This window comes from Bidens hawaiensis, unplaced genomic scaffold (assembly GCF_021521415.1).
Source record: "Bidens hawaiensis isolate Kalapana, Puna unplaced genomic scaffold, B.hawaiensis_p1.1 tig00028319_1, whole genome shotgun sequence".
NCBI classification, from domain to species: domain Eukaryota; kingdom Viridiplantae; phylum Streptophyta; class Magnoliopsida; order Asterales; family Asteraceae; genus Bidens; species Bidens hawaiensis.
Window position 1 is genome coordinate 211,284 of NW_027494623.1, and position 72,089 is coordinate 283,372.

The following is a 72,089-nucleotide window of genomic DNA, read 5'->3' on the forward strand; positions in this document are numbered from 1 at the left end:
AAGGTATATGATATTGAGTAAGGACGGGAATGACTGTGACATTTGTCAATTTTTATTCGTATTCATATTTGTACTTGTATTTGTTTGTAACATCCTGAAATTTCTAAAAATAATATTAATTATATTAATTAATGTTGGTGGGAAAGGTTTACTCGGGTTAGTGGGAAAATAATAAGATTAAGTAGGAGTTAATACGAGTCGGGCTTGTGTTGGGTTAAGTAATATGGGTAATGGACTTGGGTGAAAATGGAAGGAAGATAGACCATGGGCTCAAGCCCATGACCCATCATATAAATACCTTCATTATGCATAAATCATTCATTTACACATATTCCATACACCACCCAAAACACACACTTAGCTCTCTCTCATCCTACTTTCTCTCTCTAGCCGAAATCACCAAGAAGAATCGATCCCGACCCGAGGTAATGATAGTATGATGTTGTTTGAACTCAAACCCGTTAGATTTAGTCACGAAACGAAGAGTCGACACAGTTAAACCGTTAAAGTCACGAGATCCAGGTGGAATCTGGTATAAACCGAACCTAAGATGCGCTTAAGGATCACCCTAGCTCAGATCTGGATCGAACGGGACGAAAAACGGTGAAAACGGTGTTGAAAACGGCTGAGATATCGTTTTTTTTGGCGATATCCCGGTTTTCTGGAGAAGGCGGCGCCGGAGTTGGGTGTACGAGGTAAGGATGTCAGAGAATGTTCTCTGACATTCTGACCTAACCGTAGCTCGTTAGCGGTGACTTAACGAACTAGAAGGCAATTTGTTAATCCATTTCGTTAAGAGGAAGTAACGAACTTGAAGTAGTTCGTTAAGTCAATCGTTAAGGATAAGTAACGAAGAAGCTCCAATTCCTTAAGTAGTTTGTTAAGGAAGAACTAACGAATGAACCCCAGTTCGTTAAGGGTTCAGTTCGTTAAAGGACCAGTTCGTTATAAAGGTCCAATTCATTATGAAAGGTGACGAACTAGTATAACGAATCAGCTAAGGAAGGATAACGAATAAGATCATGTGCTAGTTAACGAATTAGACTGTGATCGGATAACGAATTAGGCTTAGTTCATTATAGAAAATGTGATGGTGAATAAAATAATAATTTAAAATCTTAACAGAAAATGTGTTAAGACAGTTATGGAAATTGTGTCGACCCCAGCCAGGGGCTCTGCCCCTTGGACCCTGCTAGGGGCTGCCTCCCCTTGATCCCGCTGCCAGGGGCGCTTGCCCCCGGACCCCTGTTCGTTGAGGGTTATGATTAAACTGGAAATACGATGAGTAGTGATAGTTAATTGATACATGTAATCGTTATACAGTTAGCCGTGCACAGCTCGAGAAAGGAATAGCCATAATCAGTGAACGTAACTGAGTTCAGGTGAGTTTCTAGCCTCACTTCCTTGTTATGTTTTCGGGGATGTGTGCATACTCGATGTGAAGTGTGAATACACTTACCTTAAGTGTTAAGTGTATACTATAATGTTTGATGTGATATATTTATATATGTTAAGAATGAATGTCTGTTGGTGTGTGAACGATCTTCGGATATTGCACGTGTAGACAGGGAAGGTAATGTTAGTCGGTGTGCGAACGATCTTCGGATATTGCACGCACCGTCATTCGGGAATGATCCCTAAGTGGTTATTAGTGTGACTTGGTTATTATGTAAATGATGTAATGATATAAAGTGTGTTGTAGACAAGTAGAGGTAGGGCGTGATAGAAGTAGCAAGGGTCTAGTAAGGGTGTTAGTGGCATGACGATAGTACGTGGTAGGGTAAGCCTATGCGTGACTTCGTTATTAAAGTGGCATAACGAGATTCGTTATTAAAGTGGTAAAGTGGCATAACGTTATTCGTTATTAAAGTGGCTAAGCTGTAGGGGTAAATAAGAGGTAAAGTGGTAAGGTGAGCAGGTTAGATAGTGGGACTATGTGTCTTCGGGTACATATATAATGCATGTAGTGGTTGTATGGTAAGTTGCTTGATTAACTAGAACTCATTCAGCGTAGCTGACTTTCAGTATGCACGCAGGTGAGCAGATTAAAGAACTAGCATGAAGATGGCACATGACATGGAGGTGAACGGCTGGCATCTAATGATAAAGGAAATAATGTTTTTAACACAATGTTTTATGTTATGATTTAAAGACAAGTATGTAATGATTTGTAAAGAATGATCGAAGTTTTATATTCCGCGAAAGTTTTAATTAACTCTGATTTGTAAGAACTGCGTTTATGAGTAAATCTGACATTAAAGTAGGGGCTACCGGGTTCGGGGCCATACATTGTTAAACCGACACGTTGTGTCGTTTCGATGTATTCATATTTTTCGTTTATCATTTAATATTAACCGTACCTTCTGGGTGGCGAAACAATAATTCTAACTGGCGGGCAAGTAACACCGGTTATCAGCAACGCTAGAATCTGTTTCAAGAACCCACTCCCGAACCTGCTCCTATACCAAATAGTATTTCCAAGATCGAGTAAATCTGACATTAAATCTGTCAGATTTGTAAGAATTGCGTTTATGAGTAAATCTGACATTAAAGTAGGGCTACCGGGTTTGGGGCCATACATTGTTAAACCGACCCGTTGTGTCATTTCGATGTATTCATATTTTTCGTTTATCATTTAATATTAATCGTACATTCTGGGTGGCGAAACAATAATTCTAACTGGCGGGCAGGTAACACCAGTTATCAGCAACGCTAGAATCTGTTCCAAGAACCCACTCCCGAACCTGCTCCTATACCAAATAGTATTTCCAAGATCGAGGAGATGTTGGCTAATCAATCTCAATTGTTAAATCAGCTCTTACAAAATAATGCCAACACCAAATGCACTCTTATGCAGCATGAGACGTTCATGAAGGGACAATAGGTCGCATTTCAGAATCTCGAGGCCAAGTTTGGTGAGTTGTCCGCAAAGATTGATCAACGACCCTCGAGGAGTCTTCCAAGTAACACCGTCCCTAATTCCGGTCCCACCTATTCTAAACCATTTCAAAATGCTCAGGCTAAGGCAGTGACCACCCGAAGTGGGAGAGGTGTCGTTAGAGATACACCAAGTGAGGAGGAAGTTGATGAGGAATTGGAGTTAGAAACACCGCCTGGCAAGGTGAACTAGAGGCGTGGCCCAGCAAGTACCTCACGGTCAGGCGGTGCGTCAGTTGAGAAGGAGAAGCAGGTTGAGCAGGAGCCGATGCACATCTATAAGCCAAAACCATCATATCCCGGTCGTACTCTAGGTTTCTCGACATGCTTAAGAAGCTCCATGTGAATATTCCGTTTATTGAAGCTCTTGAAAACATGCCAAAACACGCCAAGTTTCTTAAAGATTTGCTCACTAATAAAAAGAAACTTGAGGAGCTTTCGACTGTTACTCTTAGTGAGGAGTGTTCTGCCGCCGTACAGAACAAGCTTCATAGGAAGATGACAGATCCGGGCAGCTTTACTATTCCTTGATTGATTGGTAATCTTCATGTTAGCAATGCTTTGGCCGACCTCAGTGCAAGCATTAACCTCATGCCCTATTATGTGTTTGCCAAACTTAACGTGGGAGAGCTGCTTCCCACCCGAATGAGTATCCAGCTGGCAGACCGATCTGTGAAGTTCCCAAGGGGCATTGTGGAGAACATGTTGGTGCAGGTGGAAAATTCATCTTTCCGGTCGACTTTGTCATTCTCGATATGGATGAGGACTCGAACGTTCCGCTCATCCTCGGCCGTCCTTTCTTAGCCACCGCACGCGCTCTCATCGATGTTTTCCGATGGAAAATTGACTCTTCGAGTTCATGATGACGCAGTCACATTTGACGTGCAGAAATCCATGAGGCGTACTCAGAAGCATGTTGACACTCTCTACTTCATCGACACTTTCATGATGCATTTAGGCGACTATCTTACGAAGGTCTGCCAGAGAGACACGTCCGACACCCAGATCATCGATGTGGAAAATCAGTCAGTCGAGATGACAGAATCTGATTATGAGTTGCAAGAGAAGGAGGAGCAGTAGTTACCTAAGACAGGAGGACACGAGCCGATCATGAGTTCCCAAATCTTTTCAAATGTCCTTGCGGTTGAAGAGCGAGAGTTTCTGATCGAAAAACCATCTGTTGAGAACCCCCCATCTTTAGAGCTAAAAGATTTACCATCTCACCTCGAGTATGCGTTTTTAGGGGAGGGATCCCAACTTCCCGTCATCATCTCTTCGAGTTTGGAGACGGATGAGAAGGAGAAGTTGATGGCTGTTCTGAAATTTCATAATCATGCCATCGCATGGAAGCTTATGGATATCCAAGGTATAAACCCGTCATTTTATAAAATTTTTTATGGAGGACGAGTTTAAACATGTGGTGCAGCCGCAGCGGAGGCTTAACCCGAACATGCATGAGGTTGTCAAGAAGGAGGTTATTAAGTTGCTCGATGCTGGTTTGATTTTTCCGATCTCTGACTCCGCGTGGGTTAGCCCAATCCAGGTGGTCCCTAAAAAGGGCGGTATGACAGTTATCACGAATGAAAAGAATGAGCTCATACCGGCACGGACTGTAACAGTGTAACATCCGGTCCCTCGCACCACAAATATTGTCCGCTATGCCCACGAAGAGCTCACGGATTTGTTTTTGGTTGCCCAAAACGCGTTGTTGATTGAAGAGGCAGGACATTTACTTATGAACCAAGGATCTCTCTTGTCCACGACCGATGTGGGATAGCCTAAGAGTGGGACGATGTTGTGTTTGCCAAGGGTGTTACAAACAGCCCCCCTTTGGACTCATCGTCCTCGATGAGGCATGTCCAATCATCCCGAACGGCACAAGAGTGGCTCTGATACCACCTGTAACATCCGGCCCCTCGCACCACCAATATTGTCCGCTCTGCCCACGAAGAGCTCATGGATTTGTTTTTGGTTGCCCAAAACGCATTGGTGATTGAAGAGGCAGGACATTTACTTATGAACCAAGGATCTCTCTTGTCCACGGCCAATGTGGGATAGCCTAAGAGTGGGATGATGTTGTGTTTGCCAAAGGTGTTACAAACAGGGTGGTGAGTTTGCATCGACTACCATAGACTCAACGAGGCCACACGAAAGGAACACTTCCCGCTTCCATTCATCGATCAGATGCTTGAGCATTTGTCAGGACAGCAGTTCTACTGTTTCCTTGACGGTTTTTCCGGTTATTTCCAGATCCCCATCTCCCCGGGTGATCAGGAGAAGACCACATTTACATGTCCCTTTGGCACATTCACGTACCGGCACATGCCATTCGGATTATGTAAAGCTCCAGCCACATTTCAGCGGTGCATGGTGGCCATTTTTCATGAGTTAATCGAGGATTCCATGGAAGTCTTTATGGTTGATTTTTCTGTCATTGGGAATTCCTTCGATGACTGTTTGCATAACTTAGATCGAGTGCTCTCTAGATGTGAAGAGACGAACCTTATGCTTAATTAGGAGAAATGTCACTTTATGGTTCGTGAGGGTATTGTTTTAGGTTATACGATTTCTAGTGCGGGGATTGAGGTAGATAGAGCTAAGGTAGACAGCATATCCAAACTTCCACCGCCCACTTCCGTGATGTCTATTCGTAGTTTCTTAGGTCATGCGGGATTCTACCGTCGATTTATAAAAGATTTTTCGAAAGTCTCCCGTCCGATGACCCAGCTTCTAGAGAAAGATAGGTCGTTCGATTTTAGTGAGAAGTGTTTGAGGGCCTTTGAGTTGATTAAGGAGAGGTTAGTGAGTGCTCCTATTCTTGTTGTTCCCGATTGAACTCTTCCATTTGAGATCATGTGTGATGCGAACGATTTTGCTATTGGAGCCATGTTAGGGCAGCGTCGAGAGAAACATTTCCATCCCATATATTACGCTAGCAAGACCCTTAACGATGCTCAGGAGAATTACACCACGACTGAGAAGGAACTTCTTGCGGTTGTTTTTGCGTGCGATAAATTCCGTTCATATCTCATGCTTTCTAGGACTATCATTTTCTCTGATCATGCGGCTCTACGGTACATGTTCGCTAAGAAAGATGCAAAACTGACTCCTTCATTGGATCCTTTTGCTTCAGGAGTTCGATATAGAAATTAAAGATAAAAGAGGAGCCGAAAATGTTGCCACCGACCATTTGTCATGGCTAGAAAATTCCGAATTGGGCAGGACCCGGGAACAGGGGATTGGTGATGATTTCCCAGGTGAGACTTTATTGTATGTAAAGGCGAGTGATGAGGGGTTTCCGTGGTTTGACATATTATTAAAAGAAGAAGTTATTTGCAGATATCAAGTTCTACATTTGGGAGGATCCATACCTATTCCGTATTGGTTTGGATCAGGTGATTCGCCGATGTGTTTTTGGTGATGAAGCTCGTATTTTTCTTCGACATTGTCATGAGGGCCAGACCGGTGTCCATTTTGGGGCGACTTATACCGCCAAACGCGTGTTTGATGCGGGATTCTATTGGCCGACTATTTTTCATGATGTGCATGAGTTTGTTCGTCCGTGTGACGCGTGTCAGAGAGCTGGTAAGATCTCATCCCGAAATGAGATGCCCCAAAACCCCATCCAGGTGGTTGAGATCTCAGATATATGGGGCATTGATTATATGGGTCTGTTTCCTATGTCCAAAGGGAATAGATACATACTCGTTACTGTTGACTACGTGTCCAAATGGGTGGAGGCTCAAGCCATACCTAGAAATGATGAGCGGGTTGTAGTGGGTTCCTCCGAAAACTCTTTGCTCGATTTGGTACTCGTAAGGCCCTGATCAGTGATCGGGGTACCCACTTTTGTAATGCTCGTATGGATAAGGTTTTTAAACTTTATGGGTTCACCAACGACTTTCTACGGCCTACCATCCTCAGACTAGCGGTCAAGTGGAAAACACCAATCGTGGCATTAAGAGGATGTTAGAGAAAACAGTTGGGAACAATCGCGGAGACTGGGCTGAAAAGCTAGATGATGCACTATGGACCTTTCATACTGCATTCAAAATGCCTATCTGGACCACTCCCTTTCGGCTAGTTTATGGAAAGGTGTGTCATCTCCCCATTGAGTTTGAACATCGTGCATATTCGGCTTTAAGAGTCGTAATTCTTGATTTATTTGCAGCGGGGAAAGAGTCGTTTTCTTCAGATTCATGAGGTTAAGGAGCTACGGAACGAGGCATATGAAAGAAGTTGGGGGTATAAGGAGCGGACAAATGAACGTCTTGATAAACATATTAAGGGGCCCAAAGAGTTTAAGTGTGGGGATAAGGTTCTTCTATATAATTCTCGGTTGAAGTTTTTTACCGGTAAATTGAAATCCCGACGGGCTGGTTCGTTTGTAGTGAATGAGGCATTTCCTTATGGAACGATTGAGATAGAGGCTGACGATGGGCATTGTTGGAAAGTGAATGGGCATAGACTGAAGCATTATGTTGGAGGTTCACTTGGTGATCGCGAGGAGGAGGCGATCTACCTTGATCCGCCTGGAGAGTAGATGAGGAGAGCACACTCAGGACCTTGCTCGAGTTGTATAGTTTGTATAACACTTAGTTGCATTATTTTCTTTTATTTTTATTTTTATTCTGCTTTATTTTGTTTTTCTTTGAGTCTTTTTAGTCCTTAGAGTCTGTTTGATGGAGCCTTTTGTGATTGTTCGAAGCACATACTTGATACTATTATACTGATGATTCAGTTACTTCAATTACACAAGCACACACAAGTCCAAGGCTTCTGCCTAACGTAAAGATTCTTGAGGATTTTCAATAAATAGTTTTCGATTTTCAGTTTTCGATGGTTTATGCGACATTTGACTTCCGACTCTCAATGTTTTACAATATGTTTTAACTGAAAGTCTGTCAAGCCATGGTGATACACGAATACTCAGCTTTCAGTTCGATTTAATTACGCATTTTTATACGAGAATAGTTAAGTTTAAAAATTTTGTGACACGTTTTCTTTATTTATACACTCATTTACGGCTTAAACTTTTGAAAGTTTGCAAAGTAATAACCGAATTTCAAACGATTACTTTGTTATTTTTTAGAATTGAAAATTGAAAACTCAAAAAGTTATGGTGATACATAAATAGTTGAATTTCGATTTTATTAATATATTTTTTTATTCATTTACTACTACGTTTTAGAATTGAAAATTCAACAAGTTACGGTGATACATAAATGGTTGAATTTCGATTTGATTACTATATTATTTTATTCATTTACTACGACGTTTTAGAATTGAAAATTTGAAAGGTCATGGTGATACATGAATGGTCGAATTTCAATTCGAATACCATATTATTATATTCATTTACTCTTATGTTTTAGAATTGAAATTTAAAAGTCATGGTGGTTCATGAACACTCGATTTTCAATTCGATTTCACTATTTGTTGTTAAGTTTAATACTTTTTCCCTATGATTATTCAATAATTTATGAGGTTTTCGTTTATTGAAAGGTGAAAACTCGTGACATTTCATGGGAATTCCAAGTTTGAATTCAAATTTGTTTCATGCAATTTCTTTCCTTTACTTGTTTTTATTGATGTATCTATTTGTCGTTTTCATACTTACATCCCAAGTCACACGTATTATTCATGTTTCGTATCATGCCTCCTCGTTTTCCTAGTTGTTACACTCAACTCGCAAAATGACAATCCAAGTTATCAAGAAAATGGCCTCCGAAATCCCGATCACTCCACGTTTAACCACACCCACCTTCATCGCTATAGTAAAATAAAACTCAAACCCAGCACCATTCTTGGAAACTCAAACCAAACGCAACCGAAAAGCCTCACACAAAAGCACGCCCTTTGTTTAGTATGTGTAATTTCTTCCTCCACTTTACTTCCCTTTAACATTGATATACTTCAATTTGTGGAGCATTCAATTACCACTTATTGCTAAAACTTACCCACACTCAACGCCACTCGCCCAATTGCAAGACTTGTACCTAACCGTTTGTGTTGATCACATGCTTGACCACATGCTTCAAGTTTGCCATCATTATGGTGACCCGGGCACACCTGCCATACTTCGAAAGGCCTAACTTGTTTCCGCTATGCAATACCTAGCCCCGTGTCCCTCGTCTATTCAAATCGATTTTTCAGTTTCAACAATTAGATTTTACAAACCCATCCAAATTGACTATAATTTCTTTTGCATATTTTATTTCTTTTACTAACACAAACCCGTGGTTACTATAGATATTTAATTTTCAATCAAATAAATTTTCTTTAAAAATGACTTCAAACCAATTAAAATGATTCATTATCTCTATTATTATCATTATTATGAATATTATTATTATTACCGTCATCGTCATCATCATCATTATTATCATAATCAATATTTTTTTTATTAAAGTTATTATTATTATTATTATCATTATTATTAATATTATTATTACCTGTACCAACGTAGCCACTATTAATATTATAATTATTCTTCAAATAATATATTTAATGTAAAATTTTTGTTTTAAGCTGTCCTAAGCCCTTTGAGGCTATTTCTCATTCAAAAAGTCAAGTAATATGACTTCCTAGGTCGCTAGCCAAAAGAAAAGGAAAAAAACAACATTTGTTCCTACGATTAGAATTTCATAAAATTTGCAAGTCTTAGCATTAGCTAAAAATCTTTTATCTAAATAAAATAGAATAAATTTTGTTTCCCCATGAGATTTAAAAGCATCACGATTTACAACTGATTTTTGTAAATCAAAATTATCCCTTCCTTTCTTTCCTCTTCGTTAACGCAAGTGAGTTTCGGCTAAGAAAATCATGGCACCACCTCCCACGTCAACTTTCATACCACAAAACAACACTCGAGAAGACAAACGTCACAAGATGCATTTTTCTTTAACTTCTCCTTCACATATATTTTTCTGGCGTACCCAAAGTGACTTTTATATCCACTTTAGAATATTGTTTACGAAGTTTATATTGATTGATCATTGATCTTTGATCCATATTCATTTATATTTTACGAAACACAAATTCGTACATCATCATCAGTCGCATTTTGTGAATCAGTTTACGTTTGTTACCCGGGATCTAAGACCAATTTCCTATCAACGTAACCATTAAGTGGAAATTGGGACTATGAACATGTATGTGTACATAGTTACCTAATAGAAACCGTATTTTCATTGCTAGATTTTACTATCGGTGACCGGTTTTCTCTAAACGAATACGTTTACTTAGAACCGGGACTGTGTCCCATGTACATGCCGAGTTTATGTAATGTTATATTTTTACACAAATTGTTTTATTTATTTGTGTACTTCTCTTTCACTCGATGTTTTATTTAAACCATTTTGTTGTTCTTGATTTCGTCAATCTATAACAAATGCTTTATTTTGATTTCGAAATTTCAATTGTTTACTTTGATAAACTCAAGGGTACTACTGGAATGTTTCTTTTCACAAACTTAATCGATTTCAATATTCTAAGTTATTATCAATTTATATGTTTGTTAGATGTAATGCTCACCTTATTTCATCTCAATGTTGCCGCTAGTTGCGTTGATTTTTGGTTCGGAGTTTCCCATTTGTTAAACATCATGATATTTTGATACTTAAAAGTTTCGTTTATCTAAAGCAGTTCTCGAACCCCAATGTGTTATCAATTTACATGTTTCATATTTCGCTGGCAAAATGCTACGTTTACCTACCACGTTATTCTCGACCCCATCATTTCAATTACATGTTACGATTTTCATAATTCAAATGTTTTCATTCTTTAATTTCATTACCTATTTTATTTTGTTTTCAACATCGTTTACTTGGTTCAGACTACTATGATTTCATTTATTTGACTTAGTGTTTTCGCGTTGTCCTTGGCCTGAATGGTCTATCAATGTGTTTTGTAAAATTCTTATCCTTTTAACTCATTATTATTTTTTCCAACATTATATATGAGAATTTTATTTATTCATCTAAGGTCTATGTTTTAAAACCACACAATAGAACCAGTTATATAGACCATCCGACGATAGAGGTAATTATGGGTCGACACGTAATTATCAAAGTCCTCACATGGAAAATATAATAAGTCCAGTTGTGTGAAATAACTCGGAACTTGGAATGATTTTTGGGGGACGGGGCAAATACAATATGATAAGGACATAGTGGATACGCCGCTGGTACATCCTATATATAAGTGTCCTTGTCATATTTCTTATTTGTGGCGTTTTTTTTCAGGTCATTCAACTCTGTGTATTAGTTATTCTCGTTTAAAATTTTTATTTTCATTTTAATTTTGGGACGAAATTTTCAAAAGTTGTAAGTCCTGAAACATTCGTTACTTTTCAAACCCAAAAATCCGACCCGTTTTAAATTTTCGGTTTTTGTTCATAAAAATATGTATAAAAACATATTATAATATCCAACTTCATAATAAAATATACGTTCAACATTTCTAATCCCCAATGTGACACCCGACATTTTCAGGTTAACTCCCGTTAACAAACCCAGTTAAGTCTTGTTGACTGTGTCAGTAAACCCGGTTAGTTTTGTTAACTATGTTAATGAACTCTCATGCATGTAGTGTCATGTATGCATACATTTGAGTTAGTCGTATTGTTGGTGACCTAAACAAAAGTAACTTGTTACACATGTTATAATAATAATATGTTACATGTACCTTATACGATAGGTATAATGTGTTATATGATCAATATGTTACATGACTAGTTGTTATATACTTATGTGATTTATAAGAAAGAAAAATGATTAAACTTGTTACATTATATGATATGTTACATGTTATGTTGCCTAGCTAGACCAATAAACCTTAGACAATATAATACTTATAAATGGTTTAAAAAGTTGTATCATGTTACCTATTTTAATATAAAAGTTACCTAAAGTTGAATTTTATTAAAGTGAAATTAAAAGTTTGTTATTAATTCAACAAGGAGTTAAAAACTCTTAGTAATCAAACTCTTCCCTTTCCTTTTCATGCCTCCTGGCCAAAATTTATAACTCACACACACAAAACACTTTTGCAAAAACTCTCTCAAATTATCCTCATACTCAAGTATTGTTTTGGTGATTCTTGGAAGCAAGATAATTGAATCTTTGGATTAAGCAACTAGGTAGTCATATTTAATATATATTTGCTTTATGCTTTTGTTTATGTTTTTATCTTAGAAAAATAATATTGGTATTCAAATGATTTGGATTATAGAGATAAATAAAGAATGATCAAAGTTTGATTTGGTTAAAAGTGTGTGTTGTGTCTTGGTATAAAAGTTTGAATCTTTTTTATATATATTTGTTATTTATGGATGTAGATTAATAATAGAAAAACATTATTTTTGATTTCATAAAATGATTTATTGGTGATTTAGTATCATATAGATATGAAAATCATGATTGTTGTTCACATAGATTTAGATCTGCTTGCTGACAGATTCTGTAACCTAGGTTGTTAATTATATAACTTATGGATATGTTAGTGTTTTTGGTTGATTTTTGATGCTACGGTCAAGTAATTGGGTATAGTTTTCTAAAAGACAAAAATCATTATTTTTGGACTCTGTTTGATTAGTTTTTATAAATTTATAAAATCGGGTTGCAATTCTGATTGAAAAAGTAATTTTCGGATTCGTTTTGTAAATTGTGTAACTTGTAATTGAAAATGGATAATTGTGTTATTGCACTTCTGGAATGTTATAAATTGAATTAGGAATCCAATACAATTAGTCTTGCATCAATTTGACGCATATGGAATTTTTAGCAAATATTTAAATTCTGTTGTGCTGATAAGGTAGGTGAAAATAGGTTGCTGTAGTGTATGAATTTTCATGATGTTTGTAAGTGTTGAAAAATTACAAGAAAAGTTTATGTTGTTTATAATACTTGAAAGTATCTGTGGGAATTATTTGGTAAATTATTTGCATGTTTTGGCTTGTTAGAAAAATAGGTTTTGGTGACTTAAAATCTGCTCAAATTTATCCAGGATGTTGTTTGGTAAAAATAGTTGTAGTTTGTACAAAGATTGTTGTGTTATATTGGAATTTGACTTTATTGGTCAACTTGAAATTATTTGACTAAATGCTTGGTCTTACTTATGAAAAATGAAACTGGTAAAAGTGTGACTTAGTCATAGGGTTTCATGAAAAATGATTAACTACAAATTACATGATCGATTGTTAGGTTGCGACTATGAATATCTTATGATTATTTTAAGTCTAGATAATTGGTCAAAAGCCACCAACGTGTCGTCGGTCAACATTTAGGGTTAACGGTCAATATTTTGTTCAACAGTCAATATTTTGGTCAACGGTCAACAAGTTGGACCATTTGGTCAAAAGTCAACGGAAAGTCAAACTTTGGTCAAACTTTTAATATTTCATGGGATTGTTTGGATACTAAGGATTATAGGAATCGCTTAGAAAATACTTATAGTGATTGTATGAATATCTACTTTGTATAAGTCATAGTTAATATTACTTTTTATGCTTTTAATTCTATTTCGTGACGTTCAATTGCTTAGATATCATTTACGTACTTTTGGTTTTATTTCAATTTTGTTTTCAACATCAAGGTGAGTTTCTCACAACCCTTTTTTACTCTTTTACTACTTTTGGGGGTAGCATATATATCCTATTTAAATTACAATTTCTTTTATTTGTTATTTACAACCTACAATTCGCTACATGGACTTGTGTGTTTACTTGTTACTTGCACAAAATTACTTGCACATGGATTACTTCAATATAGTATGATCATACGCCCCCCTTTGCGCTCAATACATTTGTTGTTATGAGTGGAAAAGGGCCTCATTATCCGAGTACGTTGGTGCACAATCCCAACTGGAAAGGACCTTACTTGCGCTTATCTGAGTACGCTGGTGCACAGTCCTAGTTGGAAAGGATCTTACTTGCTCATTTACACTTGTTCATGGAATTGTATGATTTTTATGTACGTATATCAAAACTTGTGTGAACTCAGCAACTATTCATTTAGTTGAATTTATTTTATATATATGCTAGAGGTACTTTCATTAGAGGATGAAACGGAGAAGACACTAGAACTTAAGTTATATTAATAAATGGACAAGTTGTTAATTGTTCTTGTATTTTCCTTGTATTTCTTATTTCAAACTTATGTACTTAATAGCGTCACATGTGTCACATGTTTAAATTAATTAATGATAATATTATCACTTAATAGCGTCACATGTGTTTTGGGCAATCTGTAGGTCCCACTCGGGCGTATTCCGCTTTAGCCGAGGTGTTACACTGCGACCGCGAATGAAATGCTATACAGTCGCCTTGGAACGAGACTTTTGAAGATAACTGCATTATTACCATGGGAGTCTGTTCCACTTTATTGTTTTATTTTCTTAATTTTTTTTATTATTATGCTTTATTTTCTGTCTGTTTCTATTCCTACATTAGGGACAATGTAGATTTTAAGTGTGGGGATGGGAACTGACGTTTTATTTTGATAAAAAAAATAATAAAAAAAAATTTCAAATTTTATTAAAAAAAAGAAAAAAAATATAAAATATATAAAAAATAAAATAAAGTTAAAAAATATATATATATGTCCCGAAATTTTAACGATATTTTTTGCAAATAATGGAAAATGATAGAAAAATTTGAGATTGGTTTTTAAAACTACTATTATATATGAGATTAAATAAAAAATAACGCACTAAACTTGGGATGTGTCGGTAGGCCCAACTAGCTTTGATAGTCCTCTTTAGCATATTTCATATATAATAATTTGAAAAACGGTGAAACCGAATTTCGATGCTTAGGGAGGATTACCATAATCTAAAAACTTTGAGATGGTAAGACTTAGATGCACTCAAACCAGCACACCACCACATGTCCATTTTTTTACAAGCTTAGAAATAGTTATATACTTTAGGGTGATATATAAAAAAAAGAAAAAGAAAAGTATGAAATAAAAGTGTATTCAGAAAATTTGGTCCGAAAAGCTAATAACCATGAGAAATTTATGTAATGAAAAATGCCAAAGAAGAATTCTCAAAGTTAGTAAAAGAGGCCAAAGTTGCACATACAAGACGGGATTTAGAGTTTACGTGTTACCAAGGGGATAGTGACTCTGAGGATACACTATTGGGGCTCGAAGGTTATTAGTCAATAAATATCAAATTAAGAATTTATAGGACAAAGTCCAATAATATTTAGGAATAGCTTGTACGACCTCCACAGGACCATTCATCCATCAAATTTCACCGAGTGCATCTAATTAGTACTATCAACGAGTCATTGGCTTATGGTGATTTGTCAAACCAGTCTGCTTTGACTCTAGTTTTTCTAGCTCTCTTTTTCTGATATGGGGTAGGTGTAGCCGTGGTTTTTGAATTTAAAGCGCTTAATGCAATTGGGGGCTTGATAGGCAAGTGGCTGGGTTTAAGTGGACAACAATATCGGCAATCGCGGGTTTTGTGTTTATCTGTGCTTAAAATATAACCTATATGTTTTGAAAATTAGTCTTGAATTCTGATTCCATTGCAATATATATATTTTTTTGGGACGAAAAAGGTTTAAGTGTGGGGATATTTGATATGGTCTAAAAGGAACAGCTTTATGCTAAGTTCTCAAAGTGCGAGTTCTGGTTGAAAGAAATTCCGTTCTTAGGGTATATAATAAACGAAAAGGGTATCCACGTTGACCCGACCAAAATCGAAGCCGTTAAGAATTGGAAAGCTCCAACCACTCCTACCGAAGTTCGTTCATTTCTTGGTCTTGCGGGTTACTGTCGTCGCTTCATTCTTAATTTTTCCAAGATCGCTTTGCCCCTAACCTCATTAACTCACAAGGATAAACCTTATGTATGGGGGCCAAAGCAAGATGAAGCTTTTCAAACTCTTAAGCGCATGCTTTGCGATGCACCGATCCTTACAGTTCCCGAAGGAAATGAGGATTTTGTTGTCTATTGTGATGCTTCCAACCAAGGCCTCGGTTATGTCCTTATGCAATGAGGTAAAGTTATCGCTTACGCTTCACGACAACTTAAGGTTAATGAAAAGAATTATACAACGCACGATCTCGAACTCGATGCCGTTGTATTCGCGTTGAAAATTTGGAGACATTACCTCTATGGCACTAAGTGTGTAGTATTCACCGACCACAAGAGTCCGGGAAGTTCATCAGGAAAAACATCGAAAAAGTCGGAGACTATAGGTACGTCATTTATCTCCTTTGGATTTGATTATTCAGTGACGTAGGCCATGAATGCTAAGCATCCTTGATTTAAACATTTGTTATCCCTAATCATGGAAATTATGCTAACTTGGCCGGCGTCTTTATCCCTTTCAATTCGAATTGTTCGTTTATCGGGGGCTTGAAGTTCAACGGTTTTGTTATTGCAGATGATACGGGCATGGTTATCGGGTAACCAACCCATACCAAGTACAATATCAAAACCAGCAAGTGCCATAGGTAAAAGTTGTATAGGCAAAATATAACCATCTAAATTAATTTTTCCGTTTTCAAGGGCTTCGAAGATCTTTACGATTTCGCCACTAGAAGTCTCGACGCTTAGAGTTTTATCTAACTTTATTAAAGTTTAGTTTGATAGACTACAAAAGCTATAATCTATAAAACTTAAATTGGCACCCGAATCGAATAAAACTCTAGCATAGGTGTCGTTGACTAGAAACGTACCGGTAATGGTTTCCGGCATGTCAGCGGCTTTCTTTGTGTCGAGTACGAAGACTCGCGCATTTCCTTTCTTGTCTTTGCCACTTCCACCCGCACCACCAGTCGCGGGTTTGTTCTTTGGGCATTCAAAACTCAAGTGCCCCATCTCCTTACAATTGTAACACGTCATCTTCTTTTTTCAGCAATCTGCAGCATCATGACCCGGTCGTTGACATGTTTCACACACTTTTGAAGGCGGAGCGAAGTTACATCGACCCCTATGATACCTTTTACAGGTTTTGCAAGGCGTGGCATTGGAATTGAATCGGTTTTGGTTTACGCCCTTGCCTTTGAATCGATTGTTTCCTCCAGTCCTTCTCTGGTCATTGGTTGACACAACCTTCTTATCCTCTTCCTTGTTGCAGACCATGCTGCCCATCAAATAACCCGCTAACTCCATCGCAGAGTCAACGGTTTGTGGTAAGTGTGACCTCACCATGTCACGGATTTCCCACGGCAGTCCCCAAATATACCTTGTAACCTTGCTGGATTCAGGATTCACCAGCTGGGGAACCAGACGACAATATTCATGAAACTTGGTATTGTATTCACGAAGATTCGTCCCCACGACCTTAAGATTTAGAAATTTAGTTTGGATTTGGTCGGTTTCATGCATGGGACAAAACTTTCCCATCAACATAGCCTTGAACTCAATCCAGCTCAAATTATATATCACTTCTCTCCCCTTGCTCATCATCATCGTATTCCACCACTCGAGCGCTTCTCACTTGAACATAAGGGCAGAGTATTGAATCTTTTCTTTATTGGTACACTTGCTCGTTAACACAATCGTCTCCATCTCCTCAAGCCACCTCACGGTTGTGATGGCTCCTTTGTCACCATGGAACTCCTTCGGTCCATAGTATTTAAAATCTTTGAACGAACACCCACTAATCTTAAGCTTCTTGAATTCTTGTCTAACACCTCCATCGGCGTTAGACTCATGAACACTTTCCTCGACTCAAGACGGCTTCAGACGAGACTTAACAGATTTTCGGGAAGGATTAACGGAATGAGAATATTTTGAATTTTTCGATTGAGACCTAGCCATGGACTCTTCTCTAACCACATCCTTAATCATCTTTTGTATTTTATTCATAAATTTTTCGGGTATTTCTTCTTCTTGATTACCCACGGGGTCTTTCCCTTTTTCTTTTCTTATTTCTTTCTCTTTTTCTTTTCTAACATTTTCGTTGTTGTTACTTTGTTCAGACATTTTATCGTTTTCTTTTCTATTTATATCTGAAATTCAACAAATTTTTCTTTCTTAATACAACATATCATTCATCACAATATATATCATAATTGATATATATTTTTATTGTACAACACAAAGATATATATATATATATATATATATATATAGACCTATCTTTACATAAGAACGTCTCAGCGTTCTTTATTATGCATATAACACATACAACTATTTTATACACATACTTCCATATTGTTTCCTTCTCCATCACCTCAATCCTTCATGAACTTTTTCACCACCTTTGTCAGCTTGTTATACTTACGAATAAGCTTCTCTCCTATCTTCTTCTTTTTCTTTCCTTCATCAGCCATCTTCTTTCTCCAATCGCCTGTCTCATGGAGAGCACAGTCCAAGTGTTCTTCATACGACTGTGGGACTTCGTTGGGGTATCCATATTGTGGAGGTGGGTCGCGGTAACCCAATGTCACCATTTCATAGTGGTTCCTTGGTTCTGGATACGGAACTTCAGTCATGTCGGATGAAAGGTAGAAGAAAGCTTTAGCAGCCTTGTTTTGTTCCTTGATCTCATCAGCTTGCTCTTCTTCAGTTGGAATCACACCTTGGAACGGTGGAAAGCTTGATGAAGCTTGGTTCTTGAGTTTCTCAAGATATTGGACATATAGATCAACAGAACCGTAACTTGGGTTTTGGGAAGTGAGTGATCCATCCATTGATGTTGATATCTCATTGGGATTATCGGGATGCTCTTCTTCCTGTTCTTCCTCATTTTCTTCCTCGGGATCCTTCTCTTCTTCAGGGTCCTCCTCCTCTTCTGGTTCATCTTCTTCCAGCTCTCCTTATTCCATGGGTTGAGTAGTTTCATTCATCATCGAAGGCATTCGAAAGCTCTCGTAAGACATCATCACCCTCATTTTGGGTTTTTGGGACGACCCTTCTCCTTTGTTGGGTTGAGAGTTAGCTTCATTAACGATGGAGCTTCCGGTATGCCATCGCCGTTGATCATAGTGACATTGCATCCAGTCGGAGGATGGGGATCTCGGTTCTTCCTTGATGGGTAAATTGGAAAGGAAGGCATAGGATGGGTGAGGATTTGGTGGTAGGTATCCGGTTGGATAGTACTGCGGTATCTCCGATGGGTGGTAAGTGGAAATCTCCGATGGATGGTACGTCAGTACTTCAGAGGGTTGGTACATGGGTATTGTTGGTGGATGGTAGCTTGAGTGCCTTGGTGGTTCAATTCTTTGTTTCAGTGGACTATCGAGAACGTCTATTGGATAATGCTTAGATCCAGGGTAGTACACAGGCTTGGTTAAGTCATGTTCCACGTCTTGATCAAAGTATGCTTCATGATAACCATCAGTCATGTTATCCTCGGGGTAAGGTTCGGCGATTCCAACCTTTTTAGCCTTGCGCACAAAGTTCTCCATAAAACTCTTGAATGACATCTAACATTATGGGTGGTTTAGAATGTGATGGGAAAGAAAAGGTTACCAGCCTATCTTATCCCTAAAACAAATAATCAATTATTTCATATACTTGGATCGAAGCTTAGGTATTGTTTTATGATACCCAATTCGCTAAGATCGATGGATCTAATGCCAACACTTGTCACACCCCAAACCACGGCCTAGGTGTATGACAACTATGTTGGTACCACAAGTGTTAATAAATCAGAGTTACTTTCAATTAGCGGAAGTCTTATAAACTTGTGGATTTAACTTATAAATATTTACATACAAAAGACGGGATACAAAAGTTTCCCATTTAGTGTTTAAAAGATTATTTGTTTTATAGCTACAAAAACCACCATTTATATATTAAAGTTTAAAACAAAAGATCCGAGCCATCGGATTTAAATATAGCACTTCGATAGTCCAAGCGCTAATTTTGTTCACTTGCAAAATGTAAATAAAATACATCAGCAACAAATGCTGGTGAACACGCTGACACTAAAATATTTTCTTTTACTTTATTACCCCTAGAGACTACGCCTGCCTCGGCCCATCGTGGCTTAGGAATAACAAAGTTAAACAACACATTTATAAACTCGAGTCTCTACACTAGGTCACCTCAGCAAACACCGCAGCGTTCGACTTAGTTAAGTACCCGTAAGTATACACATGGTCGTGCTTCCTAAAGGAAAGCGTCCTACGACCAGGCGTGGTGCGATGTGCCCACCGCGTACTACCACATATGTAAGAATCCAGACAAACGTATACCACAGCCTGAGGGCTAGGCTTATACTCTTATTTATTACGGTTTTAGGAACACGTAGTTCCTTGTAAATGATTTTCATATAACATGTTTGACTCATTTGAAAACAAGTTTATAAAAGTTTGGGGGGCGTATTCACCTTTCGCTTTGGGATCAGCTTCAAAACCGTCTGAGGGTCTTTCCCTTGCTATCTCGCACCTATATTACGAGTATAACCATTTGTTAGTCGGATTTACACTCCGGCTTAAGACCTTTAGTCTTATTTTATATCCTTTACCTCGATGAAACTTTAGTTCATAAATCTCTTTTACTTGAAAACCTTTAGTTTAAAAGTAATTTATAAACCTTTAGTTTATTTATAAAAACCCGGCGTTTCTTCTTCTCAAAGAAACGTATTCTTTTCTTTTATTATTTAAGAATAATCATTATTACTTAAATAATAGTTTCATAACAAAGAATATATACTTACACACATATATATTTATCAATACTCATATTCTTATTTTTGTTTCTATCTTTGTTATGTTTTCTTTTCTTTTATCGAGGTACCGAGTATAACCTCGACTTAAGGTTTAAGCCTTATATTATTTTATTATTATATTCATTGGCTTTAAGCCTTACCTTTAAAGGCTTATGAAAACCCTAATGAATTGAGCAGCACTCCGACGCCGCTTCTCTTTCTCGATCAATTCTTTTCTCGTTACTTCTTTCTTTTGAACGTCAATCTCTAACAATAGACGGCATGCCTTTTGAAAACAAACACCTTCTTGGTCATGGGTGGAGGGTGGCACAAACTTTGAGAAATCGCCGGTACACAAACAAGGGATCGAGGCATGCTTATCGAGGCAGATCGTTAATATGGATTTGGATTTCTAGTGAGAGGTTAGAGAGATGTAAGAGAGCAGATTTTGGGATGGTTTGGATCTGATCCCGTGGCCTTCTATTTATAGGCAAAAATTGAAGCCCATCGCGATACGCGATGGCCTCCTGGCCAAGCCCATCGTGTATCGCGATGTAGGCTCAGCCAGTCACCATGTAGACTTGCCACGTGGCGACATGTGGCAGGCGTTGTGCCGCATGGCGACACGTGGAAACACGTGGCGGACGTGTTGCCACGTGGAGGCAGACGGTGCCACCGTGTGCAAGGTGGCACACATGTCACAACGTGTCAGGCCACGTCATCGCGATACGCGATGACGTCGGCTTTAACAGCGATAGCGTATCGCTATTGACTTCCTCTAGAACCTTTGACCAAGCCCCATCACGATATGCGATGGGCTTGTCCCTTTGTCCTGTCGCGTATCGCGATAGGAAAAGAAATCAAAATTTTCCTTTTAAACCCTAAAGTTTGGAAATTTGGCAAATTTTGGTCCCTTAACTTTGGAAAGTTTACATTTTGAACTCGAAATTTTCTCGATGTTACATGTTGCTTACACACTTGAATTTCCTCAAGAGCTTTCTAACGTTCATCTGACATTTCATGTTTCAAATCTAAAGAAATGTCTTGCTGAGGGAAACCTCCATGTACCACTCGACGAAGTGCGTATCGATAAAACAATGAACTTTGTCGAGAAACCGATGGAAATCATGGATCACAAAGACAAGGAAACTAAACGTAGCCGTATACCTTTGGTAAAGGTTCGTTGGGAATCCAAGCGTGGTGCTGAATTCACTTGGGAACGAGAAGACCAAATGCTTACTAAGTATCCTCATCTTTTTGATACGGATTGTTCTACTTTATTTCGGGACGAAATTCTGTAAAGTAGGAATGTTGTGACATTTGTCAATTTTTATTCGTATTCGTATTTGTATTTATATTTGTATTCGTTAAACCGACCCGTTGTGTCGTTTCGATGTATTCATATTTTTCGTTTATCATTTAATATTAATTACGACAATTTATAGTTATTATACGTTTTTCTATATCCGTTCGGTTCACATAGCGAAACTCCGGGAATAAAGTTAATAAAATAATTAATCTCCAAACTATGCGGGTATAATATACAAACAATCCAAAAATACAAAATCATATCAAGTTTATAACATTTGAAAGTTCAAGGTTCATTGTGTAACTAAAGTTTTAATTTATCTATATATCTATCTATATATATATATATATAAAAAAGCTAAGGGGCCTTTGTGTAAATATAATATAATATAATAATAATAAAAATAACAACAATTTCACCCAGTCCCATATTCCCGTCCCTTTCCCGTTTTTCCGGCCACCGCCGCCGGCGGTGGCGTAGAACCTTACCCACGACCCTTTTTAACTCCTTAAATCTCGTTCTTTGACCAAATTGTTTCGTTTGACGAGTTTCTCCACTAATTAGGAACATTAATCAACTTAGTTAACATATAATAACAACATAAATGGTGGATTATAATCCGGTAACCGCCGGAATATTAGTAAAACCCAATCTTAACACATATACGCTCCCATTGGCAATATAAATAAGACCCAAACCAACATCTAAAATCGCACCAACCTCCAATCTCCTCTCTAACGCTCTCTAAAATCCCAGTTGTTCATCAAAGTTTGTTTTTCCGGCCAAGATCCGTTTGCCGTCATTCCGGCAGCATCTGAGGTATATAATACATGGTTTTGATTCGTTTTAACCCGATAAACAAAACCCCTATGTCTAATTTAACAAACTTGGAATGATTTTGGATAATTGAATCTAGGGTTTTGTGGGGAAGAAGATGAATATGAGATTTTGTTTATAACTTATTATTTCCATCTGTTTACAACAAAAATGGTTTGGTCCAGTGGTTGTGTATGTGTTGTGTGAGCATGGAGACCCGGGTTCGAACCCGGGTCACAGCATACCACTTTATATTTTTGTTAAAATCATTTTTATTAGTTATAATAAATTAAATATATATTTATAAATCATACAAAATAAACAAAATTAGTTTTATAGTGAAATAAAAGTTGTTATAATTTACGTTAGCATTTTCGTTCAAGTATCAACTTTTACAAACCCAAAACCGCTCGTTAAATCTCGTTAAATAACTATATAGATAATATATATAACGTTGTAATTTTATAAATCCTAAACCGACAAATAAAATAAAAATACCGATAACAATAAATTCCGTAAACATGATTCAAATATAATATTAATTTTATAAGTACTATTATAATAATAATTCATGAAAACCCGTTAACTTAAATATTAATACACTTAAAAAGGTGTAACAAAATGCTAATAAATAAAAACATATGAACTATAAAACTGGCATTTTAGTTCATCAAATTAGTTAGTAATTCTCTTGTTCTTATTATTTCTAGCTCGTGAGATTCGATCGTTTGGTTTCATATAACGCGCTTTCGTTTCATTTTCAAGATTGTCATCCCAATTCAAAGGTGAGTTTCTCACACCCTCTTTTTAACCTTTTTAACAATTTTGGGGGTAGCATATATATCCTATCAAAAATGCAATTTATTTTATTTATTATTTACAAACTACAATTCGTATCTTGGACTTGTGTTTACTTGTTACTTGCACAATTATTACGTGCATGGATTTCTTCGATAAGTATGATCATACGCCCCCCCTTTGCACTCATGGACCATTGTTTCTAGTGGAAAGGGACTCCGATCTGAATACGTTGGTGCACAATCCCAACTGGAAAAGACCTTCATTTATTCTTTACACTTAGGACCTTTGTTTCTGGTGTAAAGAACCTTTATGTGTTTTTCACAAGTTTTCATGAAATTGTATGGTTTTATGTAGTATTTAAACTGTGTGAACTCGCCAACTATTAAGTTAGTTGACATTATTTTATATATATGTTACAGGTACCTTTATTAGAGGATGAAACGAATGAAGTTACTAGAAGTTACGTTATTTAAATAATAAACAAAAAGACGTTTGTTTCGTTCCTTTCTCTTTGTATTTGTTTATTGAACAACTTGTGTACTTGGGTTTGAAATGAATTAATGATATTATCGTCACTTAATAGTGTCACATGTGTTTTGGGCAATCTGTACGTCACACCCGGGCGTATTCCGCTAAAGCCGGGGTGTTACAATGACACTACTAGGATTATGGTAAATGAAATTGATTTTAGTGTTTTAATTTCTTAAAATGCACAGGCCTATGAAAATTTATGCGATTGAGGGTTCGGGTTAACCTAGTTTTTGTAATTGTCAGAATTATATGCCTCACATGCACTAACAATTTTAATTCAATTATGTTTAATAGTATATTTGTATATATAGAATATTAAGAAATTAAATATAATTAAAGCATACGGTCCGGTTCGGTTTATACGGTTGGTTTTCGATAAAAACCGTAAACCAAACAGTTCGTTATGGTATTAAAATTTTGAAACCGACCGACTAGAAACTAAGAAAAAAACCAACCGTGAAACCAAACAGATGTATGGTATGGTCGGTTTCATGGTTTCGAAATGAAACATAAACATCCCTGAATCAAACATTCAAACTACAAAATTACATGAAAAAAGATGGTTTGTAACTACCTGGTCCAAAAGATATCTAGTATTTTGTTTATAATAACAATCCATAAAAATGAAAAGCGAAGAATACAATAAAATATTAACTCCGACTTCCAATTATTGGTGAAGAAACTGTCACACCCCGACCAAAGGCGGTGGAACATTCCGTGGTGCAATGGATTGCTTAAGAACACAAGACACTATTAAAGTGACAATATTTAAACAACTCATTCAATCATAAAAAGTAACACATCTTGTTCATACAAAATAACACCAAATTCAAATCATTAAATTTTTCATTCTTCTAATAACCTAAACAGTCTCAAAATAAAATAGCGTCTTCAAACTCCAATCAACCAATAATCAAACCTGTAACAATGCATAAAATACAATTTGTCAACACGTATGTTGGTGAGCAATTTCATAGTTTTGAGTATATATAATATGAGGCAAAATCCACAACTCGTATATGAAACTATAAATAAAAGCAACAATTGTTGTATATAAAACAAAAATTAATGAGGATCCTTTCTAATTGGTAACAACCAACATACTCGGATAATAAGGCCCCATTCTACTAGCACAAGGCTAAAGTAGTTAGGGGTGCGTATGATCACACTTATTGAGGCTCAACAACAACATAAATAAACACTCGTGCACGTAAAACATATGAGACATATAACACACATCGAGCAAATATTCAAAGTATCATATACCCTAAAGTTTGGGGTTTGAGAATCTAGTATCATAAATCATTGTTATTTTAATTAGGTATGCATGTTGCCCCCAAAGTATAAAAATGAAAACGGTGGATGAAATTTACTCACGTGAAATAAGTAACTTGAGGGATTAGTTTGCGGTAAAACGGAAATGTAAGTTCAACGAGCAAGACATAGATTAAAAAGGATCTTGCGTTAGTAGATAGACTTAAAATCTTTAAAGTAAAATAACATGACAGGTAAGATAAATAATTAAAGTTTGAGGGTTTACGTGTAAATACATAAGAATTAAAGTAATGGTTTTAGAAAAGTAAGTTTACTCGAAATCGGGTCTTGGTATTCTATTCATTTGTTTTACTTAACATTTGTTAAGTAAGTGTTTGGGTATAATTGCAATATTGCAAGAACCTTTGTTAAATAGATACTAAGACGAGATTTTACGAGTGTTCGGACTTGTCGGTTCGAGTCTTGATAATTGACCAAGTCAGAAGCCGAGATTCCAAAGAGATAAATGTTATGAGATAACTCTATGTAAACAAAAGAAACTTAACCAAGTGTGTAGTTCTATTAGGAAGAACCTTAACATCCGTTAAGCGAGTGGTTATCTTTGTCGGTCCACACTTGTTATAAGATCAAGTTAGATCCGACATACCAAGTATTTTGAGAAAACAATTAACATTAGTTTATAATACAGTTTTAAAGAAAAATGTGAGATTCGGTGGCCCAAAACACAACTAGTATGTCTTAAGCGAGTGAACTCGGTTTAGTTCGGTCTTGGTTCGGTCCTTGACTTGGAATAAGACCAAGAATGGTTACCACATACCCAATACCATAGAACTTATTAAAATAACTTAGAAATGATAATACTCAAGTCTTACATACAACATGTTAATAATAAAGTATTTAAACAAGAGTTCGGTTTTTGGTTCGGTCCTTGACTCGGAATGAAACCGAGGATGGTTGCAACATATCCAAACCATAGAACTCATTAAAATGAATTGGAAACTAAAGTAATTAGAAACTAAACAACATTAGTAGGCTTACATAAATTAAAGTGTTTAACAAGGACTATAATTGTCCTCCATGTAGCCTTGCCTAACAATACACCTAAACCGACATGGCCAGGGAAGGGAAATCCAAGGAAACAAGGGAAGTATGTTTTAAAAAAGCTATAATAACAAGCTTTAGTTAACAAGAATTAGTTAGAAACAGATATTAGTATTAGTTTGACCTTGAAGAGTCAAACTATCAAGAGTTTGGAGGATGAATACTTAGATCTAGATTGGGGAGAGTTTGAGGTTAACGAGCAAACCAAAATGGGATGCATTGGCCCTGTTTATATAGGGAAAGAGTAAAGGTTTAGCCATAATGTTGCTTTCAAGAAGTTTCATGCATTTGGATAGGTTTAAAAGGTTAAACAAGATGCAAAACAACAAAAAAAAAATGAGTTGGTGGTATGCAGAGGGGTGGCCGGGCCCTGTGACCACCCTCCCCTTCGTGTCCGCGGAGCGTGGCGCCCCAAAAGGGTGGATTGGTCTCCAACTTTGGTTATTTGGCGAGTTTGGCCCTTGAAGTTCGTTTTAAGTCGTTTTTAGCCATAAAAGGGTGTTTTAAAGTACCGAAAAGAATGTTTTCTTGATCCAACAATTGTATAACATAAATGAACATAAAACCCAGCATTTTATTAATAACTAAGGATCCGAAAGACCAAAACGGGTCAGGTTTCCGATACAAATACAAATACAAGTTAAACCGAAAATGACGAATGTCACAGAAACACAGATCTAAACCAGAGTTTAGAAGAGTATTTCCACGGGTGAATCGATACTGAAGGCCTTAATCCAAGCAAGTAAGCTAGATATGCGAAACGAACAGTGTTGTTAGCCTCGTTATAGGAAAGGGGCTTCCTGTAACTACCCTCCTACGTGAGAATTAATACGTGAAGTCAAGAACAATAAGGAGAGAAATAAGAGTACGTGCATCATTTGAGAAGGTTACTTATCTATAGCCAGGTGTCTAGAATACTATTGCGCTATGTGTCATTGGAATATCCGGTTTGTCCCATCTGTGACCAACATAGTAGAAATCGTAGAGGTTGTTTTGTGTAGGACCCACTGCTCAACATGGTTGTCTCCCCTGAACTTCCTTATTGAATTGTTTACTCATGTACAATAGTCTAGTATTACAGTGGCGGAGCCACATGTTGACCACCGGCTTCGGCCGAACCCATTTTTTTCAGTTTTATATATAATTTATAGTATCGAATTTGCGAGCGGGCCCATTTTTTTTTCAGCGAGAGAACCCAATGTCATTTCAAAATAAAAATTTGAACCCATGGACTGTGAATAATTTAGTTAAATTCTTTTTTAGAAATGGATATCTTTTTTATAAAATATAAAAAACATTAAAAAACTATAAAAAAAATTATTAACAAACATCATAAATGGACAAATAATAATTCGTATATGGATTATAAAAAATACTTAAAATTACTCATAAAATGGGTCAATAAGTCCAACTCAGTTAACATTCTTAAACATAACACCTAAATAAAAACTAAATATGAAATGATGCGTAATCAAATGAGCGATGATTTAAGTAATCGGATGGGTGACGATTATATGGATGATGCTTTCATTTGTTTTACTGAAAATGAGTTTTTTTAAGTTACGATTGAATATGTTATGAATGGTTTTCAAAACATGAAAACGCGTATGAAATATTTATAATATGATATTTTTTATTTAATATGACTTTATATTTTAGTAAATTTTGACGATGTACTTTTGTTATAATAATGATATTACATTTTTTTTATCTAACTGAATGATCGACCTGACCCGACTCAATACATCCGGGTCCGAAAACTTTGATGTCTGAAAAAAAATCGAGCACCGAAAAATCTCGAACCCATAGGATAAAATTCCTGGCTCCGCCAATGTACTATTATATATGTGGTCCCCACATCTAACTCTTATCTAAAGTTTTAAAACCAGGCCCGGCTGGTCGGACCGGTCCGACCGGGATCCGATCCATATACGGGTCGGGTCGATGTATTTGGGTTGTTTTGAAAAACCCGGCCGGTTTTGCAGGTGGACGGTCGGCCCAGACCGGTCCGACCGGTTGCCCCGGCAGGTGAACCGGTAAAACAATTTTTTTATGTCGGGATTCGAACTTGGGACATTTCGGAGATAGAAACTTTAGTAATTACCAATGAGCTAACCAACCAAGTTTCATTGATGTCTCTATTGATCAAACATATATCATATATATTTAAAAAACAATGTATAAAACATAGATAAACATTAAAGTTTATTATTATTATTATTATTATTATTATTTGTTATTATATATATATATATATATATATATATATATATATATATTTTTAAATTATTTATGACGTCATCCGGGTCAAACACCGGTCTGGCCTCACTGGGCCGGTCCGACCATTGACCGGGTAAGGCATCCGGGTCGATGTTCAGGCCGAGTTTGATAAGCATTGCTCTTATCCAAGTGGCGCCTCCGGATTGGCCTCATGAGGGTGCAGCATGTGAGTTTGTTACTTTGGTGTTTCCCTTCCAATGACTTGGGCTCGTCTTTAGTTTGAAATGGTTATCTTGACCCGGATTCAAACCGAGCCAGGACCATATCTCTTTAAGTCCCCGAGTCTAGTGTTGCTCCGAACTTGCATGTTGGTTTGAGCGCTGGACTAAGTTTGGTCTAAGGGTTTATCCACATCCTTGTTTCTTGCGGACCTTCTTATGTTTTACCAAGTACATATCTCTGAGATACATGCAATGGAATGTGTCGTTTGATGCACTTTGAATTCTGCTGCCATGCGCCAGACATCGAGCCTGTTGTGTATTCAAATTGACACAACGAACGAGAGAACTGTTGTGTATTCAAATTGACACAACGAACGAGAGAACGGATTATGCAATAACTATTGTGATTTGATTGATTCAATAGAACGATTACAATGAAAAATCAAACAATAACAAAGAAGGAGATGAGAAATTGATCCAAAGAAAGAGAGATGAGAAGACTAGAGACACGACCATTTTCTAACATATTTTTCATAAACCTCTACTTTCCTTCACTTTAGTCTTTATATGCGGTGAGGGTTCATCAATCCCGCGGGCTTGTTCATTCGTTGGGCTTCTTGGATTGGGTCGTCGAATTGGTCCACACATTCATAACATTACCCCACCCTTTCGAATTCACCTTGTCCTCAAGGTGAAAGAACTTTCCTAACGGGCCGAATTGAAACATAAGGCATAATCCAAGAAAACCTTCGTTTGTTGCTTTTTCGGCGCATCCATCGATGCTACTCATCTCATAAACACCTAAAGTTAGGCAATAGACAGAACACCAATTGGCCAATCTATTTTGGACTTTTTGGGTCAACCCTTTCAACACATCAACTTTGACACCAAAAAAGTCAATTGCAGTAAAAGAAACAGAATAACCCACATAACCTTTGTTTTGCAGATTTTCAATAATGACCAAAATACCCTCAATGGTATATAATTGTATTTGACACCCATAAAACTTTAATTTTTTTTCGCGTTTCTGGATGACCAAATTTTCCTTTCCTTACTAATGTTGTTTTGAGTTTTTGTTTTGTTTCTTTGACTTTTATAAAGACAACAATAATCATCAACTAGCAACCCGGCTTCATTTCTTTTAACAATGATTAATATTCTGGCCCAATCATCATCTTTGAATAAAAAAATTAAAGTCCAGCCAGGTGCATTGGTAATCCAAAGAAAGTCAACCATGGCCCAAAGAATCAATTTACCCATACTTTTTCCATCTTTCCAAATTTGAAAATAAACAAAATTACTCCTTGTGTCCAGAGCCATTAGATACAATCTTTTAGTGACACAATGATGTTGTAAGAATTGATCAAATGTGTGCAGCGCGTTATTCCTAACAACTCCAGCAAGAAAAACTATTTTCACACAGGGCAACACATCATTAGGCATATGAACATCAATAGAATTTGCATCCCATTTCTCAATTCCATTTTTTTTGTGTACCCAACTCAAAACTGTTTTATATTTTGAAAATAAGTGTGGCCCATATCAAAAGGCAAATGAGGGTCACACATTAAAGGATCATGTTGTGACACTTGTAAATCACTTTTTAATTCATAACCTAAGGTGGTGCATCTGTTTTGCATTTCATCAAATAACTTCTGTGCAAAATAGACACTACCAACTGATGGAACACCTATTCTCAACCCATGACTAGAAGTGTTGTTACCCACTGTTGTAGCAGGGTCAATCATGCTTAAAATGTGATTAGAATGAGGCGTGTTAATAATTATTTAAATTTATTTTTATGAGTATGAGAAGTTTTTTGTATTCTAGTCTAATTTGGTTTTTCAAGTTTAAACTAGTATATATACCCGAGCTAATGGGTTATATCATGAAAATTTATAAATTGTAATTTTCTGAGTTAATAAGAATTATAAAGATTAAGCTTATAGGTTATGAAATGTGGTAGAAGAGAATATAACACGAGAGAATGCATATTTTTATTTTGGTCAAGATTTGAATATGTTGCGTCATAAGATACGTGTCAAGCACTGATTCGTTGGGTCAAATGGATACATGAGTGAATGTCCCATTAATTAATAAGAGGTCAGAAAACACTACTACCATGTTTTAACAAATTGTCATATATCTTTAATCCTTAAGGTTTATATATTAGTTGATCTATAACTACTAATCCCCAAAAGTGTGTAACCTTTGATATAAAAAGTAACCCAAAAATATGATTCAAACAAGAGCAGTAGCTAGAAGTTGGTTCCACGTGTCCGGAACTCCAGAAACACACCAATGTGTGCAATCCATTCCTCTGAAGCCATTGAATCTGCTTGGATGTACATCTTTTCTCAACTGAGATAATCTTGTTATGTTGAGCAATGACACTGGTTTTTCAATACTACTCAGAACTTCCTCAATCACCGTCTCAGCATGCGGCATGCTGCCATTGAACATTGATTCGTTTATCGGAATCGTTTCTTTGGCACAATTTGTCACACCCGGCTCGTTCTAGTCAACCCCACTGCACAAGTTTTATTTATGTATTGATAAAAATACACTTTAAAATAATTCAGATGATTTATTAAATTTTATAAATAATTTCTAAATGGGTCGTGTTCATGGGTTAATGGGTCGAATATGACACGAACCCTAAAATGTGAGACGAACCCAAACGATTCATATTCAAACATTGTAGACATGTGAACTTGATCATAACACGAGAAATCCCGAATTGACACAAATAAATGTTTGACCTGAATTTTTCTATAGTTTTTATATTAATTTGATACTTTAAAAATACAATTCTTTATAAAATGATGTATAATGGTAAAATTATATATAAACAATGCTATCTATCTTTTAAAACTTTTAATAAAAACTTAGTTTGTGTTTCAAAATTATACATGTATAACCCGTATACAACCTGATTGAAACTCATTTACACTAACTTAGATTCATGTCATGTTAATTGGAAATTTACACTTCATAATTTTTTTTCCTGTAACTAATAAGATATTTAATCTTTTTTGTGACATTACTAATCTTAACAAACTTTTAAGTTTTAACAACTTTGTGTTAGAATTTAGAAAACCCGTTTTCTATGGCTAACGACAATACGAAAATAGTTAAGCTTATATGTGCTATATAACGTGTTTAAAAACTTAAAAGAGTAAGAAAACATTACTGGTAATGAGATGGAGAAACTCCTTGAAAAAACACCTTGGTTCTCTTAATGTTTACGTCCACGTTTACCCAATTCGCCCAAATCTTTAAACCTTCCCGAAATGCAACCATTCGATCCATGTCCTTCTTTATACTTGAACCTATTTTGATATAATCCCATCTGCATGAAATCATAATATCGATAAATGATCATCCATTATGGTAATCACATGTAAACAAACACGTAAGTATACACATACGGTTGTTTTTTTCCAGCACGGTACCACCAGAGCCACGTATTAAAGATCAAAACATCGTTATCCTTCCATACATCTCCGCTTGTAATCGAATCTAGGTCCAAAACCCGACCAATTTTCTCCTCCACAATGTCAACCAAGTAGTGAGACAAGAACATTGAAACTGAACCCCCAAAATCCTACAAATTAAATGGCATGATAGTATGTTCATTAGCTTTCTATACTAAAACAAATGTTACATAAATGATATATAAGTAATGTTAAGAAAGAGTTGATTATAACCTCAAACGTGACCGTTGTAGTCGAGTTAGATGTTTCTTTAGTGATATTGGAGTGTGGTGGCAAGGCAGTATGAAGAAGGCACACCATCGCTTGCCACTGGTTTAAGCTGATCGAATCTCCGATGTACATTATTTTCTTGCCCCTCATATTTCTTAAGAATTTTGGGCGTCAAATCTTCAAGTAAAATTGCATGAATAAGTAAGTTGTGTTTTGTAATTAAGCTACATATGTCTATTCATCATGTGACTTTGAGGTGATTGGCGCTAGTCATTAAAACCCTGGTCGCAGAAGTTACTAGGTGTTGCCAACTCGGTTTATTAGGGAGTTGTGGTTACAAAGCCTAATCGGGGATTATTCGTCGAGTACTCAGCGCCTAGGCACAATTTTTACAACCATGATTAGAGCAACCTTTAGCAAAAATGCAAGAGGCAAATATCAGGCTTAAGTTTGGCTTGAAACTCCCCAAATTTACGCATGTGAGAGCCTTGTGCAACGGCTTTCTCCTTTATTATAAATTTATTAGTTTTTCAATGTATACAAAGCAAATTAAACTTATTTTTACGGGCTAGAGTTTGTGGTTAATCCTCTCTTGATTTTCTTTATGGGCATTGATCATTTCTCATAGTTTCTTGGAGTTTATAAAATTACACAATTTAAGTGTGGCACATAACACTTTGTATATGTTAAAACGGGAACAGCCAGCACGCCTATAATTTGTACGTGGTTATGATACAATTTGATTGTACATGTAACTGTGTGATTAATATTGTTCTTATTAACTCCTCTAATGGTATGCTTCGGCACACTCTCACGTCTCTTAAAGTTTTCTTTGACCGATTTCGGACCATTGTTTTGTGTTCAGGTATAGCTAGCTACTCTCATTAATGCATGTTTTCTCTATATCTCAAAACAAAGTGTGTTAATCAGATACTAAACCTTGCACATATGTCTAACTTGGGATGAAAGGAAAACCAACATCTGATATGAAAAACCGAAAACACATTTGTTCAGAATGAGGACAACACCGTGTTTTTGGATATGTCAAAATGTATCATTCGACACTAGATTAAAATGCTGAAAATTAGGAAATAATTTACAATATGAATTTGTTAAGGAAACTATTTAAAAGGAGTTTAATCGAAACGGGTTTTTAAATAATAAAAAAATATGTAATACTTTAAAATAATGTATAAAAGACTGCACATTTAATAATATAAAAAGAGAGAGAGACACGGAAAGCTAAATATGTGTTCTAGACTCCTGAATAACATAAGTTCGTCGTTAAAAAAATACTGGTGTACTGGTGTACTGATAAACCAAAATAAGAATTTTTTATTAAAACGGAGATGGTGGAAAAAATATTTACCTAAATAGGTGATTTGAAAAACTATTTACTAAAATAAGTATTTTTCAAAACTTTATCTTTCTCACTCCTAACCTTATTAGATGTAAACATTTTCTATATAAAATACATTTTAAATATTTTAAAGCAACTTTCTGTAACTTATTTAGCCACATTTTTCTAACTATATAATATTTTCTTTCTTTTTATTTTTCTTCATTCTTTAAAAATGTTTTCTCTCTTCCTTCATCAAAAAGCTTTTTTTTTATTATAAACCCCACGTACGTATATTTTTTAACCCATTTGATATTTTTATGCTTTTAAATAGGATAAAAGATTGTTTATTCCAACTGATTATGTATTTAAATACTCTTATTTTTTACATTTATAATATGCATGTTGTTCTCTATATTTATTGACTCAAAACATCAGTCTAAATGAATGAATATGAACACATGTCGTGTTCGCTTAATTATTTATGTGAAAGTTCGGTAATATTCATGCACTACTAGAAAACATGTTAACTTGCGATGGCAGTTTTGTAGAAAAATCAACCATTTTCTAGTAGTGATTGATGTATGGTCATTTATGTTAATTAACATAAACCTGAAACAAATGGGTCGGTATACCCGAAACCCAACGGGTATTGATCAGGTATGAGATTAGGATTTATAATTTTCACGGGTATCGGATTAGATGATATCTGGCAAGATTACCCGAAACCACATACCCATAAAAAATAATCTACATATTTATAATTGTAAAATTAAGATTATTAAAATACATACGTAATCATTTAAATAAAACATCCGTTATCTTATTAAAAAACAAAATATTAAACAGATTCAAAATATACGTACGTATGATTTCATGATATAAGAAAAAGAGTTTTTAATTAGTGAAGACAAAAAATTTGAGTAACATATAATCATATATAATTTGAAAATCAATTGTTATTTTCAGATTGTGTTTTTTAAATATCCTAATTAAATCGTGCTTTAAAATACATTTTATTTTATAAATCTATAATTAAAAATATAGGTGGACCGCTAGGGGCTCCGTCCGTCCGGACTCGTGGCTGGATCGGACTACCTTTAGCCAATGAGAGCCGCGTAAGGAGTACCCAGCGTTACTTAGTTGGTCGTTCCAAAAACGATAAGTTAAAAAAAGATGCTTTAAAATATTTAAAGTGTATTTTATAAGGGTGGCAAACCCAACCCAAATGGATTGTTTTTGGTCAAAATGGATAAACTTTAAAAGTAAAATGGGTCAGGATGGATCATAAAATTTCTTCAGGTGGGTCAGGATGGGTTGAAAATATACAAGTGAATTTCATTTATAGGTTAAAATTGGTCAAAACAAAATATCCAAGTTATCCAAAATTTATCTAATTCAAAATACCCAAACTATCACGTGCGAAACAAAACTCGTCCGAAACCCAAAAAACGATCAAAACGAAACAATAACCCCGAACCGACTAAAAGGAAACTGAACCGAAATAGAAAAACGACCAAAACGAAACATAAAAAACGGGAATGAAACCGAAAACTGACCAAAACGAAACAAAAAAAGCGAAATGCAACCGAAATGCTAACCAAAACTAAACAAAAACACCGAATCGACCAAACCGAAACAAAACTGAGTAGAAAAAGAAAAACGACCAAAACGAAACAAAAAAACCGATATGAAACCGAAAAGTTGACCAAAACGAAATGCAACTGAAAAGCGGACCAACACAAAACAAAAACACCGAACCGACCAAAACGAAACAAAAAGACCGAAACTGAACTAAAATAGAAAAACGACCAAAACGATACAAAAAACCGATATGAAACCGAAAAAATTACCAAAACGAAATGCAACTAAAAAGCTGAAATCAATATAAAATAAAAACACCGAATCGACCGAAACAAAATAAAAAAGCCAAAACGAAACTGAACTGAAATAGAAAAACGACTAAAACGAAAAAAACGAAATGCAACTAAAACCTGACCAAAACAAAACAAAACACTGAACCGGCCAAAGCAAAACAAAAAAACCGAAACGAAACTGAACCGAAATAGAAAAACGACCGAAACGAAACAAAAAAAAACCGAATTGAAACCGAAAAACGGATCAATAGGAAACATAAAAAAACTAAAGGCAATTTAAAAACCGGACCAAAACGAATCAAAAACACCTAACCGATCGAACGAAACAAAAAAAACTGAAACGAAACTGAACCGAAATAGAAAAACGACCAAAACGATACACAAAAACCGATATGAAACCGAAAAACTGACCAAAACGAAACAAAAAAAAAGCGAAATGCAATCAAAAAGCTTACCAAAACGAAACAAAAAAACTGAAACGTAGCCGACCAAAATAAAACAAATGAATTGAAACGAAACAAAAAAACGAAATGAAACCGAAAAAACTGACTAAAACAAAACAACATTGAAACAAAAAAAACCGAGAAATCGAAACCAAAATCATTGAAACCAACGGAAATGAAAAAACAAAAAAACCGAACCGAAAAAACCCCCCGAAAAACTCAAACCAGAACCGGTAAAAAACGTTTTTTTTTTCTTTTTTATGAACAAGGATAATGGGTGAAACATTTTAGTTATTTTACATTTTGCGTTTTTTATTTATATTTTGAGTTATTATTTTTTTAATAGTTTTTATGAATATTTTTTTGAGGGGTTTTTAAAACTCTTTGTATGTCAACCTTTACTTGGGTCAAGATGGGTTAGTTTTACCGATCTTGACTCATATCCATCCTAACCCTTTATTTTAAAAATCCATCCTGACCTCTTATCCATCCTGACCCATACCCATCCTGACCCATCACCAAAATCCAACTCAACTCACTCTCATTGCCACCTCTAGTATTTTATATAGAAAATGTTTACATCTAATAGATTTAGGAGTGAGAAAGATAAAGTTTGGAAAATACCTATTTTGGTAAATAGTTTTCAAATCACCCATTTAGATAAACCTCACTATCACAAATTTATATGAGAGATATGAGAAATGGCTCTGGCTTACCATGGTTCGAGTCCTGATCTCACTCGGTTTTAACGGCTCCTCGCTGTCGTGCCGTTTGGCGGGCGTGGGGGTCAGGTTTTGTCCGGGGAATCCCTCAATAGGTGGAACGCTAGGGGCTTCGTCCATCCGGACTCGTGGCCGGCTCGGGCTACCTTTAGCCAATGAGGGCCGCGTACAGAGTATCCGGCGTTACTTAGTTAATCGTATGAAAAAAATGTAACTAATTTTTCCACCATCCCCATTTTGGTAAAAAAAAACTCCCAAAATAATATAAATGATATAAATAGTTTATTCTTGTTTGTACACATTTAAGACGCAAACCAAATAAAGAATTTATGTATAATCATCACACATGAATATTGTATTTGTGGCATTCCAAACAATGGCGTAGAAGAAAAACATAGATATTTTTCTTTTTTGGTTTTTGAAAGATGTATCTCCTAACAGTAACCATCCCATCAAAGTGAGAGTAAAGACACATGTACATCTAAGATTCACGTATCATACTCATTAATTGTTTGTTTTTCTTCTAAAAGTAATTGTCTTTACAAAAAATTAAAAACAATCTTTTTAAGGAAAAACGCTACCGTTACTATATAAATTAGAAAAACGTATTCAAAACATTACTATACAAAATTATAAACTAGAAAATTATAAACTAGAAAAACTTATCATTTTTTTAATAAGGAAAATATTTGTCCCATTTTGTAAACCATTCAATTGGTCGAATATTATAAAAACAGTGATACATGAGGTGGTTCAACAAGAACATCGTGTTACATGATGATGTGCTATCATTTAATAAAATAATAAGTCTTATGAATAAGATACATGAATATGTAGAAATGTTGTTTTGTTGTTTAGGATCACACAAATTTGTGAATTTGATGTGTGTTAGTTGTCTTATTTAAGATTTAGATCAATATGCATTATATATTTATATTGCTTAATTTGAATTGTATTTTAATTATTTGGATCATCTTGTGTAGTAAATAGGTTCTAAAACTAGTATGTAGTATACCAAAATGGGCAATCTCCTGCCACTGAAATTCGACCATATGACCATCGAAATTCGGTTCAATTTTATGTAAAAAAATGAATCTTATATATTAACAAAAAAAACTCTTAAAATTCTAATCGACAAGAAACATGTGAACAAATTTTAGGTCTCGTGAGTAATTGGCACAACTAAAAAGCAGGTGTGCAAAGTAAATCCATTCTATAAGAATGATAATAATTTCCTGAATCAATCTTCTATTAATTGAGATTGCAATTTATAATACAATGATATCCGATAACTTTGGAAGGGAACCAATCTATGGTAACTATTATGCCTAAGAATATGCTGAATACTATAATTACAATATTATGCCTAAGAATATGCTGAATACTATAATTACAAATATTCACACAATATTTGCTAATACACCCCCGCAGTCGAATCGGGAGGTTGTCGGACGTTGAGACTGGATCGAAAATCATCGAACAAAACACGAGGCAAACCCTTGGTAAAGATGTCTGCTATTTGGTACCGGGAGGGGACATGTAACACGCGAACGCACCCCCGTTGTACCTGCTCCCGAACAAAGTGGATGTCCAACTCAATGTGTTTGGTGCGCTGGTGTTGAACCGGGTTACCAGATAAGTAAATAGCACTGACGTTGTCGCAGTAAACCAGGGTGGCCTTTGTTAGCGGTTGATTTAATTCCAGCATCAAGTTTCGGATCCAACAAATTTCAGCAACCACATTGGCAACGCCTCGATACTCGGCTTCGGCACTGGAACGCGAGACGGTTGGTTGTCGTTTGGAGGACCAAGAGAGCAGACTATCACCAAGGTAGACACAGTAACCGGACGTAGACCGCCGAGTGTCGGGGCAACCTGCCCAGTCAGCATCAGTGTATGCCCGAAGAGATATATTGGGAGCAGGAGCCAGCGAGAGACCGTACTCCGTAGTACCCTGTAAATACCTGATTATACGCTTAAGTGCGTCCCAATGATGATCAGATGGTGAATGCATGTGCATGCAAATCTGCTGGACGGCATAAGAGATGTCAGGACGAGTGAAGGTAAGATACTGCAGAGCACCTGCCAGACTGCGGTACAGAGTGGGGTCATGAAATGGAGAAGATGATGCGTTCCCAAGTTTGGAGCCGGTGTCAACTGGGGTTGCAACAGGTTTACAAGAATCCATAGCAGCCCGATGGATAATGTCCCGGGCGTAAGACTGCTGAGACAAGAACATGTGATCCCCGTTGCGAGTAACAGAAACACCGAGAAAGTAAGTCAATGGTCCTAAATCCTTCATGGCAAACTCTCCAGATAAAGAACGCAAGAGGCACCCAAGGCCTCAGAAGATGTAGTGAGGATGATGTCATCTACATATAGAAGTAAGTAGGCGGTGTCCTGTCCATGGTGATAGATAAACAGAGAAGTATCAGACTTGCTCTGTGTGAAACCCTGCAGTAATACAAAATCAGTAAACCTTTGATACCAGGCTCGTGGAGCCTGTTTTAAACCGTAAAGCGATTTGTTGAGCCTGCATACAAAGTTAGGGAAACGTTGATCTCTAAAGCCCATAGGTTGGTGCATGTAGACAGTTTCTTCCAAATTACCGTGAAGAAATGCGTTGGTAACATCCAACTGATTAATGGACCAGGACTTAGAGAGAGCCAATGTAAGGACAAGGCGAATGGTCGTCGGTTTAACCACCGGACTAAAAGTGTCCCCACAGTCAATACCAACCTGCTGACCACGACCATCACAAACTAAACGGGCTTTATACCTCTCCAAACTACCATCCGAACGAAACTTATGTTTAAAAAGCCAAATACACCGAATAACGTTCATATCAGGCCGACGAGGAACTAACTCCCAAGTCTCATTTTTAATAAGTGCACTAAACTCGTCATTCATGGCATGTTGCCATTCAGGCGAGGACAAGGCAACCTGTGGTGAGTTGGGTATAGGAACGACGGTGGTGGTATGAAGGTTAAATGGGTGTTTGGGTTTGTGGATACCGTCCATGGAGCGGGTGCGCATGGTGTGGGCTGGAGGTGGTGGTGGTTCGTTCGCTGGGGCAGTTGAGGTGGGGGTTGGGGACGTATGGGCTAGGGGGAGTTATGGGCATGTTGGGCGTGTGGAGTGTGGGCTGGTTGAGGGGCCGAAGGTGGAGTAGAGGGGGATTGGGCCGTACGGTGGTGAGGTGTAGAGGAGGTGGGCGGTTTGGGCTTGGGGGGCCAGAAGGAGTATGCGGTAGGGCCGGAGAAGTGAAGGTGAAGTTATCCCACAACAGTGGGTTGGAAGGAGTGTCAAGAAAGTCATAGGAAGTGGGGGCGGAGGGTAGGGTGGTGGCAAACGGGAAGATGGTTTCTTCAAATTGGATATGACGAGACACAAAAATGGTATTAGTGGTGAGGTCTAAACAACGGTACCCACGGTGATGTGGGGGGTAACCGAGAAAGACACAAGGTTTAGAACGGTTGGCGAGTTTGTGAATGGTGGTGGATGGTAGTAACGGATAGCAGAGACACCCGAACACGCGAAGGTGCTCATAAGTGGGGTCGCATCCATATAAGCGGGTGGTAGGAGATAGAAATTGTTGGTGTTTGTTTGGAATAATATTTAATAAATAAGTGGCGGTTTCAAGAGCAAAGTGCCAGTAGGCGGGTGGCATGGAGGATTGAGCAAGGAGTGAGCGTATCATATTGTTAATTGTTCTAATCTTACGCTCAGCCTTGCCGTTTTGAGACGAGGTATAGGGGCAAGAGAAGCGAAAATGCATGCCATTTTGACGACAAAAGTTATGAAACGCGTTGTTGTCGTATTCTTTGCCATTATCGCATTGAAACTGTTTTATTTTACCATTGAATTGGGTATTTATGTAGGTGTTAAAAATTGAGAAAACAGAGAATACATGTGATTTGTGGGTGAGGGGAAATGTCCATAGAAAATTAGTGAAGTCATCTAAAAACAAAACATAATACCGGTGGCCCCCGTTGCTAGGCACGGGGGAGGTCCACAGGTCACTGTGTATAATGTCAAACGGCAAACTAGTACGATTACAAGAATCAAAAAATGGAAATCGAACACTTTTACCAAAAACACATGCTTGACATAAAGTGTTGTCATATTTATTAGATATACTAGAAAAAGATAAAGGCAACGATTGCAAAGTTGAGAAGCCCGGGTGCCCAAGGCGTTGATGCCAACGGTCTTGAGTGGTGGCCACAAAAGCTGTAGGGGTGGTTTTGAGCGGGAGAGGAGCAGTCAGTGGGTCTAGGCGGGACCAGAGAGCATCAGCCGCAACCTTGGCAGCGAGGGCCTTGGCTATGTCTTCGGCTGACGAGGAAGTAGGTGGGACGGGTGCTGGTGTGCGAGGCAGCAGGTGTTCGTACACCTGATAAGCACGGCAGTGGACTTCGAAGAGAGCGGTCCAGGTGGTGAAGTGTGAGGATTCATCTTCAAGAATGAGAGGGATCATATTCTTGATGTTTGTGACAGCCATTGCGGGGTGAAGGGTGGCGTCCATAGTAGGAAGAAAAAGAAGTAAAATAGGATCGGAGGTTATGATACCATATAAGAATGATAATAATTTCCTGAATCAATCTTCTATTAATTGAGATTGCAATTTATAATACAATGATATCCGATAACTTTGGAAGGGAACCAATCTATGGTAACTATTATGCCTAAGAATATGCTGAATACTATAATTACAATATTATGCCTAAGAATATGCTGAATACTATAATTACAAATATTCACACAATATTTGCTAATACATTCTTTTAAATCTCAATCTATAAGTTTTTTTTTCATGTGGTTCTATATGAACATATGTATGTATGAATATATATATATATATATATATATATATATATATATATGTATAATGTATGTGTGGGAAGAGTAGGGATACATACTTGGGCAAGTCGCAATGGTCGGGCTGCCATCGGTACTTTAGGTAGGTTTGATCTGGGCGTCCGAACGTGATTCAGTCATATTCCTTTCTAATGTGTGGGCATAACTACGAATCATACAAAAGATACGACTCGTCGTACACCCAATTTTCTTGATACAAGTTGCACTTGTCACCACCATTGGATGTTGCTCCTGACACAAGTGCACACAAAATAATAACTATTGCACACCAACAGTCTTTCAATCTCACAACCCATTATCACTGATTTACACACAAATATATATATATATATATATATATATATATATATATATGATATGTATATGTATATATAGAGTGAGAGAGAGCTGTTGACAATGTGAATATGTGATCGATCTGGATCACAAACAGCTCGACCACGACTTAAATAATTTGGCAAGAGGTCAAATCTAGAATCAAAAGATGTAACATTTTAACTTTAATTAATGCATATTACAAAATACTTAATATTTCTAAGATTACTTGTGAATCACAATCAATATATATAATTGGAAAGACTATATTGGAGTAAACAAAATTGGAACTCAATATTATAAATATTAATATTTTTTCCGTGTACATGGAAAATTGGTAATGCATATTTAATGGTTTTACTGTACCTTGTGTGAATTTTATTTTTTACATGTAACAAAAAACATGTAGTTTGGAGTCAAACTTGCAATTATTTTAAGGTAAATGAATTGTGTTTTGGTCAACCAAGCAAATGACAGGTTTAGCCCGTTAAATTTATATAATTATTTTTTTAAATGTGTTTAAATACTAACCTGAACTAGTTGAGTATTTTAAACCCTTTGTTAAAAGGGAAACAAATTTGAACATCAGGTTGTTATAGTTTGTTTGAACATAATAAATTATACACATTCATTTCTAGTGTTCTAACTTTTTGTTAAGAACTTGTAATTTATTAGCAGTAATGTAAAATAATATAAGTTTCAGGTCAAATGTATTGTATTTGTAACAACAATGAATATCATGTTATGTATATGGCACTGACGGGATTTTCGGGTTTGTATTGTCTTCAGGTCCATGTATACAACAATATTTTTAGGTTCATGACATGCTAAGGTTTGTGTCAAATTTTTGTGTTTAAGTTTTTTACATTGAAGTTACACAAAACCGCACTCATTTTTATTTATATTACTTATATATTGATAAACTATATTTGCTTTTGATTTCAAAAGTACTTAGACATTGATAAAATATATTTTCTTTAAAAAAAAATTTGAAATGTTGAAATTAAATCAATAAAACCCCACAAAGACCCTAAGTAGCTAGGGTCCCGGGATAACACAAAAATCTCAAGTAAGTTTGCTTTTAATGCGAAAGATTTTTATAGATATATTGACACAGGTTTACAAAAAGTAACTAAAATTAATTATAAATATTGCATTTGATTGTATTATGGTGTTATCTAGCAAAGGTTATTCGAATTTTAAATGACATTAAGGTTATGGGTATACTCTAATCCATATATGGGTTAACATGACATGACACTTTAAAGATGGACTAAACCACTCCCCACTTGTGTTAAGTGTGTTAAAATGACCCATGGATTATGTTTTTAACGGGTTAAAAGAAACAATATGCATTAAATATGTATTAATTACTAATTGATTTGTTATTATTTATTCTTGTAATTAAACTACATGTTTGATTTTAAATTAAATATTAATAGGAGAGAAATGGAGTTAAATGAGTTAAACTATTTCCTTCGAATGACATGGAGTGAAAATGAAAAAATAAGTGATGTGGAGCTTATGTGTAATTAAGATGGGTTATAGTATACCTTATGGCCTAAAGATTGAGGATTATTGATATGTGTTGTGCAATATCTTATCTTATTATACTATTAAAGCATTAAAATGTGTACATCCATGTCATTGTCAAGTCACATGTTTCCTTTCCTATTAATGTTCTTAAGATTGGAAACCCTATTAATCATTTTAATCTCTCTCTCTCTCTCTCTCTCTCTAATTACTACCTCCACCATCGCCTATTCCGGTAAGGGAGACTATTCCGGTAAGTGAGATTAATTATTTTCCGGTAAGATTTTATTTGATACTCTAATGGCTTATTATCATATTATTCATTATTTTATTGATAATTTTTTTGTATTGATTTTAATTATTATATGATTTTCTTATAATCTCTTTAGGTTCCATGTCAAAATCCAATATTTAATGGAGATGTTGAACTATTATGGTTTTATGGTAAGATTTTATTTGATATTCTAATTGTCGATTCTCATATTATTCATTATTTCTGGCTAATGGTAATTATTTTGGTTATACTATATAACATTAATTTTACATTTGTTCACATTATTGGTGATTATTTCGGTTACTAACCAAAATTCCATTTACTCCAAATAATATATTGTTAATTTTATCAAAAAAATTATATATTAATAAAATTTACCTTATATCACAATAATATTACAAAAAATTCAAACGATTTGAATATTAATGTTTTCTAAAGTAGTTATACAATAAATTGATTTGACTATATTAATAATTTTCATGACAGTTATATAATTAATTGATTTGATATTAATGCTTTCCAAAACACTTGTAAATATAACTGATTTGACAATGTTAATGATTTCCAAAACACTTTTAAATCTAACATATTTGACTACGTTAATGCTTTTCAAACACACAAGTTAGTTTTTTATAATTATAGAGTAATAGAAGGCGAGTTAAATCACTCATTACTAATTATGGTTAATATTATTTCTTTAATGTTCAATATGATTTTGTTATTAGTATTCCCGTGACTTTAGTTTACTTTTGAGGTGTTGCGTTTCATGATATGTTGTGTTTGTAAACTATTAATTTGGTTTGATGAACTTAAGACCACTTTAATAGAAAAACCACGTCAAAAATACCATTTTAGTTAAAGGAACCGGTCAAGTTCATCATTTTTTACTTAACCGGTCCATGATTAACATTTTTAGTAAACATGTCAAGATTACTATTTCTATATTAAAATTTGACCTTAGTTTCAGGTTGTTACTGTTTGAATATACTTTTTGAATTGTATATTTATGTTAACAATGTAATTTTATAATAAAATGTACATTTATTTATTTTAGTTTTTATATATTTTTATGCTTAAACTTCAAACGAAGACAATTATTATAAACAATCTTCTATTTGAAATTTAAATTAATTAATATTCAAATTAATTAACATAATCATTTTAATTACTTTAAATTTCATCTAACATTATTTGACCAATCTCAACGGAATTTAAAATCTTTTCATATTTTTCAGTTAACCAACTTTCTATTTGTTTATATTTGACCTATTTTAATTACACTTAATGTTAAAATTAATGTGTAAAATAAACCCCTCAAGTAATAGTTTTAATCTTCTGTTCAAAATTCAAGTTAACATACTCATTTAATGTTATTAAAAATAGAATAAGTTATTTTCTAAATACGAAATTTGAAATTAATCATTTCAAATGTATATTTAAATTTCAAATTTTAAATAGTCATTATAATTGTTTAATTTACGGTTAATACTCATAACATATTTAAACCCGATTAAATACAAAATTTTACATATTAAATACAATCTTTTAAAGCTTTCCATAGTATACAATCTCAACAAACTTTTCATTTTCTTATATTTGAATATTTTTTAATTATACCTAAATGTCAAAATTAATGTCTAAAATAAGCCCCTATTATAATATTTCAAGAATCAAAAATCTTTACATAATTTTTTGAAATTGACTAATTAACCAACTTTTTTTATATTTTGTAATTATGTCAAAATTATTTAGTACAATACACTGTATTGTTTCGATTTTTTTTATTCATAAAATTGAATCATAATCTTAGATTTTATATATCTAACTACAAATTTAATGTCTATAAAACAAAAGTTAAATTATAAATTCATTGTAAGGCCCCGAACCCGGTAGCCCTACTTTAGCGTCGGATTTACTCATAAACACAGTTCTACCAATCAGAGTTTATTAAAACTTTTCGCGGAATATAAAACATCAATCATTTGTTACAAAACATTAAATCTTTTCTTTGATACCAAAACCCAAAACATTATATTTAAACATCTTTACTTCTATCTTCGCATGCCAGCCGTTCAATCCAAGCCATGTGTCGTCCTCATGCTAACGCTATAGTCAGCTCACATGCGTACATACTAAAAGTCAGCTACGCTGAGTGAGTTCTAGTTAATCAAGCAACTTGTCATACAACCACTACATACAACATATACGTATCCGAAGACACGTAGTCCACTATCTAACATGCTCACCTTACCACTTAGCCTCTTATTTACACCTACCACTTTGCCACTTTAATAACGTATAACGTTATGCCACTTTGCCACTTTAATAACGTAGTCACGTATAGGCTTACCCTACCACGTACTATCGTCATGCCACTAACACTCTTACTAGACTCTTGCCACTTCTAACACACTCTACCTCTACTTGTCTACAACATGCTTCATATCATTTACATAATAAGCAAGTCACATCATAGCATTCATACACACTAAAAACCACTTGGCAATCACTATCCTTGGCGATACGTGCAATATCCGAAGATCGTTCACGCACCAACAAGCATTATATAATAGCTACCTCGTATAACATCTATAGCATACACTTACCACTAAAGGTAAGTGTATTCACACTTCACATCGTGTATGCACACAGCCCCGAAAACATAACAAGGAAAATGGGGCTAGAAACTCATCTGAATTTGGTTACTTCTTCTGCTACTGGTTATTCCTTCTCGAGTTGTGCACGTCTAACTGTTTAATAATTGAATATCAAATACTAATCTAGCCATTCTCATTACTACTTAATTAGTCTTACGTGTCTAAGCCGATTTTACTTCATTGAATCATTACCCGGTTAGTTAATCGTTACTCGTTAATCCTTTAAGGGCATATTTCATAAATTATCAAAGTCCAATGGCTACTATGTAATTATCTCATTCCTTTCTAAGTACAGGGACCATTATGTCATTATGCTAAACTTCTAGTTCGTTACTTTGGTCTTAGCGAATTGGACTTTCTAATTCGTTATCTCTGTTAACGAATGGTCTTAACGAATCAAGGGTAATTCGTTACCCTTTTCCCTTAACGAATCAGATAAAGAATCAAGCCTAGTTCGTTAGGCTTCCTTATGCGAATCAGCTAAAGAATCACCCTCCGATTCGCTAAGTTCCCATAGCGAATCAGCTAAAGAATCACCCTCCGATTCGCTAAGTTCCCATAGCGAATCAGCTAAAGAATCACCCTCCGATTCGCTAAGTTCCTATAGAGAATCAGCTAAAGAATCACCCCCCCATTCGCTAAGTTCCCATAGCGAATCAGCTAAAGAATCACCCTCCGATTCGCTAAGTTCCCATAGAGAACTAGGGTTAGGTCAGGGAATGTCAGAACATTCCCTGACAACCTCGTATTAACTTTTCCGGCGCCGCCTTTCCGGCGCTGCCGCCGGAAAACCGCGGATTCGCCGGAAAAAACGTATTCCAGCACCGTTTTCACCGTTTTTTCGTCCTGTTCGATCCAGATCTGAGCTAGGGTGACCCCTAAGCTCATCTTAGGTTCGGTTTATACCCGATTCCACCCGGATCTCGTGACTTATACGGTTTAACGGTGTCGGCTCGTCGTTTCGCAACTAGATCTAACGGTTTTGGAAACTTACAATAACATACTATCATTACCTTGGGTCGGAAATCGGTTTTCTTTCTTCTTCTTCTTGGTTTCGGTTTAGAGAGAGATAGTTTAGGATGGGAGAGCTAAGTGTGTGTTTTGGTGGTGTATGGAATATGTGTAAATGAAAGGATTTAGGCATAATGAAGGTATTTATGTGATGTGTCATGGGCTTGAGCCCATGATCTATCTTCCTTCCGTTTTAACCCAAGTCCATTACCCATATTACTTAACCCAACACAAGCCCGATTCGTACTAACTCCTACTCTATTTTATTATTTCTCCACTAACCCGAGTAACTTTCCCGCCAATATTAAATAATATAATCAATATTATTTTAGAAATTTCGGGATGTTACATTCTTTTATAATAACTTGTACATTTATTTATTACGGTTTTTGTATTATTATATGTTTTTGTACATATATAAATCATGTATGTATGTGTGAACTTCATTCCAAATTATATTAAGAAATACTATAATTCTAATTTGTCAATTAATAATCATATAATCTAATTGTAGTCGTGTCACAATCTAAGCAGACATTATTTGACCAATTCCTTACAAAAAATAAAAGATTTTTATACTTTTCAATACGTGTAGAAGCACGCTTCTCACAACTTTTAGGATAGGTTTTTTAAACCGTTTTCAAAACCGTTAATTTTAATTACCAAGCCAAGTTATATAAATTTCATAATTAAATTGGTTAAACTAGTAAAATTGTTAAAAAAAAACCTAACTCACTTTCGTAGGAATCACGATTGCATTTAGCATATGCAACAAGCCCTTTAAACCCCTGGGTAGCCCGGGTGGACGAGGGAGGTCTCGTGAGGGTTTATAGCGAACTACACCCACAAAGTTTTAATACTACAAAAATATACACGTACCTCAATTAACCATAGCAAAAGGAACATGAAAGCACATCAGACAACTTGAACCTTGTAACTTATAATTCTTTCACCGAAACACTATAAAATTCTGACTGTTCCGTGTGGAATCTCCACGCTTGGCTTTTGCTACAGTGGTAAGCTTGAAATAAAATTGTTAAACAAACACAAAAAGTAAAATAAAATACAAATTGAAAATAAAATTCGGGTTGCCTCCCAGACAGCGCTAAGTTTTTGTTAAGGTCTTCAGTCGGACCGTTACCTGATTGGGTGGTTATGGTGGTCGCATGGAACATTTACCTGCTGAGTTTCCTATAAAAGCTCGATAGTTGACACGCCTTGGTTCTACTTCCTTATTCATGTTCTGCATATCCGATAAACCAAAGTGGGCCGGTGTGAATGCATATTTACCTTAAGAATTTCCAACATATGCTCGGTAGTTCACACATCGAGCCCGCACCCTATTTCTTGAGGTTAAAACACTAGGATTCGATCGTGGCCGAACTGAACATTTTCTCACCGAATTCCTAGTGTATGCTCGGTAGTTGAGGTGTTGTGCCCATACCTTATTCCTCATGGTTGACATGTCTGTAGAACCCACATGACCCCACTTCTTACCATTTTGCCCACTATTCTTCATCTTCACTTTCTTTTTATTCGAGTTCAAATCAACATCTCCCAATTTATCAATATGAATAATGTGTAATGGAGGATAATTAGGATAATATGAAACTATCTCAAATTCTGATTCTTTAGCTGGTGATATCTCCCCGGCAACGAAACCTTTTTTATGTAGATGTCGTGCTCTAATCAAAAACAAGTATTTATAAGCTTATATATCTTTACTAGCAAGGTCAAGTAAGGTGTCGAATCCACAGGGAATCAGTGGAAAGTGTTAATCAAGTTCAATACTTAATAACTAATTATGCTAGGCGGACATACGATGTCAAGCAGATTATATGTTAATTTGGTTTTAAACAATTTAAGAAAAAGTAACCAACTCCGGGTTTCACGTTGTGAAGCAAACTAGACCAATTGATTATACCTATTTGGAAAACTCGTTTGATTACACCTATAATCAAAAGCTATATATTTGACATTGCTAATCGTCATAACTTAATCCGAACAATTGGCTTAGTTGGATAATAATCTAATTGAATACCAGTTTTAGGGTTTGATAAATATAAGTGATTTAATGGTTAAAGATAAGTGGTTCAATGACTCAAAGAACTTAATCCTAAAAGTTTATGACCACAAATCGATTAACTGACAAAATCATAAAACATTCAATTACGAAAAACTGTTGAATGCATAAGCAAACATAAAAGGTTAATCAAACGAATGATTAATCAACTCTAGTTCCAATATAAATATTCAAATACCAAAAGGTCTTGCTTACAAACACAACCCTACTCCCGGAGATGGTCACGAACGGCTTAGCCTTGCATCTTAATCTTGAATAGCTTCATTGATTGTTGCAAGGATGAAAACATGGATGAGTATGATGATTGGAAGGTTTTATGATGGTGGAGAATGGCCCCAAAATTGCCCAAAGTGGATAGGGTATGAATATTATTCGACCTAGGGTTTAATTGGACTTAAATATGGAAGAAAAACAAGAAAAAACGATTTCTCGTCAGACGCGGCCGTAGCCTACGGTCTGACCAGCATAGCCTACGGCCTCTGGTCACTGCCTTACGGTGGCTACAACACCAAAACACCATTTTCTTCATAAAATCTTCATTTCAACTCGTTTTCATCCCCGTTTGCGGCCACGTCTTCGTATTTCAATTCTCTATCATATCATATATCATTACTTTTATTTCCAATCCATCCTAAATGCTCTAAATTGGCTCCTTTAAGCTTCGATCACCTGTAAACATAAAACCAATCAAAGTAGTTGTGTTTGATACATATAAACAAGTAAAACACACAATATAAAACACTTAAAGTACGTTATTTCATCCTTACATCACATGCATTTCTAAAATGACTTCAGTGGTGAAATTATGCAGAATTTAAGTGTTATGTGTTTGCATTACCATTTGACTTTAGTGACGATGCAAGTTGTTATTATTATTATTAAAGTTATTATTTTGCATTAACATTGAGACATTTAGGCTGAGTTGTAACATGACTTCTATTTAGAAAACGACTTAAGTCAATTAGCTTTTAGTTAAAACAACATGCTTAATGATGATGTTATTATATTTATTAATTAATAATTAAATTTGGTATGAACTTCAAACTTAAGCCGAGTAAATAATCTATGGAACGAGATCGGTTTTTAAAATAAGTGAAGTGACTACAACCGTCAATATACGGCTAATATGTTCGGACGGTGTGACTGTATTCAGCTCTTGGGCTGTAATCTTAGCTGTTTTGAATCATTTGAATCATGAATTTGTAGAAACAAAAGCACCATCACATAATTATGTTTTATGTATAACATTTAATAACAAAAATCCACGACCTTACAGCAATCAGAAATATGACATGTCTTTGCATACATACAGGTACCCGCGTATTAGCAACGATGGTAGACATCACTGGCATGACAACTGCAACTTCCTTCGATTAGACAATAGCTGCGTTAGTGGGCGAAAGTTGTGAGGACCTCATCAACAAGCATGGCTATCCAAACACCATCGTCATCACTCACAGATTAGACGCCTCGCTCGGCATCGAACTACCGACAAAATAGCCCCCACCAACAACACTGACAAAGTATTCAAAGAAAAAAAAAGGCCCATCCTGACATGGCAAGTAAACAGACATAGGATACTCAAATTTATTGAAAATAAACTAACATAGACAACAATGGCAATTTGCAGAAGACGAAATGTCGATGGTGCCTAAAAGCGGTGGTGGTAACTTCATCTTTTTTAAGTGAAGTGAATATGTAAATAAATAGTGTTACACCCTACCCCACAACGTGGGGGTGTAAATACTAGTTGTAAATAATTGTACGTAGAAATTTGTTAACATTCAACATTACTCTTTAATATGAGACTATACTTCTTGCCAAATTTAATTATAAACAATAATGTAAGGCCCATTTTTATAAATAAAAAAAATTGTGCTTGTTACGTCAAAACACATCGGTCAGAACCTTATGAAGGATCATAACACATTTCTTTTAGGGATGTGTTATTCATACACCCTTTATAGGGTGTATATAGAGATAATATGTGTGTTAAGAGGGTGTGTGAATATCTAAAAAGGGTGTGTGAAGTTAGCTCATGAACACAAGGAGCATGGTTTTTTTTGTGTGTGATTGAGAGTGATGATAAGATGGATTACATTGGATGTGGCATCTTGTCCTTTTATAGGCCAAATCTTCCAAGATAAGGATAAATCTTCGTTTGACATGTTATGGCATTGTTATCAAAATTTTGCTTCTGAGTCATCCTTTAGACAGACTGCCGTCATAAAATTGTTGTGAAGACTAGAGGATTAGACTGATTGTCTAATCCACCTACAATTTTACGACGGTCAAACGAAGATTTATGTTTACCTTGGACGATTAGGCCTATAAAACGATTGTGGAGGCATCCATGTGGGAACGTGATCTAGAGATTGAATAGTTATAGTTTTTTCCCCATATTTTTCTTTGATTTCAGAATTATAGCTTATGTTTATTTAATAATCAACTAGGTTAGGTATCCGTGTGATATACAGGTTAGATAGATTATATTATAAAAAAGTCAATGAAACTAAAGATGTACTTAAAACATCTAATAAATTACAATGAAGACAAATAGAATTACATGACAAAGCTCTCATAAATCTCTAAAAAACTCTTTATATAAAACGTTCGTAGTCTTATTTGAAAATTGACCATCTTCATAAAAAATGAGTACTTTGAGTCATTCTCTTGTTTTAAATCTAGACAGCGCAACATATAATTGGTCGCGGACGAAAACTGGTTGTCTAACAAATAAACCAACCCTAAAAAGTGATTGGCCTTGGCTTTTATTGACTGTCATTGCAAAACAAATAGCAACCATAAATTGCCTCCTTTGAAATTTGAACGAAATTTTTTTATCTTTTGGTATAAGATTTGTTCTTGAAATATAAGTGCGGTCAACAATATCGGTTCCAGATATGACAACAACTTCAATAACACGATTATAAAGTCTCTTTACCTGTAGTCTTGTTCCATTACATGAACCATTTTTTGGTCGACATTTCTAAGTAGCATGATCGGTTCTCCAAATTTTAGTACTAACTTGTGATTTGGCATTCCAAAAAAATTTAATCCATTTAAAACATCAGGAGACTACATATTTTCTTGAAGCGTGTCACGAACGTTTTCATCTAGACATATACTATCAGAGCTAAGGTATTCTTTCTCTTCTCCTGGAAAAATGGACAACAAACGATCGTTAACTTCCGCAACGACCTCATTTGTTAGTGAAAGTAAGGCTCTTTCACTAAAGAAATCTGGATTTTCATAGTCTTTGAGGATAAAAGGATATACAAAGTTAATTAATTGTGAAATAGGATCACCCGTATCCTTAATAAGAAGATCGTCGGAAATATCAAAAGTCGCATCACCATCATTTTCTCACTTCCAACGGTTAACCTCATGTTTTTTGTTAGTTTAAGTAGTTTGCAAGTACCCCAAAGGTAGGATGAACACAAAGATGCATTAACAATTTCTTGCCTCGTGCCGCCTTGAACAACAGGAAGAGTTTGTTTAAAATTACCACCAAAAATGACAACTTTTCCACCAAATGGCCTTTCACAATTCATGTTACCATTTTGACCCAGCATGTCTCTCAAGATTCTGTCCAAAGCTTTAAACGCATGTTTATGAGTCATAGGTGCCTCATTCCATATAATTAACTTTGTTTTCTTTAATAAATGGGCAGCATTAGTGTTTTTTTTTAATGCCACAAGATGAAACCTCAACAAGATTTATAAGAATTCTAAACCTTGAATGTTTTATTCTTCCTCCCGGAAATAATAAAGATGCAATGACGCTTGAAGCAACATTCAAAACTATTTCTCCTTTGGATCTTATTGAAGTAGAAAGTGTCTTCCATAAAAAAGGTTTTACCAGTCCCAACATAGACGTAAACAAAGAATACACCACCATTATCACCTTCAACTGCTCTGATGATATCAACATAAATGATTCGTTGTTCAGCATTAAATGACTCAAAAGACACTGAAACTCATTTTGTAAATTTGGTATGTCATACGATAGCTCCTGACTAATCAAACAGTGGTTAGAAGATGACATCGACTCATTATCAGGATAAGGCATAGTCAAAAATCTTATTAAGCTATAATTGTTGCGTAGTAAAAATTTATCAATCTCATATAAAGTCAAGTTTTTAAATTGCTCTTTAGTTAGTGATAAATCTGTATATAATGAAAAACAAAATCATAATGACATGATGCGGATTATATTAAAACACATCAACAAATATGAAACTTAAAAGTAGAGTATAAGGTAAAAAAGAACCTGGAATATTTAATATTCTTCATTGTTGGTAAAGGATGTAGTCTGAAAAATACTCCCATGTCTTCTCCCAAACAAATTATGGCCTCGAAATACTATTTGACTTTAGCATAGAAGCAAATAAATTACGAAGAAAAAAAACCATATCTCGATTGACTCGCTTCTTGAATTGCCTCGATATATTCGTTGTCATCATCTAAAAGACCAAGTGCGTAACATGCATCTCTAAAAGTAGCATAAATTACACCATTAACCATTATAATTTCGTCGAATAATCTTAGTCCTTTTACTTTGTTAAGAAGAGCTCTTAAAACAATATGCTTTACCAAGAGAAAAAGAAACATGATGGATTCTACCAACTGAGAAACCTTTTTTGCTTAGTTCCCATTTTAGGCTTTTAAGTACTCAAACAAACTTACTTGGATATTCGACACATGTAAGCTGTCGTGCAATATCATCATGTTAATTACAAGCCATCCAAGATGTGAACATGGAAGAATTTACAAATGCTTTCTCCAGCACATTCTCAATGTCCTCGTCAGCCTCATAAACAATTTGTTGTTTCCCAGGAAGATGAAATGGGAGGCACATCAAAAAATGATACCTATAATGAATATCAAAAGCAAAAATTGGTGGCGGATCTAGACATCAATCTTTGTGGTAACGTTAATAAAAATTTACCGTATATCATACAGTGTAAACGAGACAAAATAAATAAAACGATAATAAATAAAATAATACACACAGGGTGCAGATTTCTCATATTCAGTTTTTGAAAGTTTGAAATCGAGCCATTAAATTATCTTATTTTACTTTATCAAACGTTTGTCTTTCAACCACACAAATTAAAACATTGTTCAAAATACTAATCACCCATCTCATTACGCAAATCCGTCTTGATAAGCTTCATTTTAGAAAATACCTTTTAACGGTTGCGGTTACAACCAGTAAAACCAATGCTAATTTTAATATTCCATAAACCAAAGGAAAAGTGCCAAGCTTTCCGGTTTCCACCATTAGACGAGCATTAAGGTTAATCATGAATTATTAATAAAATGAAAGGGTTTATGTTGCTATGTTTTATTTTAGCTAATTGAGTTATGATAAGTTTAGGAAATGTTTGCCTTGGAGAGGAGGTTTAGTAATTGGCTTGAAGAATAAGTTTAGTAAGACTATAACTAGAGGTCTACGTTATTGTTTTTTGGTGTGTCAAGGAGTCTCTTTTCCATGTAAGTTCATGATGTTCGTTTGATTATATGAAAAGAGTTGAGGGTTGTCACCCCCAATATACCGAGTTAGTTTGTTTGTTCATTTGTTTAATATAATTGTTTGATTCATCTAGGCCAATAGAGCAAGGTTGCCATTCCATTCATTTTTTCAAATTTATCATCTTCCTTTAAAGTGTGATAAAAGATCGTAAGATCACACTCTCTTTTTTCATTACTAAAACCATTTGGATACTCTCGGAAAACGACACTGTGTTAGATATGTCAAACTTAGAAAACGAATCGTAAGAATTTAAACCAGACGTATTTTCTAACAAACTAGTTTAGACCTCACCGGATCTATTTCCAAGTTGTTGAATTTGCATATCCAAAACCGTATTAAAAACTTCAACCTCAAAATGATGTCGATTAGTAATGACATTCTATCGGTTATTTTGATTACCATAGCTTTCCGTCATATGTAACATCTTAATATTTTTTTTTCACATAGAGACGTCACTCTTGCCCACATCTTGTCAGACATGTTTTGTCGTAGATTATTCAATTCTCGGTTTGTCCGACGGTTGTTTGTTGTATGATGCTCCACCTAAACCAACGAGTAACGAGCTAATCTTTTGAAAAAGCTTAATGGGTTTAATTGGTTTGGGCTTAAAATCTAGTTGGGCTTTACTTGGTTTGAACTTTTAAATTGGTTGAGCTTTAAACAAACAGGGGTAACGTTATATTTTTTTCAGGGGTAATGAAATACGAAAACCGACTAATTTGTATTTTTTTACACTGCCAACGAAATGTTGAGGGTAGCGGAGGCTACCCCTGACAATAAGGTACCCTTGGAAAAAATCCTACATGATGCTTCGCACGCAGATATATATATCTGCAGTCAGAGTGTCCAAACTGATTGCCTTAATTGTACCAACCACAATAACACTTTTGGCCAGCAATATGTATCAAGGTTAAACATCTTAGATTATAAAAGAAATAGATGCTATTAGTTATACAAAGCAAAGAAATTAGTTAACCTAGTTAATATCATCGGTGATATCAGCAACAAACTTGAAATCATTGTCAATAAGGAATTCATCATAAAGAGTTGACAAAATTGAAGATCCTACACCATGTTGAGCTGATGAGGTATTTTGTGGCTCAACATCTCCAAGGTACATGTTCAAATATATTGAACTTTAGACTCATCAAACTAAAATTTTTATGCGATATAAATAAATAAATTATTCACCCTTTCTTAAAAGTCTTTCTCTTCAATATCACTATTGATGAATAGACGAGACACGGTATAAGCATTGTTAAGCTATGCTTTATCTAACAAAGAAAGGGTAATCATTTATTATTGTAACATAGAATGTGTATTAAATTAAATAACTATAAAACATAAATACATACCTTTGTAGAATTTTACTACACCAAACTAAAATATAATAACATGTGCTTCATTTTTTATTGTTAGTCAAATAATAGTAACGGCGACGCATATTGATCCCATAAAGTTATCTTTAGTTGTCGACCCCTACAAAATAGTAAATTTATAAAATGGAACATAAAATCTGAATACTAAATTTGAAAAAACTAAAGTACTTACTCCAAATTCACAATTCTTAAGTTCATGCGTTTACCAGCATTGCCATTTCTTGTGTTGGTATCTTCAATCTAATAACATTTTTTAATATAACCAATAGCATTTAAAAAAAAAGAAAATGTTATTGAAACTATATTAAGAGTTGAATAATATGTTATAGAGTTTGATACATACCAATGGTTACATTATCAGGTAAACTATTTTCTTCCACAGATTGAAACGATGCAAAATTGAAACCATAGTAGGACCCAACAAAGTCTTTGCAAAGTAGTGCAGTAGTGTAAGGTTGGAAGCATATTTTATTGGAGTTATCCACATATTTCAACTTGCCACTGTTGCATCAAGTGTTGGCTTTCTTATTATTAAAGACTCGTCCTCTCTTAAAAATGACCTAAACTTTGGCAACCATTTCTTGGGACATATTGTTTGCATTAAAGTACCAAGCAATAATAAAATTAACACAATTATAAAATACAACACTTATACTTCTATATTATTAATATACTAGCTTGAGGACCGTGTATTACACGGGTAATTGATGAAAAATTTAAACTTTAACCATTAAGTGAAATACAGTTAACAAAATGATCATATATTTTATATAGTACTATACAAAAATATAGTAGCAAAATATATATATATATATATATATATATATATATATATAATATTAGTGGGTGGTGGTGGGTTCATGTGTTCATGATGGTGGTGGACGGTGGCGGAGGTGCGGTGGTTCTTGGTGGTGGGTGGTGGTGGTGGGTAGTGGGTGGTGGTGGCAAATGTCGGTGGCGGTGGTGGGTGGGTGGTGGTGGTGGTGGATGGGTATAAATAAATGTATATATATTTATATATAATATTAGTGGGTGGTGGTGGTGTGGTGGGTGGTGGTGGAGTGTGGTTAGTGGTTGGTGTTGGGGGTCGTTGTGGCGAATGTGGGCGGTGGTGTGTAGTATGATTGCGGATATGTAATACATGAGACAATGACGGTGCTATCCCGTATGATAACCATGATGATTGGCCCCATTATGACGAGACGATGCTAATATAACTACCTGGGTTGGTGGTGGTTATCATATTGATGCTGCTAACCTATATATACGGTTTGCTTACGCCAACCCATACGATGGCGACTGTAGCTCGTACGACGAGCATGACGTCTATGATGATGATCACACATATATATGATGAGGACCAATTATATGTACCTATATGACAATACGCCACACAGGAGTGTGTGCGCGCACACACACACACACACATATATATATATGTGTTGATGATGATGGTGACACCGATGTTTAATGACATGTAACCCGTATGATCGACAACGACCATGATAACGTATACGATGGTCATACTAATGGTAGCATGTACGACTGATGATGTCGTTTGATGACGACAACAATTCATAAGATGGTGCCGACAGTGATCGCTAATATTGGACATTTTGTTTACGATAACCCATACGATGCTGACTACATCCCGTACATGGCAATCGGATGATGATGATGATGATGATGATGGAGATGTGTGACGATGATGGCGACACTGATAGCGAGATATATGTTACCCGTATGATCAACGTCGACTACGATAGCCTATACAATGACCACGTTGATTGCCCGCACGTCTGATGATGATGCTGTTTCGTGGTGATGGCGATCGATGATTATGATGATGATAACCACTATAATACATGATAACGATGATAACTTTATGATGTTGATCATCATCATAACACATATGGTGATGATGAAAACCTAGAAGATGATAATGATACAAAACTACAAATGATAATGATAACACTAGAATGTTATGAGCCTCTCTAGTACGAAGTTGTAAATCTTATCCAGAAAATCTTGCTAACGGTTAAGATAATACTTCAATAATGGATAAAATTTCAAATTTATTTAAAAAATATGATTTATTAAACGAACTCAACTTTTAACGAAATTTAATACCAGAATGTTAGTAAAAAAAACTAAAAGTAATACAATGTTTTTATACTATTTTTTTAAAAATTTATAAAACAAAAAACCAAAATATATAAATAATTAAATGTGTAGAAATAAATAAAACCAAAATTCAAAACCCTTTTAACTTCAAAACCCTAAATCGACTTCTACTTCGCTTTACTGTAATTCGTAGACATCGCTTATCCTGGTAAGAACATAAAAATGCCACGTCTCAATAATGGAGTTAAATTCCTGGTAGATATCGACAGCGATTCTATGAGTAGGATGGTATGTTAATGTTATCTGGTTAATTTTTTTTATGAAACATTTTACAGTTTTGCAACATATACATTCTAAGAACATTTTTGGTGTTACTTATAGCTCATTCCTAAAGCTGTTCAACCAATGTTTGCTGACATGAAATCGAATACCGGCTATTGTTTGATTTATGATCAAAGTGGTAGAACGTTTTCTGTTGTTATAATCAAAGTACTTGATGACTTTTATTTTGGAACCGGTTGGACTGAATTAATCATAGAATGTTGTATACAAGCTGGAACATATGTTGTTTTTGAGCTTAAATCAAGATCTATGTTGAATATGTTTACTTTCAAAAGAAACGTAAATGATCAATCCGGTACTATGATATGTATTCCAGTCAGAAACCGACATGTCCATTACTTGGTAAGTTTTAATTTCTGTTTTTAATGATTGTTTCCAAATTCAAATGTCTTTTAATTAACATATTTAACAGGATTTCCCTGAGTGGTACGTGATTCAAGAATTTGGTGAAAATTGGATGAATTTGCTTTTCGAGCTTATTGCTCCAGATAGAGTGTTGTTTAAAGTTTCATGTCATTGGGATGGAATGGGTTATAGGCTAGAGTATGGATGGATTGAGGTTTTTAAACAAACCAACTTGAAAGGTGTGACATCTGCCCCGATCCGACCCGACCCAGGTACCCGTTTCTCTGACCCGATCTCTCTTTTATTATTTAATATTTATACTTATATTTTACTTTTAATATATTTTCCTTACCGCCTCTTTCTCTCTCTTTCTTTCCGCCGTCCCGTCCCTCTTCCTTCTCTCTTTCCGCCTTCTCTTCCCTCTTGTCGCCGTCCCGCCCTTACGCCTTGTTTCCCTCTTTGCTTGTCCTTTGGTTCTTCCCGCCTAAGGATGTCTGCAGCTCCACGCGCCAGACTCCTTACATGGAAGCCTGCGTGAAGACATCTTGTTCCTGCGATGCGTGAAGAGAACTCTTCTCGCAGCGCGCTAAGAATGCATGTTCTTCCCGCAATGCGCTAAGAATGTATGTTCTTCCCGCGATGCGCTTAGAATTCTTGTTCTTCACGCAGCACGCTAAGGATTTGTGATTCTTCCCGCAGTGCGCTAAGGATTGTTGTGCCAGCCTTCGCGCTCGCGCACTCAGCCTTCCCGCGCTTAACCCTTGTATCTTCTGTTTATTCCAGCCTGTATGCTTTTGTTTTGTCTTATCTTCTGTGCTGTTGACCTAACCTATCTAATGTCTGAATAGTTACTTTCGGCGCAGCATGCGTACCAACCCCCATTGGTTGGCAGAAAAAGTGACTGACATTATCTTTTGAGATCTGCTTTTGCCATGCTTTATCCAGTACCTTTATCTGAACCGCCCATGCCTGTTACTGTTTCCCTGACAGCTTTATCTTGCCCCCTGCAGCTGCCATATCTTTTGATATCTTTTGCTTTTGGAATCTTTTACTTTTTGAGATCTTTTCCCCTTTTTCTAGGGATTGTGTCTCCTAGGGTTTCTCTATAAATAATAATAATATTTCATAACACATCACACACAAAACACTTAATCTCTCCTGTTCTCTTGCTCCTTTTTGCTCTCTGCCGTTGTCCTCCTGCCGCCCCCCTCTCTGCCTCCGTCTTCCTCCTTGTTCTTCCTGCTTTTCCGGTAATATATATTATAATTTACTTATTAATTATGCTAACTTATAATCAAGACTTAAAACCAATCGTTAAAACAATAATCTTTAATTATAGGTTAACTTTGCTTGTTTAAGAGTTGATTCTTGCATATCTATCACCGCATCGTTTATCAAGTGAGTAATCTCGTACCTAATCCCTTTTTATTTTAAATGCTTTGGGATGTTCATGTGTTCATACAAAACTTGAGTCTTAAACTTGTTTATGAACTTTAGTCGCGCAGTATCCCATGTGTTGAGGACGTTTACTTGGCTGTTTATTTGTATGTGTGTATCATTAACCGCTTTGTTCGGCCTATTCCGCAGTTCCGTTGGTACCATTAGTTGAACACGGGAGACCTATCGTTTACGGTTTTCTTTGTTTACACTTGCACAGATGTTTTCTCGTTTTTATGCTCAATTGGGAGCATGGATTGAACTATGATCTATGAACTATCTTAGGCTTGATCACAATCTGATTACACCCTTGTTAAACTCTAGACATACACGTGTTGCGCGCAGATTTATGATTATCTATGTATTGTATTAAACTTGATTTCTCACCAACACGCAAGTGTTTGACGTTTATTTTAACACATGTTCAGGTTTGCAGTAGCTGTTTTGGAGCTTGTGGACACGTAGGACGTTTTTTCTTTTGGACCTAGAATTAAAATGTATCAAGACAAGTTAATGTTGTTTGAATGTTATAATTTATAATATATTGATTTATGTTTGATTTATGTTCTTTATTTTCCCCGCTGCGCGTGCGCGATAAAATGTGTATTAATAAATATTGACACCAATAGTGTCGCGAGTAATGAAGCAATATGTGGCGCCCCGATGTATAATCCGCCTTTGGTCGGGGTGTTACAGATTGGTATCAGAGCTCGTTGACTTTAGGATAGGTGGTTAGACGTAACGGCCTAGAATACCTAAGAGTCCCTTCTCGCGCATGAGAGAAATCTCATGTTTGCGCGCTTATTGTTAATTACTCGTTATTTATGAATATGCTCGCACTTGCGCAGTATATGATTTTATGTTCTATTTCGCGATATTTCGATTTTTGTTGAATTTCGATTTTTATTGATTTTACTTACATATTCGTTTGTTGGGATTGAAAATACGAAAAGTCATGGTGATACATGAATAGTTGATTTTCAATTTCCATTTACGATTATGTTCTGAGGTTGGAGACTTGAAAAGTCATGGTGATACATGAATTGTCAACCTCCAATACTCATTTTCTTGTATGTTTTATATTGAAGATTGAAAAGTCATGGTGATACATGAATCGTCAATCTCCAATACTCGTTTGCCCGTATATTTTAAATTGGGAATTCGGAAAGTCATGGTGATACATGAATTGTCGATTCTTGATTCGAATTTGTTACCTTTATTAAGTCTGCATTTAGGATCATTTATTTTACTTTAACTTTTGATAGTATCTAACTCTGCGAAACCAAGCTTTATAAAGTTAAACTTTGCGATAAAAACCAAGATATTAACTAAAATTAAAACTTTTATAGAATGCCTCCGCTATCTCGCCGATTTCAGAGAAGAGAAGCCTCGCGCATGCGTAGACAGCAACGTTCCCAGGAAATGGCCGCCGCAATAGCCCAAGCTTTGAGCCAAAACAATACCAACACCACCAGTTATAACATTAAGTCCTTTAATGCGGGTAACCCTCCGAAGTTCACAGGTCTTGAAGGAGCCACCGTGATGCTCCAATGGCTTGAGAAGATTGAAAACGCTTTCCTCCATACCCAATGCCCCTCAGAAAGACGAACCCTATACGCCTCTAGTGTCCTGGAATCCAGAGCGCTTACATGGTGGAATGGAGTAGCTCATGCGCGTGGCGCAGAGGCTGCTTCTAGCATGACATGGGAGGAATTCAAGGAAATTCTTACGCGAGAATTCTGCCCTCCCAATGAAGTTAAGCGCCTGGAGGAAGAATTCTGGAACTTGAAGCAATACAGTGGCGAAGCGCGCGAGTACGCGACGCGCTTTCATGAACTAAGTTTGCTGGTCCCTCACCTTGTTACCCCTTCCCGCCGAGCCATAGAGAAATTCCTTGGGGGTCTTCCCATGGAAATTCAGGATTCTGTATGGGCCAGAAACCCAGTTACCCTCTCTGACGCCATTGAGTTGGCCGCTGTGCTCAGCGACAACCATGTCAGAGCAGGAACTCTGTTCCTGCGGGGAACTGAGAAGACCAAACTCACCAAGACTGCCCCTGAACCAACAGAAACCAAACCTGAACCCTCAAACCGTAACAACCTCAAGCGCAGGCGCAAAGCCTATGCGCTTACCAACCCGCCCATTACCCAACAACCCATTTATCAACCTCCAGTTTACACGCCTAACCCACTGTCAGCCTACCCAACACCTCCTGTAGTCCACAACTATGCCTTAACCAATCCCGCACTCCCTGCCCCGCCACCTAAGAAACCTTACACAGGAAATCAACCCCTTTGCCCAACCTGTAGACTTCATCACCCACCTCAAGTCCCGTGTCGACAATGTAACCGATGTGGCCGCGTAGGTCACTCCGTTGAGTACTGCAGAGTCCCTCCCGCCAACCCAATTGCGCCAACACCACCAGTCTACCCGCAGAACCCACAACCAACCTACCAAAACCCACGACCCAGGTCGTGCTATAACTGCGGTGATCCCAGTCATTTCCGGAACGCGTGCCCGAGACTACAAGTTCAGATCACACAAGCGAATCCGGTGAACCAGATTTCAAACCAAGTGACGCGTGGACGAGCTTTTAACATAACCGCGCACCAAGCGCAAGCGAATAATGACGTAGTTAATGGTACATTTTTGCTTAACGGATTTTATGCATCTATGCTTTTTGATACTGGCGCCGATAGAAGTTTTATCTCTCGCGCCTTTGAGCGGAAGCTTGCGCGACCGCGCGATAACTTAAAAGAAGATTTTTCAGTTGAATTGGCTAATGGCGAAACTGTTTTAATAAACTCGGTAATTAAAGATTGCACGCTTAACCTTAACGAAAACGATTTTCTGATCGACCTCATCCCTATGCCTCTTGGAAGCTTTGATGTTATCATTGGTATGGACTGGCTCTCGAAGAATCGCGCCGAAGTTATTTGCGCCAAGAAATTGATTCGCATACCTCGAGAAAATGGTGATCTTCATATTTACGGCGAAAAACCCTCCAGTGGTCTTAAACTTATGTCTTGCGCCGAAGCCCAAAGACTCATGCGGAAGAAGTGTATTGCGTTTCTAGCCCATGTGGTTAAACCCGATGAAGGAAAGAAGCTTCGCGATATCCCTGTTGTGCGTGATTTTCCTGAAGTTTTTCCTGATGATCTTCCTGGTATCCCTCCCGCTCGTGAAGTCGAGTTTCGTGTTGATCTTGTCCCTGGTGCTTCCCCCGTTGCTAAATCTCCTTACCGTCTTGCACCCGCTGAGATGCAAGAATTGGCCAGCCAACTTCAAGAGTTGACTGCTAAAGGATTCATTCGCCCTAGCTCTTCGCCCTGGGGTGCTCCGGTGTTGTTCGTTAAAAAGAAAGATGGATCGTTTCGCATGTGTATTGATTACCGCGAGTTGAACAAACTCACCATTAAGAACCGGTATCCCTTACCGCGTATTGACGACCTCTTTGATCAACTCCAAGGTGCCTCTTGTTTCTCGAAGATCGATCTCCGTTCTGGTTATCATCAGTTGCGTATCCGCGATGAAGATGTTCCGAAGACTGCTTTTCGAACTCGTTATGGCCATTTTGAATTCTTGGTCATGTCCTTCGGTCTAACCAACGCACCCGCCGTTTTCATGGATCTAATGAATCGGGTGTGTAGGCCTTTCTTGGATAAATTCGTGATCGTGTTTATCGATGATGTTCTGGTGTATTCTAAGACCAAGGCCGAGCATGAGCAACATCTCCGATTGGTATTGCAAAAGCTTAGAGCTGAGCAACTCTATGCTAAGCTTTCCAAGTGTGAATTCTGGTCTGATGAAGTACAGTTTCTTGGTCATGTTGTAAACAAGATGGGTATTCATGTCGACCCATCCAAGATTGAAGCAATCAAGAACTGGATTACGCCATCCTCTCCTTCCGAGATCCGTTCCTTTCTGGGCTTAGCTGGTTATTACCGGCGCTTCATTTCGAACTTCTCGAAGATCGCTTTGCCTTTAACAGCTCTGACGCACAAAGGTAAACCATATATTTGGGGCTCGAAGCAAGAAGAAGCCTTTCTGACGCTCAAGCGATTGTTGTGTGAAGCTCCTGTTCTTGCGCTACCTGAGGGTAATGATGATTTTGTCGTGTATTGCGATGCATCCAACCAAGGTCTCGGTTGTGTTCTTATGCAATGAGGCAAGGTTATCGCTTACGCATCAAGGCAACTCAAGGTTCATGAAAAGAACTATACAACTCACGATCTCGAGCTTGGTGCAGTTGTTTTTGCCTTGAAAATCTGGAGACACTACCTTTATGGTACTAAGTGTATCCTTTACACTGACCATAAAAGCCTTCAGCATATCTTTGATCAAAAGGAACTTAACATGAGACAACGCCGATGGAACGAACTCATCAGCGATTACGATTGTGAGATCCGGTATCATCCTGGTAAGGCTAATGTGGTAGCCGATGCGCTCAGCCGAAAACCCTGCCAACTTAACTGTATCTTGCCGCGCACCCAGCTTCACTTTGCGCCGATTCAAAGCAACCTTGAATCGCGTATTCGTGACGCGCAGCGCGCATCCATCAGTAATGGAAACCTTCGCGCCGAGTTAGCGTGTGGCGCGGAAGCACTCTTTGTCCCTAATCTGAGTGGAATTCTCTGTTATCTTAATCGCATCTGGATTCCCTTTGATGTGAATCTTCGCGCTGATATCCTGAGTGAAGCGCACAAATCTCGGTATTCTATTCACCCCGGCGCTGATAAGATGTACAAGGATTTGCGCATAACTTATTGGTGGCCCGGTATGAAGAAGGATATTGCTGTGTTCGTAGCTAGATGTCTGACTTGTTCTAAAGTGAAAGCTGAACACCAACGCCCATCTGGTTTGCTCGAACAACCAGAAATTCCTACGTGGAAATGGGAAGGTATAGCGATGGACTTTATTACCAAGTTACCTTTGACAGCAAGCAAACATGATAGCATTTGGGTAATAGTGGATCGATTGACTAAATCTGCTCACTTTCTGCCCATTCGTGAAAACTACCGTGTTGAGCATCTCGCGCAGCTTTATGTCAAGGAAATCGTCTGCCGCCATGGTACTCCTTTGAGCATCATATCCGATCGCGATGGCCGTTTTATATCTCGCTTTTGGAAATCTCTCCAATCTGCGCTAGGAACTCGCTTGGACATGAGTACGGCATATCATCCTCAGACTGACGGTCAGTCTGAGCGAACTATTCAAACTCTTGAGGATATGCTCCGATCTTGTGTTCTTGATTTTGGAGGTAATTGGGATTCACACCTGCCTTTGATCGAGTTTTCTTATAACAACAGCTATCATTCCAGTATCGGTATGGCCCCATTTGAAGCACTTTACGGTCGTAAATGCCGCTCCCCGATTTGTTGGAGCGAAGTGGGTGAAACTCAAATCACAGGACCCGAACTTGTTCAAGAGACAACCGATAAAATCGCCAAGATCCGTGATCATTTGCTGACTGCCAGAAGCCGACAGAAGAGTTACGCAGATCGTAGGCGAAAGCCTCTCGAATTTCAAGTTGGTGATCTTGTTCTCCTCAAAGTGTCGCCTTGGAAAGGTGTTGTCCGCTTTGGGAAGAAGGGTAAGCTTGCTCCTCGTTATGTTGGTCCATTCAAGATTCTCGCGCGTGTGGGAAAAGTTGCCTACAGACTTGACCTGCCGCTCGCGCTCAGTAATGTGCATCCAACGTTCCATGTTTCCAATCTCAAGAAGTGTTTAGCTGACGAGAACCTTCACATTCCACTTGATGAAGTTCAAGTTGATGAATCCATGCATTTCATTGAGAAGCCTGTTGAGATTATGGATCGCGAGGTTAAGCAAACCAAGCGCAGTCGTATCCCTATCGTGAAAGTTCGCTGGGAGTCCAAGCGCGGAGCCGAGTTTACATGGGAAAGGGAAGATCAAATGAAGATCAAGTACCCGCACCTGTTCTCTGCGCAACCTACTTCGAGATAAATTTCGGGACGAAATTTCTTAAAGTAGGGGAGACTGTGACATCTGCCCCGATCCGACCCGACCCAGGTACCCGTTTCTCTGACCCGATCTCTCTTTTATTATTTAATATTTATACTTATATTTTACTTTTAATATATTTTCCTTCCCGCCTCTTTCTCTCTCTTTCTTTCCGCCGTCCCGTCCCTCTTCCTTCTCTCTTTCCGCCTTCTCTTCCCTCTTGTCGCCGTCCCGCCCTTACGCCTTGTTTCCCTCTTTGCTTGTCCTTTGGTTCTTCCCGCCTAAGGATGTCTGCAGCTCCACGCGCCAGACTCCTTACATGGAAGCCTGCGTGAAGACATCTTGTTCCTGCGATGCGTGAAGAGAACTCTTCTCGCAGCGCGCTAAGAATGCATGTTCTTCCCGCAATGCGCTAAGAATGTATGTTCTTCCCGCGATGCGCTTAGAATTCTTGTTCTTCACGCAGCACGCTAAGGATTTGTGATTCTTCCCGCAGTGCGCTAAGGATTGTTGTGCCAGCCTTCGCGCTCGCGCACTCAGCCTTCCCGCGCTTAACCCTTGTATCTTCTGTTTATTCCAGCCTGTATGCTTTTGTGTTGTCTTATCTTCTGTGCTGTTGACCTAACCTATCTAATGTCTGAATAGTTACTTTCGGCGCAGCATGCGTACCAACCCCCATTGGTTGGCAGAAAAAGTGACTGACATTATCTTTTGAGATCTGCTTTTGCCATGCTTTATCCAGTACCTTTATCTGAACCGCCCATGCCTGTTACTGTTTCCCTGACAGCTTTATCTTGCCCCCTGCAGCTGCCATATCTTTTGATATCTTTTGCTTTTGGAATCTTTTACTTTTTGAGATCTTTTCCCCTTTTTCTAGGGATTGTGTCTCCTAGGGTTTCTCTATAAATAATAATAATATTTCATAACACATCACACACAAAACACTTAATCTCTCCTGTTCTCTTGCTCCTTTTTGCTCTCTGCCGTTGTCCTCCTGCCGCCCCCCTCTCTGCCTCCGTCTTCCTCCTTGTTCTTCCTGCTTTTCCGGTAATATATATTATAATTTACTTATTAATTATGCTAACTTATAATCAAGACTTAAAACCAATCGTTAAAACAATAATCTTTAATTATAGGTTAACTTTGCTTGTTTAAGAGTTGATTCTTGCATATCTATCACCGCATCGTTTATCAAGTGAGTAATCTCGTACCTAATCCCTTTTTATTTTAAATGCTTTGGGATGTTCATGTGTTCATACAAAACTTGAGTCTTAAACTTGTTTATGAACTTTAGTCGCGCAGTATCCCATGTGTTGAGGACGTTTACTTGGCTGTTTATTTGTATGTGTGTATCATTAACCGCTTTGTTCGGCCTATTCCGCAGTTCCGTTGGTACCATTAGTTGAACACGGGAGACCTATCGTTTACGGTTTTCTTTGTTTACACTTGCACAGATGTTTTCTCGTTTTTATGCTCAATTGGGAGCATGGATTGAACTATGATCTATGAACTATCTTAGGCTTGATCACAATCTGATTACACCCTTGTTAAACTCTAGACATACACGTGTTGCGCGCAGATTTATGATTATCTATGTATTGTATTAAACTTGATTTCTCACCAACACGCAAGTGTTTGACGTTTATTTTAACACATGTTCAGGTTTGCAGTAGCTGTTTTGGAGCTTGTGGACACGTAGGACGTTTTTTCTTTTGGACCTAGAATTAAAATGTATCAAGACAAGTTAATGTTGTTTGAATGTTATAATTTATAATATATTGATTTATGTTTGATTTATGTTCTTTATTTTCCCCGCTGCGCGTGCGCGATAAAATGTGTATTAATAAATATTGACACCAATAGTGTCGCGAGTAATGAAGCAATATGTGGCGCCCCGATGTATAATCCGCCTTTGGTCGGGGTGTTACAAAAGGTGGTTCGTTTGTTGTGTTTGAAATCATATCAGATAACACATTTCATATCAATGTCTTTCATGAAGATGGCATAGAAATTATCCTTCCTGGTCCGAATCAGCTGTTTCTCAACTATCAATTAAGCAATCAAGGTAGTTCCTCCCAAAACCCAGTTCATCTTGATGAGCAAGATGATGACTCTAAAATCGTCTTCTATATGAACGTCACCAAGAAATTGGTAAATTGAATTTTTAAATTTCTTTTTTATTTACAAGTATATTTGAAATTTGCTTTTCACAGCGTCTTTCACGTCATATTGCCACCAAGATTGATGCCTATGATGGAATGCCAATCACTTTGGTCAATCCCGAAGGTCATAAAAAAATGAGACTTCATAGTGAACTGTCGGACCTGAAATTCAGATATCGGTTACCAAAATGGAAAAAATTCAAGGTGGAAAATGAAATACAGATTGGTGATAAGTGCAGATTTTGAATATGACTTCAATGAAGCTACGTTGTTAGTTTCAAAAGTTTATTAGTGATTCGGTGATGTTTGGAACATTTGGGAAATATTTGGTGACGTGTTTGGTGAATTTTGGAACATTTGTGATTTGGTTGGTTATTTGTATATGTATGGTTGTATTTATACACTTTTTAGTTTATTGTGTCGAATGTTGGTTGGTTAATTAGCTTTTAAATGCTTTAATTTTATAGTTTCTTGTATCATCTATTTTGTTATTCACTCTTATTTTGTTTCATGGAATGTATTGTAATGGTGCCTTTTGTATGAAAACTTTTAATGAATGGTAATTATGGTTAAATCTAAAAATAAAACAAAAAACACTTTGTTAAAAAACACTATTACGCTTGTAACACGCTAATATACATAAACATATATAAATATCCTAATACGCAATACACGCTTATCCAACCATCTTCTATCAAAGTGCCTATTTTCAGCCACAGGTTCTCTGCCGTAAAAATTATGCCTATTGGTTCTTAATTAAAAGAGAGGCAAAACTCAAAAAGCTCCAAAATATTGGCTCCAAATATTCAAAAACTCCAAATTACATTTAACACTCCAAAAATCAAATTACACTCCAAATTATTAAAAATTTTCCACTCCACAAATCAGCCGACAGTGATTTATACCCAAATTATTAAAAAATAATCGAAGATGAAGCTTATAGATGAAAGAATCGAAGAAGAACATGTTTTATACTCCGATGAGTAAGCCAACTACGACGACGACGCTCAATCAGACTACACTGAAGGCTACTCCAGCGAGGAAGCCAACGACGACGACGGTCAAGCAGACGAGGTAATAGGGACGATGGTTATCGAACCCCTCAATAGTTTGGAGGCTATCGAACCCCTCAACAGTTTTGCTACTATGAAAAAACCTACAAGGGGGTTGACGAGGTTACCTAAGCTGCGTACCCAATATGCAAACTCTGGTAGTGTCAAACTGGCAGTGGAGTTTGATAATCTGGGTAGGTTCACTGGCCAAAACAGATCAAAGTTTGCAAGTTTTTTAGGGGATGTTGTAAGGGAAATAGTTGGCTTGAGACATTTAAGTTGGAGGGAGGTCACAAAGGAGCTTAGAGATAAACTATGGGAACAAATAACGGTTATTCTTTATTTCTATTTGTGCATTTTATATTTTGAGATGTAATTTACCTTTACTGTATTATATTATGCAGAAATATTTTGAGATTAAGGCTTGTCGCAGGCCTTCTGTGATGAATCGGCTCGGACACCTTCTTCGGGATTTCAGAAGAAAAATGTATACAAAATACATTATGCCGAACATCGGTAAACCTCTGAAGCTGAAGGCGATACCCAAGGGACACAGGACGATGATCAGGCAAGAAGACTGGGATCGCTTCGTTGAGTACACACAATCAGAGCAGTTTCAGGTATAAATCCTCTACCCTGCAAACGTAGATTGATCGACTATATGTTGTTTATGTTTTTTGTTTAAATATAATGAAATGATTATAATGTGTGGTTGAAGAAAAAATCGGCTTCATCAAAGGGAGCTCGAGCAAAGAATGTTTTTGATCATCACATGGGACGAGGGGGTTATACCTACCTTCGAGAGAAACTGGTAATCACCGTCAGCTGCTTTCTCTCTAGTTCAATGATTGTTGGTTATGTGTCTAACGCATGACCGTCAGCTGCTTCTTGAATATTTTACAAGGTCAAAAAGAAGGAAATTGGACCGGATAAGATCCCTGGCCGTGCATTAATGTGGATGAAAGGAAGGGAGGACAAAGATGGTGCATACAAGAATGTTGTTGTCGAAGGCGTGACAACCAAATTAGTATGTTTTAATATTAAACTTTTTAAATCATGTTAAAGTCAATTCATTGTTTTATATTGGTGTCAAAAAAAACTTGAGTCTGTATAACTTGTCTCAACATTTACAGTTAATAATTAATAACATTTACAATAATAACTCCTAGTTAATAATATCACGCTTTGGAAACGCTCAACGCTCTACAGTTAATAATAACATTTACAATAATAACATTCACATAATTTAAGTGATTAGGTATTAAAAAAAACAGTCATTAAATTTCAGCCACAAGTTATATATATCACGCTTTGGAAACGTTCCACGCTTTACAGTTAATAATAACATTTACAATAATAACATTCACATAATATAAGTGATTATGTATTAAAACTTTATGTGGATACATAAGCATGTTACAAGTGTATTATAATATTTGGTTTCTTGCAGGCTCAGCATCAGGAGCAGATCGCCTCCGGAGCCCTGACACTTGAACCGTGCACAGATGTCGTCACCTTAGTGCTTGGAAAAGAGAAATGTGGGTTTTTAAAATGGATTGGGTACGGATTGACAACAGGTAAATGTTGGGGTGTGAGTCGGGTAAAAGGCTCGTTTAAGCAACGGATTTCCCAACTTAAGTATGAGGCGGTGCAGAGAGATGAAGTGGTGAACAAGTTGACGACTCTACTTGAATCCACGAGTGCTATGCTAGCAAGTCGTGAGAAGGAACAGTTAACATTTGAGGCCAGGTTCAGACATCTCGAAGGATTGTTGCCGCAAATGTCGGCAAGTCAAGTAAGTGACGTATGCTACATATTATTAATGCATTCGACATACATAATTGGCACTGTTTTTGTCACAATTCGTAGGTAAATCCTGTTCCCAACCAGGTTGGTTCTAACCAAAGTACTAGTGTTGTGGCGCAAAATAAAATGCCAGCACCAGTAAGTATCTGACAGTTTCTTTGTTTATTATAACTTTCCATGTGATTTTTCATTTTCCATAACCTAATAAATTGATTTGTAGGCCAGTTCTGTGGGAAACATCTTAACCTCAGGTGAGGCTGTGCAACAAGAA

The 72,089-nt window shown here is 36.5% G+C and overlaps 1 pseudogene; it reads right to left on the minus strand.

The window, feature by feature from the left end:
* Positions 1-31,074: 31,074 nt before the first annotated feature.
* On the minus strand, positions 31,075-47,801 carry LOC143576852 (protein trichome birefringence-like 38; annotated as a pseudogene).
* Positions 47,802-72,089: the final 24,288 nt, after the last annotated feature.